Source organism: Xenopus tropicalis, chromosome 3 (assembly GCF_000004195.4).
Source record: "Xenopus tropicalis strain Nigerian chromosome 3, UCB_Xtro_10.0, whole genome shotgun sequence".
Classification (NCBI taxonomy): Eukaryota; Metazoa; Chordata; class Amphibia; order Anura; family Pipidae; genus Xenopus; species Xenopus tropicalis.
In genome coordinates this window covers 76,225,839-76,297,927 of record NC_030679.2, presented here as the reverse complement: position 1 = coordinate 76,297,927, position 72,089 = coordinate 76,225,839, and the positions used below count along the sequence as shown (strand labels likewise).

The window sequence follows — 72,089 nt, the reverse complement described above, 5'->3', positions numbered from 1 at the left end:
GGGCTCCCAGAACCTTGGTAAAGACTCTGGGTGCTGAGGTCAGCCCGAATGGCATGGCCTGGAATTGGTAGTGTGTATGATTCAAGTAGAACCTGAGGAATTTCTGGTGGACTGAGTGGATCGGTATGTGCAGGTATGCATCTTTGAGGTCTACCTTTGTCATGAAGGCTGCCTCTGGTAGTGCCGCGGTTATGGAGCGAATGGTTTCCATTTTGAATCTCTGATATTTGACGAATTTGTTGAGGGGATGAAGGTTGAGGACTGGGCGATATCCGCCGTCTTTCTTCGGAACCAAAAATAGATTCGAATAGAATCCTTGGAAGTATTCCTCGGTGGGGACTGGAGTGATGACGTTTTTTTGTAGGAGATCCTGTAGTATGAGTAGTGTTGCTGACGCTTTTGCGGTGTCCATGGATAATTTGGAAGGCACTACTCTTGTGACCGGTGGGTATTTGGTGAAGTATATTCTTAATCCTTCTGAGATGATTCTGAGAACCCAGGGATCTTTCGTGGACTCCTGCCAGGCTGTGGTGAATTGTTTGAGTCTGCCCCCTACCGCTGGATCTGTTTGAGTTGTTAGTCAGGAATCTTGTGATTTAGGTGGTCCACCTTTCCTGGTGGTTTTGGAGTGAGGCTGCCATGTCTTCTGTCGCCTCGTGTTGAACTGGTTGGAGTTCTGTCTACCTCGATTGGATGATCTGTTGTAGGGGGTCCAGGAGCGGTGATGATAGTTCCGTTTGTGGGTTTCTTTCTCTTCTATTCTTTTTGGCTTGAGGTAGAAAGGAGCCTTTTCCCCCGGTCACGTCTGAAATTATCTTTTTCAGTTCTGGTCCGAATAGTTGAGTGCCCTCGAATTTGAGGGACACTAGTCTGTTTTTGGAGGCCGTGTCGCCTGACCACTGACGGAGCCACAAGGCTCTCCTCGCCGCTATTGCCGCCGCCGAAGCTTTGGTCGCCATTTTTGCCATTTCTAAGGATGCTTCGCCAAGAAATGAGAAGGCCAGTCCTAACTTGTCTAATTCTGCGGAATCCTGCGATTTTTTTAATTCTTGGCACCAGAATTTGGCTGTGCGGGCTACGCTGAGAGCTGCCGAGGCTGGGCGCAATATTGCCGTTGAGTGTAGGAAGTCTCTTTTTAGTGCTGATTCTATCTTCCTATCCATGGGGTCCCGAAAGGAACCCGCATCCTCTGAAGGAAGTGTGGTATTCCTAGAGAGGCGTACAATGGCAGAATCTACTTTAGGTGACTTGTCCCAGACTTGTGCGAGTTCGTCTGCTACTGGGAATTTGCATATTAGTTGTTTGGAAATGGAATTGTGTTTATCTGGGTCTGACTATTCTTCCGTAATTGACTGTAAAATGGATTTGCTAGTGGGGAAAGATCTGGATTTTTTTGGGGCATTGCCCAACACTTTGTCTATCTTTGAAAGAGGTGGATTGACTTGTTTAATTTCGAGTGTGTCATATAGATGTCTTAAAATAGCTTTGATATCGTCTGGTTGTTTGATAGTCGATTCCTCATCTGATTGGGAGTCACTGTATTGCGAAGAGGCACTTCTGCTAGACTCTGAGTCAGATACTGAATCGGATTGGGAAGATATGGTGACTGATGCGGTTTGGGCACTAGTACTTGGTTGTACCTTAGATTGGGTTTGAGCAGACACTGCCTGCTGTACCGAGGTATTTATATGATCCTGTAGCCAATCTATAAATTGATAAAAATCTTTTACTGGCGCAGCTTCAGGATTAGGTGGAATAGAGTGTGGCTCGGGCCGAGGGCTAGTAGTAGGACTAGATGGGCCTGGAGAATTTTGATGGGGACTAGGAGAGTCCTGTGTGGCATGAATTAAGGCAGTAGTGGTGAGTGAGTGAGCCAGGGCTGTGTCTGTGTCGGACTCAATAGTTTGCTGCCGCCTTGCCATTTTAGGTAATTTAGGAGGAGAAGGATCTCTCTTCCTGAGTCTCTTTTTAGGGACTTTGGCCAGTTTATGCTTAGGTACATTATCTGCTTCTTTCTGAGAGGACAGGTCCTCTATAAGTTCCAACAGCTCTTTGGATGCCATTATGGTGATAAGTGGTTAAGCTGTGGATGAATTATATATGGTCAGGTAACATATAGAGGAATCCTGTATTAAACAGTGTGCAGAATAAACTTTCTGGCTGCTGTGTTACCTGCCGTTGCATCCCCTTCCAGCAGAGCGCGCGAAGCGAAGTCGCGCGGTCTGATGACGTCACCCTCCCGCGCCGCAGAGAGACGCGCCAGGACGTGAGCGCCTTATCCAGAAGGCAGGGGACCTTGGAGGCGGCCGGTAGCCCTAGTGCGGAGCGCGCCACGAAGGGGCTCAACGCCAGGAAAATGCAACTAAGGCAGAGTATGCAGCGGAGCAACGCGCCCAGTAGGAAGGAGGGGGGCTCACGCTGCTAGCGCTGTCTTACCTGATAGACGCGCTGGAGCTGGCAGTGGAGCGGCACACGTTCCATGGGGGCTCACACTAGCAGGTGTAACCTGGCCAGATGATTAACGGAGCACACACCAGTGGGGGCTCACGTTTAGGCAGCTGTAGCTGCTTCAATTTGGAAGTAGTTGGTTTCCAAAATGGAATGATAGAAGTATTGAGGTGATTTCTGAGGGAGCACACTTTCTTAACAGGGCTCACCTTGGAAATCCTTACTGGTTGATAATATTGCTAATTCTTGTGAGGAGGTTGAAAATGCGTCCTATCTCCGAGCAGGACAAACTAAAAACTGACCAGAGAGGGAGACACAGGAAGAGGAGGAGTTTCATTCATTCATTAGAGTTTGTCCTGCCTCCAGAGAGGAGAACTTAACCCAGTCGTCCTGCACTGACAGGTAGGGCCGTACGCATAAATATCAGTATCCACTGATATGCCTTTAAAATAACCACCATGATGTTGCTGGATTATATTTGCCAGAGTAGGGAGCACCAAGGGCATGGCAGGCAGTCAGGGTGTGGGCTAGATACCCCTTAATGCTCATATCCTAAGCACTTGCACTGCACACTGCCTTTATAGAATGGAGCCCTGCCTAAGGGTCATTTAGGGCACAGTCACCGCCCCAGACAGTGGTCAAAGTGTAAATAAATGGCTGACTGCTGCATGTTTTTTGCACATTGCACATTGCACACTGCATGGGGCACTGAAAAGGACCTCTTTGCCATACTTTTGTAGTGCTGGAATAAAGTACAGTCAGTTTATGTCACTGATGTACATGGTCCTTAGATGATATGGTTTCTAACTGTACAAAAGTAGGCGCTAAACCAAACCAGTAGTGTTGCCTGTGGTAATAAATCAAATCTGTGCATTTATATCTTCTTAGGCTAATCGAACCCAATTATTAATTGGCTGCTACGTGCAACTGTATAGCGCGATTCACAACCTATGTTAATAAAGTGGCCTTATATCTACACTGCAGGATTACGACGTAAGAACCTGTTTAATACCAAACCAAAACCTGCGTTTAATTCAACATAAACAACTGTCACATGACCGAACCTTCAACGCGAAAAGGCTCTGCAGATACGTCACAGAGTACGCGCTGTACGCATGCTCACTACTCTACTTCCTGTTCCTGAGTTCCTCCCAATAGTTTCCGTTCCCGGAGTGCCCCGCGTTGAATCATGGACCATAATGGTAAGGAGAAATGTACTGTAGTGAAGTTCGATTTAATATAATTATGTATAATATACTTTTTTATTTGGAGCCGCGTAGCCTTTGCTGATATCTGAATACAGGCTGCGGCGCTGCATTATTATCGGCTTCGCGCTCGAACCCTGAGCATGGCGGAGCCTGCGCGCTGCTTTTCTGCAGGGAAAGGGATTTCCTGTGAAGGGGAAGTTTTTTTTTAGTACCGCTGTCAGTTGGAACACATTTTTTGTTTGTGTTTTGATAGCACAAAAGTTTCAAAAGTTACAGATTTGTTATGTGCAAAGTGACGACGTAATTACGCTATATTTGCCATCTTCACTGAATTACGTCAAATACGGTCTTTTTAGCAATTCAACAGTGACAGAAGATGGCGTAGAAAAATGGACCATCAATTGCACTGAAGAGTTACTAGAAACCCTACTCTACTGTATAGCACTCAGCACCAAAGTATTGATGGTCCTAAATGTACTGGAAATGTTAAAGGTTTAGCAACACAAAAAGAAAAACCTAAATGCATTTACGGATTCTGTGCACTTTTAGTAGTTGTACATTTTATTATTAACATTTATTTATAAAGCGCCAACAATCATTGGTAGAATATTATGTATACCTTTAGTCGACCTTTTGGGGTGGTAATTCTCTGTAAAAGTTTAAACCTGGATTCATACGCTTATAATTGTAGGTTTGAGTGCAAACTAAAGCCTGTAAAAGAATGAGATATTTTATATTATATATGAAATGTAATGTAGAGGCTTGAGGTTTAACAGGCCTATAATTACATGTAAATATATTTCCAATGGCACTGCTCATACTGAGGGCTGCTGTCTTAGGGCAGTGATACATGGGGCGATAAATCGCAGCGCAACAAATCTTCATTGTCGCTGGCGACTAATCTCCTTGCAATGCCATCCCACCAGCTAGAATGTAAATCGCTGGTGGGATGGAATACGCGGCGCTGCAATTTGCCGAAGTTGCCTTGAGAGGAAACTTAGGCAAATCGCGGCGCTGCGTATGCCATCCCACCAACGATTTACATTCTAGCCAGTGGGATGGCATTGCAAGGAGATTAGTCGCCCACGTCAATGGAGATTTGTTGTGCGCCAACTAACTTCCCTGCGTGTCACTGCCCTGTCGTATATAATAAAATTAATTAGCAAAAAGTGAGATTACATCTGCTTTAGAAGTTAATTCTACCATAGAACACACTAATTCAAGTTCATTATAAAGTTTGTATTGTTATTTTTTTTTTATTGTCCGTTCTAAGCTCAGGTAACTGAGAGCAGCACAGATTATCAGTTTGATTTAGTAAAACATGGATAACTACTATGGGTAAGGGGTTAAGATCTGGACCTTCTTTACTAAATAACTGTGGTCTTGGGCTGGTACAGAACTCAAAAAATAGCAGTTGTGTCCATCTGTTTCCATAGATTGGTCTGATTATTCAGTATAGTATATATATTTGGCTCAGATTATAAAAAGACATTTAAACATTAAATGAACGCAGCGGGATTGTTTTGCCACCAATAATAATTCATGCAACTTAGTTAGGATCGAATACAAAGTACTGTTTTTTTTTATTACAGCAAAAAATAAAAAAAGATAGCCTTCCCATAATTTGGAGCTTTCGGGACAATGGGTTTTCAGATTAGGGGTCCCATAACTACTTATATTTAGGATGGTATTCAGGGTAGATGATTAGATATGAAGTAAATAGAGGAATTTCATACATAGTTAGGGGTTTCTTTTCTGCCACAAATTAATCCATAAAATATCTGATTTGTTTTAGATAATGATCTACAAGGCACTAACAGTATGGGGTCCCTGAGTGGCCTGGATGTCCGTCGACGAATACCAATAAAGCTCATCTCAAAACATCCAAACAAAAGTAAACCACCTCCTCGGCCCCAAAGAAACATGAACAGAATGCCAACAAAGCCTCAGCCAGGTGAAGAAGGTATAATGTATAGGAATACAGAAGGCAGGTAGAAGCTGGGCCGGGCTTTTGCCTTAGTCACACCTTGAGCCCATCAACCATGCCATTTCTGTAAATAATCTAAAACTGTACACTTCATTTATACATAGTATTGTAGAGATTAAATGCAGCATTAATTGTGTTGCTACCTCAAATGCCTGTAACTGAAACATGTGCAATCCTTTTTTTTCAAGAAGGTTTTGATTATAATGAAGAAGAGCGGTATGAGAATAAAGGAGGTGACATGTTTAATAATCAGAGGAGATTTCCTGCTCACGTCTTTTGGGACTTTAAGGTAGGATAGCAATTTGTTAATGGAGTGATTTATTTTGTTTGTTTTTTTTAACTTTAAATATGTATGTGTTTTGGCATTTAAAAACTATTTTTTAATAATAATAAGCACTTTCCTTCTGCATATATTATCACAAGTATTTAGCGGCACACCATCCCAAAACCTGCATGCAGTGGATTAGGGCAAATGGTTAAAAGGGGGGGGGGTCACCATTTAATAAATGTTTTATACTTTAATCTATTTTATACATTGGCCTGTTCTTGACAACATTTCAACTCTGTTTTTAATTTTTTCTACCCCTTTTTGTAGATTACAGTTTTAAATGCTAAGTGGTGGTCAGGTGTCACTGACCCTGGTTAAAGGAGAAGGAAAGGCTAAGTCACTTGGCGGTGCTAAAATGTTAAGCACCCCCAAGTGACTTTAACCGCTTACCTCGTACCCCGGGCTGGTGCCCCTGTTAGGAGAAAACAGCACCAGCCCGGAGTACCTGAAACGATGCGCTTCCTCCTTCCGGCTTCGTTTCGCTAAGACTAACACAATAGGCGCATGCGCAGTAGAGTGAAAAGCTGACTTCTCTGTTAAAGTTCGGCTATTCACTCTACCGCGCATGCGCGCGCGAGCGATACAGGAAGGAGGAGCGCTGCAGTTACCCCGGGCTGGTGCTGTTGCTCTCTGAACATGGGCACCAGCCGGGGGTAAAAGGTATGCGATTTAAGTCACTTGGGGGTGCCTAACATTTTTGGCACCCCCAAGTGACTTTGCCTTTCCTTCTCCTTTAACAATAATACTGATACTTTCTCAGCCTATATCTTTATAGTTTTTTTTCTCTTTTATTGTTTCATTTCTAAAACCATTTTGCCTTATGCATGTTTTGGTCCAAATAGCAACTATATAATTTGAAATATGAAGCTGGAGAGCTGTAGAACAAAAAGTTTGAAGGCACAAAAAAAGAACATATTAACATTTTCTTAGAATACTATTGTCTTATTTAATTTTAACACTTTCATCTTATAAGTAAAAAAATAAAATGACAAAAGTTTGTTACTGAAAAATGTTTTCACATTTTCACAGCTTAATCTCATTGGAGAAAAAGAAGACACTCCTATTCATTTTTGTGACAAATGTGGCCTGCCTATCAAAATATATGGGCGGATGGTAGGTAACCCATTGTGTTAGTAATAGATGCATTATAAAATTATTGCACACCTGGATATTATGTCTACTAGAAAACTGCAAAATGCTTATGAACATACATTAGAGGTGGAATATTGAGAATGTCTTGAGAATTAATAGTATTGTATGCATACATACTACCAATCAGTAAGCACTAATCTCAAGGGGGCTGTTTTGAAGATATTGAAATTTCTACATATTGACGTAAATTATTCATTACATTTCCCAATGTACGCTGTTGTTTATGGGCTAAACAGTGCTGTAAATCAATTAAAAATTCTAATTTGACTATATCTAGTATTAAAAAATAAACAATACAAATATTAGTTAATTTTTATGCAACGTCCTTCTTACCACTGGCCATTATATTTTTCTATTGATGATTGCTTGAATGTGCATAGCAAGTCAGTTACTCTGTGCAAATATATAATTCCACTTTGCAGCAAGTCTCCCTTTGTGTACTTTATATGTAGTAGGTTAAAAACAGTTTCCAGAACGGTGGTGTATATTATAGAAGCGATGGGACCAGTTTGGATTTAGATTTTTCAGTGCTCCAAAAGGATTGTTTGTATCCAGTAAATTAATAATAGCTTTTTTTTTTTTTTTTTTTTTTTTTTTTTACTTCAGCCATTTATTTATTTGTGTATATATTGTACTTTAGAACTTATGGCCGATACAGGTATCGCACTCCTTATCCGAAAACTTATTATCCAGAAAGTTCTGAATTACAGAAAGGCCATCTCCCATAGACTCCATTTAAATCAAATAATTCACATTTTTAAAAATGGTTTCCTTTTTCTCTGTAATAATAAAACAGTACCTAGCACTAAGATATAAACTAAGATATAATTAATCCATATTGGAGCAAAAACAATCCTATTGGGTTTAATTACTGTTTAAGTAATATTGTTAGCAGAGGTAGGAGATCTGAATTTTGGAAACACCCCTTATCCTAAAAACCCCAGGTCCCGAGCATTCTGGATATAACGGGCCCCATACCTGTATATTGAAGATGCTACTTATGGTGATTATAGGGTGTAGCATGAATATTTGGACACTTGTGTTTTGCAGCATGGTCTGGTTAGCCTAACTACCATTATTTTAAGTAAGGTAGATTGCTCTCATAACAATGAGTGTGTCTACCAACACTATAATCTTTATTCCCATGCCTCCCTGTCAGTTTTATCAATAACAGCCAGATAAAACTGGAGAGAAAGGAAGGGGTATAAGTTAATTTCCTTGCATCCTATCTAGTATCCAGGGTCCAGTTGTGATATCTTGAAAACACTTCATTTTAAGATTAACTGTAAAATGACAAAGGCTGTTCATATTCAGACAATTGACCAACGGTGAATATCCCCATAAATACCAAATATGAGAGATTTTAACCCTCAGTGAAGAAATGTAATGGAATGAACAGATATGCAGAATACTGCTTGTATATCCCTTGGGGCAACCAGCATCCAGAACCACTGGTTTAATAGCACAGATAGCTATTGGCAATTGCAAATATATTAGGATCTGGCATTACTGAACTAGTGAAGTGGAAAACTTTGTTTTCTGCAAGGGTTTACAACAGTATATTTAAAACAGTAATACGTTTTTAAAATTTAAATGTATCCACCAAGTGGGGTTTGTCAACAGTGCTTGGGTAATTTGCAAAAGTTGTGAACCTATGGGCCAGTGACAGTGAATTGGAATGAATGGCACTGTAAATACTTTTTATTTAATTTTGAACCTGATCATTTTAGGTTCAGTCAAATGGGGTAGCATAAGCAAACTTCCAATATTCAAACTATGTTGGGCTTACTTTATTTGTGCTGACATTGGGCATTTTCCTTTTCCTGATATCACATATGGAGCTTTAGTAGGTTGTAGACCAGAAAAAAAGACTAACAAATTGGCAAAATGATTAATATTTCCCATGGTCTTTAGTATGTGACTTGAAGTCACAATAAATCTTTGCATTAACTGCATAGCAGTGATACATAGTCCATTATCGTGCTCAATGTTTTAGATCAATGTTGTCTAACTCATTAAGCCAGATATTTCTCATATAGCATGTGTGAGGGCCAGATAAAATAATGTCATACAGTGAAGTCTCTTAAACTTTTTAAGCACACTTCGGGCCATTTAAAGTCTTTGTTTTAAATTATAGCCTCCTTATTTGATCATAATACATTTTTTTTTTCTAATGGAAGGGTACCTCCTTTTTATATACATGGTCAGTTTAGTTTGGTTGACCTTACCTTTTGCTCATAGAAGATGATTAATACTAGCTGCTTTTTGCCAACACACTCTCTTGCTTCATAAAATGTGTAGAATACACTTATAAATTCAAATTTTAAAACCTTCTTTGTTTTCCTTTCAGATTCCATGTAAGCATGTTTTCTGCTATGACTGTGCTTTAATGCATGAGAAAAAGGCAGATAAACTGTGTCCAGGGTAAGCCTACAATTACATTTATTTCTTAGAAATAGTAGAAAAAATATTTATTTGGGGCTAAGTACTAGTGTATTATTTATTCCTCAAAAGTACCTAGCAGACGATAAGATGGATAAGTCAATATATTGCTCATAATCATTTGGTAGTTGCTTCTCTTTTGACAAAGTTAATTAACAATCGTTAAACATTAAGTATATTTATAAACATGCATGAATCCAGATTTTATTTGTTACTTAGGGTGGGTACTGTTTCCTTTATGAATGCTACATTCTCTATTTTATTTTTTAATATTATTTTAGCTGAGGGATGTTCTTATTATTCTAGTCATGTGATTTTTTTTTGATTTTTTTTTGGTTCACTTTAAATACCTTACAGGGTGGAGCTAAATGGAATGTGTATTTTGTTTTTTTTTTATTTTGTGGTGTAATGTCTCTTTTTCCCCTCCCAAAAGAACACTTGTTGAAGAAAGTACTGACACCTTTAAGCGTATGAGGTAGGTTCTAATAGTTTAGCAATTTCTTAAGTAACTGCAAAGATATGGTTAGGAATGTTTTTTTCCCCAAAAAAATATTGCAGCATATTTGCTGATGAGCTACATTTCTTGATGTTAACACCTCAACTTACTTAAGAACAGCCTTGCCACACAGAATGTGGGGATGATTTTGTTGTAATTTTATGAGCGTGATTACATTTAATTCCTGATGAGCAAGGAATCTTTTTGTTTTAAAAATATAGCAGAGTTTGTTTTTTATTATGCATAAAACATGTTTCATCCTGAAAAACTTTTGAAAGCTTTAAAATAGCAATGTTCTGGATTGCTCTTTTTATTGTTGATTAGCACTGGTTCTTTATATGAGTTCACTGAAACTGATATATTGCAATAGTTTAGTTGGGCAAGAAGTATGGTACCTATTTTCTAGAATGCTCAAAAGCTGGGGTTTTCTGGCTCTGTGAACTGGATCACCATACGTAAAGAATAACTTTAATATTAAAGCCAATAAGGTTGTTTTGCCACTAATATGGATTAATGTTATCATAGATGTAATCAAGAACAAGACATTTTTATTGCAAAAAGAAAGGGAAAAAAAAGTAACTATTTGCTATACATGGAGTGTATGAGACATGACCTGTTGTTCGGAGCTTTCTCTACCTTACAAATTAGAGATCCCATACATTTTGTTATTGCGATTTTACTTTTAATAATTGTTGGGATAGGTTTGGTGCTTTGGCAATAACTAAAGGTTCAAGGTTGTATTCTGTTAAATGAGAAAAAGAAAGTGATGCTGAAATAGATGCAAGCTCAAATCTTTGCAATTGTGAGCTCTTAATGAAAAGGGCTGTCTTTATTTCTTATATCGATCAGTATTAGCGTAGTTGATGCACATCCTTCCGCATGTTGACACTTAAAAGATATAAAACATGCAGCCCAACATTAGGTAAATTTTGCAATTAGTTTTTTTTACTGATCTGGAACGGCTTTACTGATAAAATCAAAGCTGGAATAGGAATTTAAAAAACTTGAGTTTTCCTCAGAATTTACCTGATGTTTAACAATGTATGTTTCTGTATCCATTCAATTAACTACTTTTTTTCTGTAGCTAAACAGAGACAGATTATGGCTTAGCAACCTAAACAGTTTATTCACCCACAGGGATACACTTTTGTGATTTAGTGTAGCTGTTTATCATGCTATGTAAATGACTAGGTCTGATTCAACTTGATGCAGACTGAGACTATTTCCTACATCTGATAAGCACTAAGATACCGTAAGGCAACAGTGTGGTTTGAAAAATAGTTATTCTGCAGATACAGCATGCATGCTGGAAATGTGGTGCATCAGATATCAACTTTCTTCTGCTAGCTTGAGCACTTATGGATATGATTGCCCATCTTTCACACTTGCACAGGTATGCCTAAAATGTAAAATGCCTAAGTCTCGTGCTAACGATGCCTTTGGCTATGCTGGACCTTTTAGTATGAGTAGTTGAGTTAAAGATTTTTACTTTACTGCTCAAGCATATAGTTCCAACAGATTCAAAGGAGTACTGGCAACGGACACAAGATGTTGGTAAATAGGAGCAAGAGACCCTGCCCATTAACTTTATACAGTTTGCATCATCACCCATAGTGATTCCAGTTGCTTACCTGCTACCCTGACTGGCACTTCTTCTTCTTCAAAAAAAAAAAAGCACAGCCTTGGGCACTACTTACCAAGTGCCGAGTTGCAATTTTCTTTAAATCTCGTAGATCCTCCAATTCTTGGAGGACTGTGCTCCAGGCTGGTATGTTTTTTGAAGATGGGTTTTTTTTTTTTTTTGGAACTGCTGGGGGCTACTTAAGAACTTGGCAACCTAAGTTATTTTAATGTTCCATCATTTGGTAGGTTTCTAAAGGCAAATCATTTAGCTTCTATCAATATTGTAGTCTTAAATGTTTCTAGATGGTTTTGCCCGTTAAAACTCTTGCAGCCATTAAATTATGATGTGATGTAACTGCATGACTGTTTTTAGAGTATTGCGTCAATGCCTATCTTTTTGAGGCAGCATATGCAATTATATATGCATTATTTAAAGTTCTGGTAAATTATGACATTGCATATGCAATTGTAATTTATTATAAGCCCCAACTGGCGATAATTTGAAGGTTTTGGTGGCTTTGTCTTTCAAATAATTTAAATAACTCTGATAAAGTTTAATTTGCTGGGGTTTCATTTAGAAATCCCCAATTTTAATTGTAGTAAATATGCCTCTTTACTTTTAAAACTAGGAAATTTTCATACTAGGTTGGAATATTTTTTTCATCTTACGTTAAATTAATTTGAGGAAGATTTTCATTCATTAAGAAAATGTCTCAAATAGGACATCGATGTGAATATTAGTATGTTTCCAAGCAGCATTAAGAAACTTCTGTTTTTTTTTTTTTCCTTTTCAGTTGCAATGATCCCGTTCAACGCATTGAGCAGTGTGCACGTGGCTCTCTCTTCATGTGTAGCATTGTGCAAGGTTGCAAGAGAACATATTTATCTCAAAGAGATCTGCAGGCACACATTAACCACCGTCACATGAGAGCTACCAAGCCAACTGCCCGACCTCAGCCTGAGCCAATCCATCCTCCTTTGGCCCCACCCCCAGCAGAAATCCCAGATCGCTTTATAATGCCCCCAGATAAGCATCATCTAAGTCATATGCCTCCAAAACAACATATATTGATGCCACCTCCCCCAATGCAACATGTTCCTCATGAGCATTTCAGTCAACAACATGATGATATTCGGCCCTCTCCAGCAGAAATTTCCTTAGCCCCGCCTCCACCCCGCTCTGTTAATCAGGATGCTTTCAGGATATCTACTAGACAGCATAGCAACTTAATCACAGTGCCTATTCAGGATGATTCCAATTCTGGTGCCAGAGAAACTCCTCAGGCACCTGGTCCTACTCTACATCATCCAGAGTATCCAGGCCAACCAGTGGTGGCTCATCCTCACCATATAATGCCTCCACAGCAGCACTATGCTCCACCCCCTCCACCACCCCCTCCAATCAGTCATCCAATGCAACACCCTCCTCAGGCAGCTGGGACACCTCACATGGTTTACAGCCAAGGTCCTCCACCACCAATGACAACTGCTCCACCACCAATAACACCCCCACCGGGACATATAATTGCTCAAATCCCACCATACATGAATCATCCTCCTCCAGGACCTCCGCCACCACAACATGGTGGTCCACCAGTTAATGCTCCTCCTCCTCATCATTATAATCCTAGTTCTTTGCCTCAGTTCAATGAAGATCAAGGAACTCTAAGCCCTCCCTTCACACAACCTGGGGGAATGAGCCCTGGGATGTGGCCTGCTCCAAGAGGACCACCGCCACCCCCCCGAATGCAAGGGCCTCCTTCTCAAGCCCCTATTCCAGGACCTCATCATCCAGATCAGGCCAGATACAGGCCGTATTATCAATGAAATACTTATGCTGAACTTGCTAGATGTAATCTTTTGCTTCAGCTGCAGGTTTATGGTAATGTGTATACAGTCTCTTCAGTTGTGGCTTTCCCTTTTTGGGGGTGTTGTAAGCAAAAAACACAATTTCAGTTGAACTACATGTTCTGAAAATTTTGACTTTAATCATACAGTCAGATTTGTGTTTTTTTAGATTTTGACAAACCGCCATCTTAAGATTATAACTTCTGCATTTCCTAGCAAGTGTCTCATTTTAATGATATGTTACACCCAATGTAATATAAATGTAAGTATATGTGTACAGTAGTAGTTGTTTTCCTTGAGTTGTAAGATATAACAAGTAACCGCTGTATAACATTGTAGAATTTTTACAGCCAGTAAAAAACTTGGTTTGTAAGATTAAATGTTCTGTTTTATTAATAATAAAAAAATCTTTATAGTCTGATTTACAAGCAAACTTCATAGCGGATAATGGCACTTACATTGATTAGAAAGTAGGCTGTTTATTCTGTCAGCTAGTGTCTGCCTTATTGAGAATTAAAATATTAGTTTGTAAATAGGGTTCTGACACAGCAGACAATGGAAATGGAATAGCACGGCAACAGTGTTTGCCATTCACTTTGAATATCAGGAGTTTGTAGCATTTTGTTCGCTGGTTTGGCAAAATGCAACAAATCTATTAGTCTGACATTACCTTTATTCTGTATAATATGCCTTTATTCTGTATAATATGCTTTTGTAACACTAAAACTTAGAGCCTATGTGATAAGTGGAGCTCACCACATGGAAGATGGGTGCTAGAGGTTTGGGGAATACTGCTATAATTTTGTAAGGAAGGTCCTACATTGATGCAAAAAAATCATGGTGGTATAATATCAAAATACTAAATGTTTGAAAGTAAATGTTACATCTGGGATGTTGGGGGGAAATGAACTGTACCACCATGTACATTATTTGCCATTCTTAAATAGTCTTAATTGTAAATGTTCATAATATGACCAGTGCTTACCAACATACTGAACATTAAATGTGACACACATCTGATGCAATACAGCAATAAGTATGTCTCCTTTAGTAGATTTTTGCTCTGCCATGACCAGGAACTAGCATTTCCGTCCCATCTGATATTTGAGGTTCAGTTCACATTTCATTTGTTAATCATGGCAATGTGCCAAATCTGAGAGCATTTGTCGTCTGTTTAACAAAAAATGTGTAATATTTAAACTTGGTTGCAGTGCTAAAAAGTCCTGTCCCTGGATAGTGAATCGTGTGACAAATGCATTACACTGTACATAACCTGTTCTGCTTGATCGTGACTGGAGGATAAATAAATACATCTTAATGTGAATACATCAGCTACTTAAAAGAATGTAACGACAGCAAATTAAAGTTAGTAGATTAAAGGAAAAGGAAAGGTATTGCAAAATTATTGTTACTAAAGATTCTACTTGTTGTTCCTTCTTTAATCACAAGATGTGTTTTTTCCTAATTGCTTATCTACCTGTGCATCAGCATCCTAAAGATTCTCTGTTCTCTGTAGTTTGGGAGCACGATTTTGGATCCTTGGTATGTTATTCCCCCGTGCTGTGTACATGACACATTGATGCATAGGATGTGGCCTGCATCATAATGTATTAAAAAAAAAAAAAAGAGAAACTACACCCTGAGTGTAGGTCTCTATAAAAAAATATTGCATAAAACAGTCCATATGTAAATCACTCTTTCAGCTAAATAAACCATTTTCATACACACTTGCTTTTTCAGTTGTATCTGCTATTGGATACTGCATAAAAAATGCCATTTTAAGTACTAAGGCCTACCCCCAGGCTCATACGAGCACACAAACTTTCACAAAATGGTGGCTTGAGGTAAAAGATCTAAGACTGATGCCACACGCGGCGTAGGGCTGATTTTTTCGGCAAGCGGAAAAACGCTTGCCGAAAATTCAGCCCCATGCCTGCTACTTGTGCCTGCACCCGAATGAATGGGATACGCTCTGGTGCAGGCACATGTAGCCGATATACGCATGAAAACGCAAGACTTTGCATTCTCTCGCATTTTCATGCGTATATCGGCTACATGTGCCTGCACCCGAGCGTATCCCATTCATTCGGGTGCAGGCACAAGTAGCAGGCGTAGGGCTGAGTTTTCGGCAAGCGTTTTTCCGCTTGCCGAAAAAATCAGCCCTACGCCGCGTGTGGCATCAGCCTAAAAGAGCAATATTTACTGAAATATGGTAAGATTTGTTAAAATGTCCCTTAATATTCTATAAACTGGGATTCCTGAAGGTAACGTTTCACTTTAAATTCAAGTAACAGAATAGAGTAAATACAAGTGGACATGAGAATGTTAAAAACACACGTCATGTACTGTAATTAAGTCGTCACAATAATAGCAAAAGTAGAACAATGTGCATTGAAACTATGGTTCTCTGACCCATGAGTGTCCCCCTGTATGTTCAATGTATGCACACATTTAATGGACAGCATAGTAGAATATGTTGATGCTTTATTATTGTGTTCATTTTTATTAGGTTACTCTATGTACCATTGCTCTTATATTTCACTGGTAAACATGCTGTTTAGCATTGGGGATAGACATTCAAGTTGAATAGGAAAAAGGGAATATGTTTTTATAGCAGATAAACTGTGTGGAGTACAGTAATTTTTAGTTTTCATAGACGGGCATCTTGCAATTCTTGGCTTTCTTTCGAACATAGAATTAATGCAGTCCTACGCGAAGGGTCTCTCTAGGTCAGGGGTCCCCAACCTTTCTTACTCGTGAGCCATAGTGAAATGTTAAAAGCATCACAAACATCATAAAAGTTCATGGAGGTGCCAAATAAGGGCTGTGATTAGCTATTCGGTAACATCTATGCATAGGGGGCCGATTCATCAATGTACGAGTTCGAATCCCGAATTCGGTAAAATTCGGATTAGATACGATAATTTCTGATAATCACAAATATTAAGAAAAAATTGTATTAGTCACGATAGTATCGTATTGGCGATGCGAAAGTCACAAAATTTTCGTATTCGTATTCGTATGATTGTAAATGGCTGGAAAACCTTTCCGACTTTGATCCTTCTGTGTATGATTTTGGAAGCCTCCCATAGGACCCAGTGGCACTCTGCAGCTCCAACCTGGCCCAAGGAAAGTCACAATACCGAAGCTTGAATGAATCTGAACTTTCATACTTGGCGTGACATTATGATTTTGTTGCACAAATTTTGTCACAAAGTACATAAAAGTCGCAGAAAATACACACAGTACGAAAACATGAATTTCTTGAATTCGGAACGATTGTACGTTAATAAATATGCCCCATAATCTCAGGAGGGTTTGTTTGGTGGTACATCGTGTTTTTTATGCAACCAAAACTTGCCACCAAGCCAGGAATTAAAAGATAAATAGCTGCTTTGGGGACACTGGGAGCAACATGTTGCTCACAAGCCTCTGGTTGGGGATTACTGCTCTAGGTCATTTTGTTTGGTCAGATCATTGGTGCCTGAGCAATGAGCTCTTATTTCATTTAAAAGGATGGTGTGTGACTTCTCAGAGTCAGGCTGCTGAACTGACACAGGCCCAAGTAAATTGACCACAAAGAAACTATGCTACATATACAACTTAACTTGAGCCTTCACTGTGGGGATGCTTGAAAGAATATATAAACACCCTCTGGTATTCTGTCATAAGAAGAACATTTATAGAAACTTTTCTGCTGCCTTTTCCATAGCCAGGTTAGGTTTCATATATAATAATAAAGCAATGTTTTCATAATGTTGCTTTGGCCAGGTCTGTTACAAACCATTAGTGCCAATGTGTTAATAAATATGCTATAATTTGGGTGGAGACAATACCTTCTTAGAATTTTAACCTTCATATAGTTTAGCACCTTTACCATCTTACTGCTCTCTCTTGAAAACCATGTTTTCAAGATGATATTGGCTACAATCAGGTCTATTAGGAACCAGGAGTGCTCAGGTGTTACTAAATAACAATGTGTGACAACCTGGTCAGAGTCAATATATTCTTGAAAAGTTGGTTTACCTCAACACAATAGGCCTTCTCCAATAACTCCTTGCTCCTTCCCAGTATCTGTGTTTCTTTCCTAGTCCATATTCCCCCAAACTTCATTCAGTTTTGCTCCCCCTCCATCTTTGTTCATTCAGTTAAGAAACCGTTATCCTTGTATTGAGTTTAAATGAAGGTCAGATATTGATATGTCTATGTATGTTTCTTGGATATTGCTGTCATTTAAAAGGGAGCACCTTATTTACCATGCAAATATCAATTATTTTGCTAATCAGCCCCAAAGGTCTCAATTATTTGCAGCAGTATAAACAGTGGATTGACATATTTCAGGTCCACTTAGTGCCAGACCTTTTGTAAACATTTCGTGCTCTCGCATTTTAGGGGCATTTATGGGGGAAGTGGGGGTGGCTAGTATAGGTAGGAAAACTATACAGTCATAGGAAAAAGTGTGGGAACCCCTCTTAATTCTTTGAAATGTTATCATCAGCTGAGCTTTCAAAGTAGCAACTTCCATTTAATATATAACATGCCTTATGGAAACGGTAGTATTTCAGCAGTGACATAAAGTGTATTGGATTAACAGAAAATAAGCAATACAGGTATCAGACCCCTTATCCAGAAACCCGTTATCCAGAAAGCTCCGAATTATGGAAAGCCCATCTCCCATAGACTCCATTTTAATCAAATAATGTAGAACTTATTACCTTTTTCTCTGTAGTAATAAAACAGTACCTTGTAATTTATACAAACTAAGATAAAAATCCTTATTGGATGCAAAACAATCCTATTGGGTTTAATTAATGTTTTGTTGATTTTTTTGTAGACTTAAGGTATGGAGATCCAATTACGCAAAGACCCCTTATCCGCAATACCCTTGGTCCCAAGCATACTGGATAACAGGTCCTATACCTGTATACATCATAACAAAATTTAGGTGCATAAATTTGGGCACCCCAACAGAGATATTACATCAATACTTAGTTGAGCCTTCTTTTGCAAATGCAATAGCCTCTAGACCAGGGGTCCTCAAACTTCTGACTCAAGGGGCCATATCCAGGGCCCCTCAGACTGTTGGGGGGCCAGACTGCCATCAACAGCAACCCCCCCCTGTCGCTGGCGGCAGCGGCAAAATGTGGCCCAAACTGGTCGCATTTGCCCCCAACCCCTCCCCCCGGCGCTCCCTTCGTTCCCGCTGAGTCCTACCTGCTGTCCGTCCTCCACCATCCGCTCCCTTTGTTCCCGCCCCGCTGAGTCCTACCTGCCGTCCGTCATCCCTCTCAGCTCCCCGCTGAGGCCCCTCTCTCTCCGCTGCCAGGGGTGATGAGGATGCAACGGGGGGCCGGGTAAATTCCCCTGGGGGCCCTGAGGACCATAGTTTGAGGACTGCTGCTCTAGATGCCTCCTATAGCCTTTAATAAGTGTCTGCATTCTGGATGGTGGTATTTTTGACCATTCGTCCAGTTCAGTTAAATTAGATGGCTACCAACATCATGGAACCTCCACCAAATTTGACAGTAGGTAGCAGGAGTTTTTCTTGGAATGTGGTGTTCTTCTTCCGCCATGCAAAGCCCTTTTAGTTATGACCAAATAACTACATTTTTGTCTCATCAGTCCAAAGCACTTTGTTCCAAAATGACTGTGGCTTGTCTAAATGAGCTTTTGCATACACCAAGCAACTCTATGGTGTGAGTGCAGAAAGGGCTTCTTTCTCATCAACCTGCCATACAGATGTTCTATGTGCAAATTGCGCCGAATTGTAGAACGATGTACAGATACACCATTTGCAGCATGATGTTCTTTCTTTGGTTACAGACAAGCCAAAGATCACCTCCATTCTCACAATCCTCCACATATGCCACTTCTATATTTTTGTTGGCCTGCCAGACCTGGGTTTTACAGGTTATCCTAGCTAGCCAATAAAGGTATTACATTTATACCACTTTTGTTATTTTTTATTTCAAAATGGTTACCCTGGAACATACCCCAAAGTACCAAACAGCAATCCATTTCTGAACTATAAAATAAAAAATTATGAAAATTCAAAAAAATCACCTCAAAGCATCCCCTTTCAAGCATCATATCTCCCACATAGGATTAGGTACCAAGAAAAAACATCCTAAATATGAAAGCCAAGAGTCCACTCTACAATTTGATGCCCATTGTGCATAGGATTACCAAAGTATCTGGCATTTAGAGGCCCCGGAATTCACTTTAGATACTGAAAATTCAAAACATTTTCTGCATTTTTGTGGGGTAAAAATAAAAAAAAAATACATTGACCCCCCCAAAACCACATATTTTTGGAGAGTACACAATTGGGTTAATTCAAAATGGGCACTTATGGCTTTCTACTCCAAACTAACGGGGCGCATATTTTGATGAAGTGTCTAAAAATCGCCTCAAAGCTTCCACTTTCAAGCACCTTATCTCCCACATAACATTAGGTACCAAGAAAAGACATCCTAAATATAAAAGCCAAGGGTCTATTGAACAGTTTTATGCACATTGTGCATAGGATTACCAAAGTATCTGGCATTTAGAAACCCCAAAAGGAAGCTAGTGCATACAAAGTGCCTTAATACTAGCTACTAAAAATTCAACACATTTACTGCATTTTGTTGTGGGGTAAAAATAAAAAAATACTCTCCCCAAAACCATATATTTTTGGAAAGTACGCATTCTGGTAAATTCTAAATGGGCACACATGTATTTCTACTCCAAACTATTGAGTCGCAATGCTTTCCCAAAATTGTCAGTTTTGATGAAATACCTAAAAAACGCCCCAAAGCTTCCACTTTCAAGCACCTTTTCTACTATATAGCATTAGGTACCAAGAAAACACATCCTAAATATAAAAGCCACGGGTCCCTTGAAAATTTTTATGCCATTGTGCATAGGATCACCCACGTATCTGGCATTTAGAGACCCCAAAAGGAAGTTAGTGCATACATATTTCATGGCATATAAATCAGGTGGTGTATTTTTTGGTAGTAGAAATATATATGGTAAAAGTGGGAAATAAGTATGTTGACCCCAGAAAACTCTTATTTTCAGAAAATACAAATTCTGCCAAATGTAAAATGAGTGAATATGTCTTTGTATGAAAAAGTACCAAACAGCAAAACTAAGCTAAATGTAGCGATTTTCAAGCTTGCATTTTACCCGGTTCTATACCCCTCATTTCATAACATACCAACATAAAACATTCTAAATATGAACACTGTGTGCCTACTTAACAGTTTGATGCCCAATATGCAAACATTTACCAAACATTGTGGTGTACAGAGGTGCCCAGATGAAAAGAGTGCATATAAATTTTCACGTCTGACACCTTGACCACTGCAATAAAAGTACTTGGTATGTGTATTATGTGCCATTAGACTCCGTAAAAGTCTAGAGACCCTAGAAAAACCATTTATTTTCCAAAACTGCACCATCTGACAAAACAAAAATGGGTAAATACATCTTTCTATTGCTAACTACCAAACTACAAAGCTATATGATATGATATACAAAGTTTATGAAATTTCTGACAATCTTCACGAAGCTTGCATTTGACCCCATTATGAAACCCCACATTTTGTAATTTATCAACAGTTTCAAGCACCTTATCTACTACATAGCATTAGGTACCAAGAAAACACATACTAAATATAAAACCCAAGGGTCCCTTGAACAGTTTGATGCCCAATATGCATAGATTTGCCAAACGGTGTGGCGTACAGAGGCACCCAAATGAAAATAGTGCATATGAATTTTCACATCTGACGCTCTGAACGTTGTAATATATGCTCCCGGGAAGGGGAATTATGTGCCATAAGATCCCCTAAAAGTACGGACAGAGAACCTAGAAAACCATATATTTTCCAAAGGTACACATTCTGACAAAACAAACATGGGTAAATACGTCTTTCTACTGCAAACTACAAAGCTATGCTTAACATAACACTGTTTATGAAATTTCTGAAAATCATCACATCACGTTATGTTTAGCATAGCTTTGTTGTTTGCAGTAGAAAGATGTATTTACCCATTTTTGTTTTGTCAGAATGTGCAGTTTTGGAAAATATATGGTTGTCTAGGTTCTCCATACTTTTAGGAGATCTTATGGCACATAATGGTGTTTATTATCCAGTTGTTACCAAAACACCCAAAGCTACATAATGGGCAGTTGTTCTGTGCTGCCTTTGTTTGGTGGTTATGTGTAGTATTTCAGCAAAAGTTGCAAGCAACAAGAGAAGCCCCCTATACTTTTGTATTATGAATGGAGCTTACAAGCCAATGGCACACTCATTCATAATTTACACACGGTTCATAAGTTCTCTCATAAATTCTGAAATTGACCTTGTAAGAGATAGTGAATCCTTGTGTTACTTTAAAGGGGAGCTGTAAATCCTGCCCAGGCAATAAAAAAATTGTATTGAATCAATAAGGCAGTGATCCCCAACCAGTGGCTCACCAAACCCTGGATGTTGCTCTCAGAGGCCTCAAAGCAGGTGCTTATTTTCGAATTCTGAATTTTGGTTGCATAAAAACCAGGTGTACTGCCAAACAGCATCTCTTGTAGGCTGCAAGTCAAAATAGAGGCTACCAAATAGCAATTTTGTTCATGCTTGTTTTGCTCCCCAACTCTTTTTATATTTGATTGTGGCTTAGTGATAAGGGTTGGGGACCCCCGTGTTAAGGCATGATGAGGGCCTCTGCCCAAGGGTTCACTTGCAGATTATGTCATGCCTGCCTCAAGGGTCGGGGCCTCTTTTGTATGTCTGCAACATCCTGCCTGGATTTGAACCAGAAACCCACTGCCAATCACAGCCCTTATTTGGCATTCCCAAAGAACTTTTTTCATACTTGTGTGGCTCACCAACACTTTTTACAACTGAGTGTGGCTCACAAGTAAAAACGGTCGGGGATTCCTGCTGTAGATCTATCATATTTGATCAAATGGTGGATTGGCATTTAGCCCCAGGTACAAAAGGTTGGGTAGATCTTGAGCATTGGCTGTATAAAATCCAATCAAACTATTTGAAAGATCAGCAACTATATTGAAAGATCAGCAATGGAACTTTTACCATCACCAGTTAAAGCAACATTATTAGTTTGCCAAGCTTCTTCCTAATAACTAATTGTATACTTAGCTGCAAATACATTGTTACCTTCAATTGAATCAGTCATTATCAATAAGTCCCCCTACACAATTTGAACAAGATGTCTGCAAAACCCTATAAAAAAGAACAGGACAGCAGCAACCTTTTAATGTTGAAACATTTTAAAGACAGTTTACCTGCTTTCCAATTATGGGAACAAGATTTCCAAACAAAAATTGTTTGTAAACTTAGGCAGCAAACACCAAAATACTCCCAACTTTTAAATCAGGAGACAACAATAAAACTGATGTATCGATGGTATCTGATATTATTTATTTGATACTGCTGGATCTTGTGCCTTTTTATACCTGCCATTCCATCTGCTTTTGTTAGTATTGATGGTTAACCCTGCATTGCCTTGTTTGTCTTGGGCAATCAACCAGTTCTGTTTGAGTTTGACGCAACTCCTGGCCTCCTTCTTTTACATCATTATTACATCTGGCAGTGGGAGGTGTAGTTCAACAACACCCTCCATAATAATCGTTCCACATAGCAAAGGCCCATCCTTTGAAGGAGAATCCAATGTACCCCTTGATCTAACCTACCACTAGCTGGACTTATCTGTATTACAGCCAAAAAGGGAGTACAAAAGTTTTACTAATACACCCACATGGGTCAACGTGCATAAAGTGAAATTATGGTATAAAGTGCCCAGTGTACCATCTGTCCAACAGCAAGAAAGTGGGGCGAACCAAAAATGTTTTTTTAAAACATGTATGTATAAGTAAATCTACCTTATCTAAATTGTGGTTATAATGTTACATTTATGGTGTAAATACAGTTCTAATTGTATTATTCACTGGTGTTAAATAGAAACCATTTTTTATTTTGCTATGTCCAGAAGAGTATATGCACCCTTGGTCATCTGATCACACTAGCTGCAGGTTTTAAAGCGAGACAAAGGTGGATTAGTGTTCTAGAGACTTACTTGGAGTATATTGTGAGATTTCCAGTTACTGAGTTTTGATTCCCCGGTTGCATTCCTATGCTGGCTGCATTGTGAATCTCCTGCTTTGTGTCGCATTGCTACTGCATTACTGCCCTGGCAAGTGTATTTTATCTAAGAAACACATGCATGCACATTCCAAGTGCACTGGGAGAACACTTAGGGGCACATTTACTATGGGTCGAATCCGAGTCCGAATGGAAAAAATTCGGATTGGACACGAACGTTTTACGACTTTTTCGTAATGATCGGTAATTTTGCGTAATTATCGTATAGACGTTCCGAAAGTCACGAAATATTCGGACGCTCGTACCGGCGGAAACAGCCTCCGAAAGTCACGATAAATTCGTATTGACGTTCCGAAAGTCACGAAATATTCGTATCGGACGATCGTACACGGCGGAAACAGCCTTCCGAAAGTCACGATAAATTCGTATTGAGGTTCCGAAAGTCACGAAATATTCGTATCGTACGATCGTACACGGCGGAAACAGCCTTCCGAAAGTCACGATAAATTCGTATTGACGTTCCGAAAGTCACGAAATATTCGTATCGACCGATCGTACACGGCGGAAACAGCCTTCCGAAAGTCACGATAAATTCGTATTGACGTCCGAAAGTCACGAAATATTCGTACAGGAAGTTCTCCAGCGACCATTTTACAAGCATTTGGCGCCAATTTCTCTTGTGAGTTAACAGGAAGTGCTCCAGTGGCCATTTTCTTTCTTCACTGCGTTATTGGAAAGCAAAGGGAGAGGAGGCATACTGCAGAGCTGCTCCAGATTTAAAAAAAAAAAAAAAAATTTTTGCTGCCATGGCCCACAGCAGGGGTAGGGAGGAGGAGGAGGAGTGGGAGGGAGTGCTTGGGCTGAGTGAGGAGATAGTTGGGGAGGAGGAGGGTTTGGGTGGGGGGGCCCAGGACTTGCCTGAGTTAGGCCAAGAGGAGGTGGAGGAGGTGGCTGAAACTCAGGCAAGTCCTGAGCCCCATGGGGGGGGAAGTAGATGGGGGGTAAGGGTAAGGGTAAGGGCACAAGACCCTTGGGTGGGGGAGGGAGAGGAGGCCCAAGAGGCCTGGGCTAGTGCAGGGGGGGGGCAGTCAGAGGAAGGGGGGGTGCAGGGAGGGAGAGGGGGGGCAGTTAGTGTGGGGGGGGCAGGTAGAGGGAGAGGGGGGGCAGGTAGAGGGAGGGGGGAGGTAGGTAGGGAGGGGGGGGCAGGGAGAGGGGGGGCAGTTAGTGTGGGGGGTGCAGGGAGAGGGGGGGCAGTTAGTGTGGGGGGGGCAGGGAGAGGGGGGGCAGTTAGTGTGGGGGGGGCAGGGAGAGGGGGGGCAGGTAGAGGGAGGGGGGAGGTAGGTAGGGAGGGGGGGGCAGCTAGAGGGCAGGGGGGGGGGAGTTTAGTTAGGGCTGGCCAGGGCAGGGGGGTGGGTATGGAGGAGGGCCAGCAACCCCCTGTGAGAAGGAGGAGCCGCCAGCCGGTGGTGGAGGAGGAGGAGGGGGGGCAGCAACCCCCTGTGGGAAGGAGGAGCCGCCAGCCGGTGGTGGTGGTGGAGGAGGAGGAGGAAGAAGAAGAAGAGGAGGAGGCAGGGCCCAGCTCCAAAGGCCCCCGCTTTTCCAGTGAGGAAAATTCGGCGATGGTGGAGGAAGTTTTGAGACAATGGGACTATATTTTTGGTGCGCAATCCTGTCAGCTCACTGCTGCCAGAAGAAGGGACCTGTGGCAGCAGGTAGCGGATCGCGTGAGCGCTGTAAGCGGAGTGCACCGTGACCACAACACGGTGTACAAACGCTTCAGCGACCTGAAGAGATGCATGAAGAAGAGGTTCATGGCCCAGAGAGCACGGGCCCAGAAGGCGGGTGTAGGGCCTGTTCTTTCCAGCCAATTCAAGCCCTACGAACGCCGCCTTCTGGATCGAGCTGGTGTAGAGGTATTCGGAGGGCTGCCTGGCGAATACGTGGACACAGATAGGAGACGTAAGTGTTTTTATTTTTTATTTTAAAGCACTTATTTCACGCTGAAGGCACCTATTTAAAGGGGTGGTTCACCTTGAAGCTAACTTTGATTATGTTATAGAATGGCTAATTCTAAGCAACTTTTCAATTGGTCGTCATTATTATTATTTTTTTTTTTTAAATGATTTGCACTATTCTTCTAACTCCTTGTAGCTTTCAGGGGGGTCACTGAACCCAGCAAGCAGAAAACTATTGCTTTGTGAAGCTACAAGTCCTCTCCTGTTCATATTGCTGTCTCTCATTCAAACCACTCCCTGGTTGCTAAGGTAATTTGAACCCTAGCAACCAGTTGGCTGCTGAAACTCCAAACTGGAGAACTGTAGAGCAAAAACTGACATTGTTATACAATGGCTAATTCTAAGCAACTTTGCAATTGGTCGTCATTATTCAAAAACTACATTAAATAAATAATGAAGACCAATTGAAAAGTTGCTTAGAATTAGCCATTGTATAACATAATAAAAATTAACTTCAAGGTAAACCACAGCTGCACAGTTAGAAGAAACCAAATAATTCACAAACTACAAAATATAATTTGCTGCCCTCTAACTATGCAGCTTTTAAATGGGGGTCACTGACCCTTTAACATTGCTAGAGTCTGAGCGCAACAGTAATACAGAGCTGTAATATAATTATGTTCAGGGTTGGCAGTTTGTCCTCCAAACTGGGCTACTAATTTAAAGCCCTTGGGGTTTTCCAAAGTACAAAGCCGCTAAGGTACAGTTTTGCTGTATTTTTTGGAGCTTTGCCGGGTTTGTAGTTTGGAAAATAGTCACATTTTTTTCCCCTAGTGTGCCTGGCACGCTGCATGCTGGGTAATGTAGTTTTTAGCTTTCAGCCTGAACCTGTCTGTTCTACCCCCTGCTCTATAGGGTATGTGATTGTACTGTTACTTTCTACTGGGATGTGGGGCAGTTCTACCCCCTGCTCCCTGCTCTATAGGGTATGTGATTGTACTGTTACTTTCTACTGGGATGTGGGGCAGTTCTACCCCCTGCTCTATAGGGTATGTGATTGTACTGTTACTTTCTACTGGGATGTGGGGCAATTCTACCCCCTGCTCTATAGGGTATGTGACTGTACTGTTACTTTCTACTGGGATGTGGGGCAGTTCTACCCCCTGCTCCCTGCTCTATAGGGTATGTGATTGTACTGTTACTTTCTACTAGGATGTGGGGCAGTTCTGCAGTTGATCCTTAGGCTATAACTCTGGATATATTGGGGCTGCTGAGAGTTGTAGTTCAACACACCCATATGTATATCATGTCTGGGGTCAATGCAACATTGTGAATCTATTTGTGTAGTGAGTTCCCAGCTGGACTGGGCACAGAGGGCAGGGAATTATCAGCCATCCCAGTAACTGGAAAGGGGGGGGGGGCGCAGGACATTGCTAGTGATTGTACGCTTTAAAAAGACATGTTTCCCGTATATCGACAGATATATCTAGAGATCTATAGATAGATATATATATGTGTGTGTGTGTATATAATGTTTTTTTTTTTTTTTTTTTCATTGTTTATATTGGCCTATTTTTGTGCTACTTTCAAAGTGGCTTTAGCCTAGTCTTTGGCTGGTTTTAGAACTGACTGGTTTTGCCAACAAAAAAAACTGCCAAACCGGACCCCAGTATAACCTGAGTGAGGCTTATTTTCAAGAAACCCTTTATTTCATGTTTACCAAATATTTGTTCATTTGCAGCTTGGGTTCCACATGACAGTCTTAATAGTACCCCAGTTTCCCCACATGCCCCTCAAATACATTCCATGAACTGCAGCTGTTAGGCCTCATTTTAATGATGACAAGTGATTTATCTGTAGTTTTTGAATGGTTTTTGTCTTGTTTTTGAATCTCTGCTAAATCCAGAATGTTTGTGTGGCTTTGTAGTTTGGGGTCAAAACTTGTTCAGCATTTTTTTTTTTTTGCTTTCTGTGAACTTGTAGCTCAAGCGCAGCGCCAAAGGCCCACAGTCCAGGAGAGGCAACAGACCCGGCAGCAGATGCCGCCAGAGGCAGAGGACCAGCCCCAGGATGTCAGCGGAGCAGATGAACGGGACCCTGGGACGCCAGGTAAATATTATTTGGCTAGTTGTTTCACCAAACTGGCAATTTTGCATTTTCTGCAATGTATTCTTATGTCTATGCACTATTTATATTTTTCAGAACACCAAGCTGGACCTTCCCGCCAGTCCTTGTCCCCGCCACCTGTGTCACCCCCCAGGCGTAAGTAACCTCTCTTGCACTTGCACCCTCTGGTGTTGGCAAAATATTACAAAAAGCTGAGTGCTTAGTGCCAGGGCTAGCAGTGGCAGCTTTGAGGGCTTCATAGACATAGCTGATTAAGTGAAGAGTTGCATTAACAGAGGTGGTAATGGGGTGTTATGGTTCTAACAAGGCCAGGGCCTTGGCTTGTGTTGCCCCCAGTTTGTGATTCTTAAAGGCGTCTATAACCCCTATATTGTTTCCCCCACTGAAGGTGTGGGTCAATAGAGCTAATAGAGCCCACACTGTGGTTGTGTCCCAAAAAAAATTTAAACCCAAAAATCCCCCCGCCAACACTGGCCTACCCTCCTGGTGCGGGTGGCCTTGCAGCTGGAGAAATAACTTCTTATGTTTCTGTTTATAGTATGTCTAGAAAATCGGCACTGTTTAAATGATTCCCTTTTAAATGTAATTATTAATAAAAGGTAATAATTTCATTATTAATAAAAGGTAATTTTTACTGGTGGGGTCAGTGACCCCCATTTAAAAACTGCAAAAGTATGTTAAAGGTGAGTCGCCCCTTTTACAGACATGCCAGTCTGACTTCTCTAACTCAGCATGGGGGGGGCAGCTGTGGGTATTCACATGACATAGTAGATAGTAAGGCACGCCCACTCTTCTCAATCCTGAATGCAGTTTGAAAAGAATATTTGATAACCATGCTTTTTTGGAGTACATGTAGGATAATGCTTTCTAATTATTGCGGCTATTGCAGTAGCCGTTGGTTTGGATTCACATATATTTCAACAATATAGGTGACTTTTTAATCATGAATTGACAATTGGACCCCTTTAAGGGGCAGATGTTTAAAAATGTGAGGCTACAACTTCATACATAAAAACTCAGTGATGTTCTATTCATTCCTATGGTCATTTTCTAAGCATAAGGGTGAGTTATTGCTAACTAAACTTTTTTTTTTTTTTTTTCAATCTGTTTAGAATGAACAGAATGTGGGTGTTTTTTTCTGTAAAAAAAATGTCAAATTTTTATCAATCTGCACCATGTTATTGAAAATGCTCTTCTCTGAATAAACGTGTTTTTAAATTCAAATACATGATTTACTTATTTGTTTATACTCTTATCCTAGATGCTGCTGCGAATGTTGCTGCTGCCGGGGGGAGTGGCCAGGACCGAGGACAAGGACTGGAACATCCATCTGCGGAAGGTTCAGTGAGGAATCCACGGGCGTCCCAGGTCGTGGTAGCCGCTCTCAGGCCTGCTCTTGGCAACCAGCGCAGCCACTTTCTCTCTCAAAGGCGGCTGTTGGCTCGTATGATTGGCGAGCAGGCCGCCTTGAGGGTAGAAGTGGCTGGGGTGAGGGCCGAGCTACAGGCCCTCCGCCAAGAGCAGGCAGCTCAGCGCCAGGAGCTGGCAGCTCAGCACCGGGAGCGGCTATCCAGCGAAGAAAGGTTCCGGAATGCTCTGCTGGCAGTTCTGGGGCAGGTACTGCATGCGCCTGCCTCTGCCTCTGCCGGGTCTGCTGAAGGGTCACTGCCTGGGCCCTCTTTTGCACCTCAACCACCGCCTCCAAGTCCTCAGCCTAGGGCAAGGGGGCGTGGGAGAGGCCGCAGAAGAGGGTCTGACCCTGACTGTGGGCCTAGCAAAAGGCGCAAGTAGGTCTCCTATCTGAGTCCCTACTTTCGCCTTGCAGCCTTTTTGAGCCAGACCTCTACACCAACTTGCTCTCTGGCCATGAACTTTTTTATGCATCTCTTCAGGACTCACACGATCCGCTACATGAGCTGACAGGACTAAGCACCAAACAAGTAGTCCCATTGTTCTCAATATTCCTTCACCAAAGCCGAATTTTCCTCACTGAGGGGCACCATAAAAATATCTGGTGGTGCCCTCCCCAATACCATCTGGGAAGCACTTATAACATCAAAGTGCATTTTCTCTAACATCTATGTTTGCCCATTGAGAGTTTGTGCCACGATAACATCTTGTGGCACCCTCCTTAATACCATCTGGGAAGCACTTGGAACATCAAAGTGCATTTGCTCTAACATGAATATTGGGCATTTCCCCAAATACAATGTGGCCATGCCTGTGAATTGGCCTACTTAAACACACACTAATGCAATTCTAACATCCTTAAAAAAAAAAAAAAAAAAAGACATTTGTGTTGTACCGACATACCAAAGAAACGTGCCTCCTTCTCCTATGTTGTATGACTGACTAAAAAGGGGTATCTCTTTAAAGTCTTCATTCTCTGCTGTGCAGTCTAATGTGCAAAAGAAACAACTATATGCTTTTCAGGTTGTGTATGTCGTTACTATGCAGTTTATTGAAAGTATGGTTTATATGCAGTCTCCTGCCGGTATATTGTTTACGGAAGGCAGCTTTCCAAGTCCTCCTTTCCCTTTGCTTTCCAAAATGCAAGTCACTAATGCCTACAAGGGTAATTGAATGTTGTACTACTATGCACTAATGCTGCGTGGCTGTCAAAAGCCAATGTCAAGAGAGCAGCCTGGTAAATGTTCTCCTCCTCCTCCTCCTCCGTAATATATTGTTTATAGAGGGCAGCTTTCCAAGTCCTCCTCTCCCTTTGCTTTCCAAAATGCAAGTCACTAATGCCTACAAGGGTAATTGAATGTTGTACTACTATGCACTAATGCTGCGTGGCTGTCAAAAGCCAATGTCAAGAGAGCAGCCTGGTAAATGTTCTCCTCCTCCTACGTAATATATTGTTTATAGAGGGCAGCTTTCCAAGTCCTCCTCTCCCTTTGCTTTCCAAAATGCAAGTCACTAATGCCTACAAGGGTAATTGAATGTTGTACTACTATGCACTTATGCTGCGTGGCTGTCAAAAGCCAATGTCAAGAGAGCAGCCTGGTAAATGTTCTCCTCCTCCTCCTCCTCCGTAATATATTGTTTATAGAGGGCAGCTTTCCAAGTCCTCCTCTCCCTTTGCTTTCCAAAATGCAAGTCACTAATGCCTACAAGGGTAATTGAATGTTGTACTACTATGCACTAATGCTGCGTGGCTGTCAAAAGCCAATGTCAAGAGAGCAGCCTGGTAAATGTTCTCCTCCTCCTCCTCCTCCGTAATATATTGTTTATAGAGGGCAGCTTTCCAAGTCCTCCTCTCCCTTTGCTTTCCAAAATGCAAGTCACTAATGCCTACAAGGGTAATTGAATGTTGTACTACTATGCAAGGGCCTAAGACAAGAGGCCAGCACTTACCTCATGTATCTGACTGCTTTTCCAAAGAAACAGATATGTTTACAAGTGATAAATGTTAAATATTGTTTATCATGTCTTTTATTTTTGTTAATGTTTCTTATTGCCTGGCTGTAGGGGCGCAACAAGTGTAATGCAATAAGTGCTTTGCACTTTTTCTTAGCCTTTGTCCTTTACGGTTCAAGCATTGCTGGGTTTCTAATGCCCCCTAGGCCTACAGTAACTTTATATTTCTTGTGGAAATGTTCACATGTTTTGTTTTTTTAAAAAAAAAAAACATCTATACACTTTGTTGGATGTTTGTAAAGTATTGATTTCATATTTATTATGACTGTCATTAAAGAGACATTCAAAATGGCTTTTCTTTACTTTATTTTGCATCATCATTTTCTAGATCAATTTAGTTGTAAAAGGCAGGAAGGTGTAAAGGTGAAGTTATTGCTCCAGTCAGTAAGGGGCCATTGATTGGAGGGAACACAGGCAATGGGATTTCACACAGCTAGCCAAGAGTCGCATCCTTCTGAGTCTCAGCAGCAAACAGCAGTCTCAGCAGCGTGCAGTCTTCTCCCACTGTGAGCAAGTGAGGGAAATTTCCTAAAATAACAATGATTCAGTTAAGCCAAAAAAATTGCTTTTTTGAACCTTGAACACCATTTAATTTCTGTTTAAACAGTCCCTTACTCAGTATTTGTGGGTCCCTTTACAAGAGCGCTTAATCCAAGCATAAGAGGTGGTCAACTTGATAGGGATTAGGGCAGCATCTGGGGCAGTCCCATGGATCCTGGCAGGATGTCTAGTTGGTCTTATCATTCAGAATGCATTTTGTGTTTTGTTTTTTTTTGGCCTGAAAGTGAACATATTATTCTGTAACAAGCAGTAATATTGTTTCTTAAAGCAGAGTAAGTGGTAGTCACCTGAAAGTGTCACTTAGCAGCAAAGGGCACAATGCCTGGTACTTCTCCATAGCAGGTCCGTCTCCCAGATGGTTGGTAACAGCAGTGACAGGTCCAAGCAACAGAAATGAGGTTTTAGCATTTCACGAGCAACATTCAAAAGCACCAAAGGATTCCAGTAGGGGTAGGCACACAACACAGTAGATCCCACAAACCTGAAAGTAGAATTACTTAGTAATGCTAATAATTTAAGGACAAGTGAACCCCAAACTTCATTTAGCCCTAATGGAAAACACAATTAAATTGACTGGGGTTGACTTGTCCTTTAAATGGTTGACTATTTTAACATGACTGATTTTTGTTTGTAAGCGTGTTTACTTACACCAGAAGGTGTCCCGGGAAGGCCTATACTGCTAGGGGCACACCAGCACATCACAATCAGCGGGCTCTTTATAATTAAGAAAGGAAAAGATATGATTACATTTAAAGAGACATTGCACTGAAAATGTGAACAAACTCATCATAAGCATGATAATGGCCATTCATTGTGTGTGCTCTACCTCAACACTGTAATAAGATCCCTCTATATCAGTGATCCCCAACCAGTGGTTCGTGAACAACATGTTGCTCCCCAACCCCTTGAATGTTGCTCCCAGGGGCCTCAAAGTAGGTGCCCATTTTTGAATTTCTGGCTTGGAGGCAAGCTTTGGTTGAATAAAACCCAGTGTAAAGCCAAACAGAGCCTTCTGTAGGCTGCCAGTCCACATAGAGGCTACCAAATAGCCAATTATAGCTTCCATGCTTGTGTTGCTCCCCAATACTTTTTCCATTTGAATGTGGCTCACAGGTATAAAAGGTTGGGGACCCCTGCTCTATATCAAGGCCTAACACCAATCAATCACAGTTGTTTCTGCACTGGCCAAAGTCACTTATGTTCATACAGTGCCAGAATTTACTACAAAAACAAACCAGTAACTAAACATACACATTTTTGTTGTCATCATTCATTTTCTTCTGGTTAACACAGTTGCAAGGGCAAGTTAAACACATTTAATGAGGTATATTATCAAGTGAATGATATGCTCAGCTTACAACTAAAGTGTGAGGCAATCAGCTGATCACGCACTCTTCTCCCCTGTGGTTGGTTATCCATGCGCCTGCCAACATACCCCTCAATCTCAGGTTCCAGAGCATAATTGATGTGTGCGCGTAGGCCATGATCCATTGCAACATTGTGCAACATGGCGCAGACAACAATGATCCCTGAAACCTTAATGGGGGAATAAAGAAGAGCTCCACCAGTGACTGAGAGGCATCGGAAGCGCGACATGAGCACCCCAAACAGGCGCTCAATCACATTGCGCGTCTTCCGATGGGCACAGTTGTACCTACGTTGGGCAGGTGTGCGGGGAAAACGAACAGGGGTCATCAGCCAAGACAGAACCCCATATCCTGCGTCTCCTAGAACAAAGGAAAAAATATGAGTGGAAGCACATCCACCCCTTGATTGAAAAGTTACATACACATGCATGTGATAGATTCCAAGACTGCCTCCCATTTAGCAAATCCCAGCTATTACACATGCTCAGGTGTGAGGAGTTAATTAATCCATCAGAAACACACACGTTCAAAGAAATGCTTTCTAAAACTACCATTCCCAAGATGCTTAGTAAAACAAGGGCAAGTAAAGTGGTGTTAATTTGGAGATACATTTTGGTACTATCAAGAACTGACATGATTACATAGTGAAATTCTACTGCACATTATATTAGGCCAATTGTATGCACAGAGGACTAATGGGTGTGTGTCGGCATGACCAATTAATTAATAGTTGTGAAAGTTGAGGTAAAAAAATGGTAAAAAAGTACTTACCCACCAGCCAGCCCTGCGGCTGTGCAATCAATGGCTCCCAGGCAATTTGGAAAATGGCCAATGAGGTAAAAGTCTTGCTTTACCCTTGTCCACTCTGCCTCAGTTGAGGGAAAGGAAATGAGCCTTTGCGAGTGCGGTAGAAGTGCCCTCAGCACTTGCCTCAGTATCCTGCTGAAGGTGGGCTGGCTCATACTGACAAGGCGTGCGGAGACCTGCTGGAAACTGCCACTGCCCAGGAAATGCAAAACTGCAAGCAGTTTGCTTATCCCAGGCAGGGCCTGAGACCATGCCGTCACAGGATCTAGCTCCTGCCTAACCAAATCAAATACCTGCAAAATGGTGGCACGGCTCAGGCGGTACATCCGCCTGAAGGGAAGGGACACCTCTCCAAAATCGACAAGGCTGTCTGATCCTAGCAAGTGGCAAATGAACTGGGGGCTCCTGCTGATCAGCCCCTGCCCCCTCTAAAACCTCTAAAGCTGCCAGCAGTGCTGGAGCAATAACATCATGTTCCATGTTTAGGCAAACTGAAGTGAGTTCTAGGGGTTTTATACCTTTGGCAGCCTTTAACGAGCAAGCTGTGCAGTCTTTAACTCTTTCCTGTTTGTTTATCTGAAAAGGTTAGGGCAGCCTGTAAATGACTATATTTTGCTCTAAACACAAATCACACACAAACTACTCAACTTGAAACTTGAAACTACTCAATTTGAAAGCCATGTATGATTGAAAATCCCTATTTGTATGTATGTATAACTTTATTTATAAAGCGCCACAAGGGTACGCAGCGCTGTACAATCTTACAGAAAACAAAATTACACACAGGGAGGACAAGTGATATAATAAATAAATACAATAAATATATATATAAATAAGTGCCATGTGGTATGAGACACAGTTGGTTTAATTTCCCCTTGAAAGCCATGTATGATTGAAAATCCCTATTTGGTTTAATTTCCCCTTGAAAGTAGTAAAAGGACAGGCTGACAATGGTTATTCACTTTTTGGATTATTTTCGCCTTCAACACGAAAATTTCGGCTATTGAAGGCTTTGGTTACGATTTTTTCGGGTTACAGTCGGATGTAAAATCCGACTGTAGCCCGAAAAAATCGTAACCCAAAAGCGTTTATGAATTCCGTATTTTCGCGTGTTTGCGAATTTATCGTGACATGTTTCCGAAAAAGTCGTAAAAAATACGAAAAAGTCGTAATAAATACGAAAAATTCGTAACGAATACGAAAAATTCGTAAAATACGATAAAGTCGTAACGGCTCCGCAAAACGATACGAAAGCGCCGAAAAAATCGCAAAATTACCGATGATTACGAAAAATACGGATTCGGACGCAATCCGACCATTCGAGCCATAGTAAATGTGCCCCTTAGCATGCCTACCTACACTGGAAGCTCCCTTCTGGTGCTGGTGGTATATTGCGTGCAGGGATCATTAAAAAAAATAGAGTGTGGCCTATTAGCTATTAGCCCAGTGGGGGAAAAAATATTTGGGTGATAGGTACCTTTTTAGCCAAACTCCTGCTCAGTACCTGCTAGCTATACCCAATATTTGTGCAACCACTTGCTCCTTGTTAATTATTGTTCTAGAGGGGCTAATACATTTTATTTATTATGAAGTTAAATTTTCTTAAACCCTAATTTTCCTATCCTAAATTGCTGCTTTCTACAGGCATCTCTATGGGGGAATTCACAAAAGTGGTGATATTGAAACATAATAAAAGTGGCGATAGATTTGTCGTATTTTTCACCTAATTCACAAACCTCTATCTCCACATTTGTGAATTTGTCTTTTAAACAGACAGTTTTCAGATTTTGTCATTTTGCCGACATTTTTTTATGAATTTGCCTTTAGCTCTTAGTAAATCTGTCTGTCTTCTCTAGCCCCTACTCATTACTGGTCAGCAGCAATCCGGCCCCCACACCAACATGCCCGCTGAAAAGCGGTCCAACAGGACTAGGACCCAGCGGATTTTTATCCATTGCCCTGTTGGGGGCCAGTCCAACCTTGTACCCCAATATCCCAGTTTGGGTGTCAGTGTGTATGTGCTGCTTACCAAGATGGCTGCTGGGAACAGAAGGGACACAGCTAAAAGTGGTGGGGGGGAAATGCTGTCAGGCAGCTCTGTAGTTCTGGACATGCAATGTGGGCACAGATTATTTGCGACAAGTGTCAGTGAAGTGATTAAAGAGGGGGCACTGCTGCTAAAACTAAAAATTTGCCTGGGAGGCTTTACCTTTCCTTTAAATAAAAATGTATACAATTTATTCACTCAAAATGTTATTATTGCCTCATTGATTAAGCTAAAACTAGCATAACCATGCAAATGTGAGGTAAAAACTTTTTTTAAATCAGTGTTTTACATGTTTATAAAATGTTAATGAGACTTTTTACACCTATTGTTCTAGAGTTAGACAGAAACTTGCCCCCTAACAATAGGCTGCTAATCCCCATTAATATGTTAATGATCCCCATAATGGGGCCCCTACCAGAGGTGTGACTTGGAGACTGGGTGAAAGAAAACACAAGAGCTTAGAATTGGTCTGACAGAGTTACACTAAGCTTTACTCCATTTTGAAAATGGCGGGAAAAATTTCGTTAAAATGACGTATAAATGTTGTTTGAATGTCAAATTCACAAAAGTGTCTGTAAACTGTTTTTCCTTCACCAAAAACTGAAAAGTGGCGGTTGAGTCGGAATTTAGGCGAAATTTAGGCTGTTTTTGAATCTAGAGAAAGTCTTTTCCACCAGTTTTTCCACCACTTTAACTCCAAAAAAGGGCTCTCTCCACTTTTGTGAATTCCCCCCATTGTGTTCCTAACAGTGTAGGACTTATGGCACTGAAGCCAATTACTTTGGACTTGGGTGCAAGAGAAAAATTGTGGTGAAAGAACTTCAGTTAACTGTCAGACAAAATTAAGCTGACCTTCAGCCACAAGGTTCAAGGTAATCATCCATCACAAATTCAATTAATTATATTTTTGTTAGATAATATTTTAGGGTTTTTACCACAAACCCACTTTTTTAATCTCTGAATTAAAAGGACAAAGGAATATAAGACAAAAATAGTTTTTTTATGTATAAACTTTATATAAAACTATCACAAATAAATATCTACAATATTTTTTTGAGTACAAAGCTTTCCCCAACATTCTAACCTCATCCTATCTATAGAACAAAGCTCAGCTAAGATGCTGCATTGGTAGGTACATTGCTTCAGTGTTGCAGCATACGGTATTCTTTTCTTTCAATTGGTGCTTTGGTGTTAAAAGGTATAATTTTATCCCATTCCTAATAACATTAATATTCATGTATTTTGTTATTGTTTTTCTCATACCCCCTTTAATTGTTTCATTCTATTTCTGTATTTGATGGCATTATGATCATTGAAAAAAAAAACTAAAATTAATTATACAAGTCATATTTTTATGAATTAATTATACACAATTGCTCTAGCTTTTAAATATTGAGAAAAATGCCTATTTACATATTAACACTGTATGTTTGTATGTTTTACTTAAAAAATTTATATAATATACAATTCTATTTTAATTCTCACTAATATGAAAATATATATATATATTTCTATGCCAGAGGCAGTTATGACATAGCCAATGGTGGTACACCCCTATAAATTTGTATCCAGAAGGATAAACATTAAAAAAGTAATAATAATTGTGTATTACTTATGATACGACAGTAGGTAACATAGCTTATGTAACATACACATATAATTGTTTATACATTTCTTGAAGTCCTAGGAACATGGTGTGTGTGCATAACAAACTGCAGAAGACACACTACAAACAATTTCATGTCATGCGATTTACAATTTATAACAGCAAATTAGAGTTTCTCATTCCCACGACAAAGTGAATGTTGCTTTAGCTATATAGTTTCTTCATTATTATAGTGCTCATGATGCCCCAATATCAGATCATGTTACATCTAATATTTTTTAGTGATTAGTGATTGTTTAAAATGCAATGTATACTGTGTTCCAACAGTTAAAAAGGTCTCTGAACCATTGTAGCATTACATAGTTACATAGGGTTAAAAAAAGACCAGAGTCCATCAAGTTCAACCCTTCCAAGTAATATTGGGAATAATATCAACAAAATCGGCATATTCATATCTTTATACTTGTGGAAATAGGCGATTGTATATTGACTTGTGCCATTTAAGCATGACATATTTTGAACTTCTTGTGAAATAATCAGGCCATTTTATTCTTCACTTCTCATGATTAAAGTGCAGAGGAGACTGTTTCCTGCAAGTCAAGAAAATATAAATATGTGTTTAACAAAACATGAACCAAGGTATCAATTAATGTAAATGAAAAATGAAATAAATTTCTGTCCACCAGAAAATAAAACTAAAGAAGACAGATAAGCACAACAAAGAAATCATTGTTGCTGAGCTCCAATACAAAAAAAAAATTAGCTTTCTTATTGATGCAGATGATCAGCCGCGCTATCATCTTACTTTATGGTATGCAATGATATACAGTCAATTTTTATTGCTGTTTGTCAAGGCCGCATAAGTTTAGAGTGGCAGCGGGTGACGTTAGTGACTGACTACACAGTGTAAGCCAACTCAGTAACACACTGAAGGCAATATAGCACACATATATTATTTTTCCAGGGATAGTGGTGAAAGTAAATTGGCCTTGGGTGACTATAAGGGTCTATTGGGGGAATGTAATATGTAATGGAAAAAAGTTGCAATGGGATGAAAATGGTGCTTTGCGACAAAAATGTTGTGTTTGCGTGACAAAAAAAATAGTGAACCCTTTGTATTTTTTGCAACAGAAGGTTTGCGATTGCAAATTTTTTAGTTTGCGCAGTGAATGTAAAAGGTCACACTCACAATTACATTATTTTCAAGCAGATGTTAAACATTTGCAATGTAATAAATGTTTAATAAGAAGTATTACATTGCTAAACATTCACAAAAGCACCATTTTACACAGCGCTTGCAATTTTCATTACCTTATGTAGGTGGAACCTTAGAACAGCTTAAAGAAATTGTAGTAGAGTGTACTGCTATATCATATGTAGAACATTGATCTGTTTCTCTTCATTTACCAGTGCTAAAAAGAATTTGAAGGCTTATGGCACAAGGGGTGTATTCTCAATCAGTGTTGTATATCTAGTGGGGTAGCACCCAAATCTGCCCCTGACACTTTCCATTCATTTGAAAGTTGCTAGAGCTGAGGGTTGGGTTGCAAAGCTCCAGATCCAACAGTTGCTTGTGTTTCTCATTTAAGAGAGTTTGAAGTAAAAGTGTTCAGATTTTTTTTTTGCTCACTGAAAAATGCCAGCAGACAATGTGAACTATTAGTATGTCAAAGAATGACTGCTTTTGATGAACTTTTCAATTGGTCTACATTATTTATTTTGTATAGTTTTTTAATTTATTTGCCTTCTTTTTCTAACTCTTTGCAGCTTTCAAATAGGGGTCACTTGCTTGCTTGGTGAAGCTACAGTTCTATTGGTTTTGTTACTTTTTGTAACTGATTTTTCTATTCAGTTCCGCCCCTATTCATATACCAGTGTCGCATCCTAACCACTTCCTGGTTAAGGGAATTTGGACCCTAGTAACCAGATAGCTGTTGAAACTTTGGAGGGCTGCTGAACAAAAAGAACTCCATCCCTGAATTCCTCCTTTGAGAATCCACTCTCAGTCTCTTTGGAGCACTAGTTAAATATCTGATTCAATGTAGGATTTTATGAGAGTAAGCTACAACTTATCTGTAAATCTCATCTCTATGTGGCATTGTTCCCTTCCTCTTGTATCTCTTAACAGTTAATTTTGAGTGTAATTGTACATAGTAGTTATTTATGTTTTTTATTGCATTGTGCCCTATCTGCTTAATTAATTTATTGTTTGAATATACCATAGCGGTATATCAATAAAAATATACATGTAATAGTTGAACTCCATTAACTTTATCCCATTTATGCATATATATATATATATATATATACATACAAATACATTTTTAAATGTAACTCACAGAATTTGCTCTATTTCGAAGACCATTATTCTTGTCGTTTGCAAACGATTCTTTTTCCTGTTGCTGAGAAAAAAAACATTTCAAAACAAAATGTAGAGAAAAAACTGCTTTGTATAGGAAACCTTTTCTGGGTGGAACCTTGAAGATCAAGCTTCTTAATAGTTGACTGTACCACTCAATAATAAATTTGCGAAAAAAACAAAAATTTGTGAAGTTAATGGGCATTTAGTATGAGCTAGTATAAACTAGGGGAAAAACAAATTATTATACATTTCTCAAAATATACAACACAAAAGTAAAAAACAATTGAATGTTTAGTGGCCCTTTAAATTTGTATACTGGCTAAAAGACAGCAATAATCTCATTAGGATACTTGAAGCCCAAAGAGCAAGTGATGCAGGATATAGCAGGGTTCAGTTCTTAACCCTTGAGGCAGATGTCAGAGGGGCACTAATGCAATATGTGACTGCTGTGTAATACAGATCAGAAGAAAGTATTCCTTTACATTTTTATACATCACAAGTTAATGTGTTTTAAAATCAAATGTCAGTTCTTGGTTGGTTTAAAGGGGGTCTGATGGACTTGGATTATTGTCTTTTTTTCCGCAGTGGTTTATAAAATGTGTGCAGTTTTCTTACTCACTGCTTAACCTTGGATGGCTGCAATTCAGTCTGAGCTCTAATTTTTTATTGTCTTTGTTCTGATTAGATAATGAAGGCAGCCAATCGTATTAAAATACATCACAGAAGAAAGACTTTGTAAAACAGCAGTTAACATGCCAACTTAAATTGATAAGGTGCAATATCTAACAATAAAATTCTATATAAGCTTCATATCCCATACAATCTTATCATGAATTAGTCTATAAGAAGGTGTAACTCACAGCAAAATCCTTGGAACTGATGCCCAGATTTGTGTATTCATTTGCAAAGAATCGTGTTTCCTTCTCCTGATTTAATGAGAAATACAATTAGCAGTCATTTTCAACAAGTGTATAATATGAAACAAAAAAAAGTAAAATGTAAACATTTGGGAGTTTACCTTGAAATTGTTAAGGTTGGCCATATTGTCCTTTTTAGCAAGTATATGTAACACAGCATCATGAATGCTGAGGAAGATTATTGAGGTTGTAATTTCATCATCAAAAAATCCACATCGCTCAAGCTTTTCCAGTAGGTTATCTAGAAATCATAAAGATAGGAAATTATAAAATCAATATCAGCTAAATCTATCACTTTATTTTTAAGTTTATCTGTAAAATGGAACATGTCATTCCTTGTAAACTGATGTAGTTCTCTAATGAAACAGCCATGGGTTAACATGGGGTGGGGGAGCACTTGTAATCATATGGTGAACTGTGTAAATAGGAAAACAGAACCCCCCGTAAATACTTTCAAACCAGCTACAGCACCATATAATTATCATTATAACAAAACAGCTGTCACTCACTACAACAATCATCATATGTATAGTTATATAGTCTGTTGTATTTGTTAATGCATTTTTGTATTCTACCAGTCTTTATATTGCCTTGAACTATAACCTTGTTCCAAAGCTCCTCAAGTGAGTCATTTTCTAACTAATACATGATCTCACATGTGTAAATGGTAACAGTGTAGAGCAGGAGTCCCCGACCTTTCTTACTCGTGAGCCACAGTCAAATGTAAAAAGACTTGGAGAGCAACAGAAGCACCATAAAAGTTCATGGAGGTGCCAAATAAGGGCTAAGATTGGCTATTAGGCAGCCTCTATGCACACTATCAGCTTACAGGAGGCTTTATTTGGTAGTAAATCTTGTTTTTATTCAACAAAAACTTGCCACCAATTTAGGAATTCAAAAATAACTACCTGGTTTGGGGGCGCTGAGAGCAACATCCAAGGGGATGGTGAGCAACATGTTGCTCACGAGCCACTGGTGGGGGATCACTGATGTAGAGAACCTTTGCACTAAATAAATTGACACTTTGCCCTTCTTTTGGAATATTAGTGTGCCCAATATATTCTCATTTTGTTTTTTATTTGTGACCAGTGAATACTAGCTGCTGAAAAGGTACCATGGGTTACTGCAGCTGGGCAAAGTTATTGTCTTTTATGGACATTTGTGGAACTACACACTGCCTATTTTGTCAGTAGCCTACTATAAAATCATATTAGTAATGAAAAGCAGGAAATTAAGATTATTTTGCTTCATATCAAATTAGGTTAAATAGAAACTACACTAACTAACATTGTACGTCTTTTCAAAAACATCTATCATGTTAAATAACTTTTACATAAAAAATCTTTTTTTATTATTTATTTATTTATTTATTATAATAATAATACATAGAATTGGAATAATAGTATTAATAATAGAACCTAAATCAAATTCATATTACTACTTTCTTTATCTTTTCGAAATTCTTCTAATTTAACTAGAAATCTTGTAAACTTTATATAAACACTCCAACAGAAATGCATCAAATATTTTAATGCAGAATTAATTAATGCCAAAAAAATAAAGAAAGCAACTCACCATCTATGCCAGCAATGTAAATATCAACTTCAATTTTGAGAAATTCTTTTAAAGCCTATGAAGTGTAGAATAGCAATGTAAGTTTGAGTTTTAAAATAATTATTCAGATACATAGATTATATCTTTTCTGCTAAAAAACAAAAAAACACCAGACTAATGTTGTTGACCATTGTTCTACCCCATACTCTCCTCTGCAAAATATTATGCATGTACCACATTTCATTCTGATTTCTTGCAATGTTGTTGGACATAATTTATGAAATCCAAACATTTTTTAGCAATATTGTTTAATTTATTTCCGACTTAATGTTTTTGTATTGTAATTGCAGTGCTTAATCTTATTATTGTCTTTAGTCGTAGTTAGAAAGCAATATGCTCAATGTCTACTGTAACATGTAAGTGTTTAGGGCATTATAATGACTTATGTTTAACAACAAAATATTGAGAGACCCATCCTGATGATTAAAACAAAGATATTCTCATATCCAAATGGTGAGGGCAGTAAGGGTGTGGAATGCCCTTCCTAGTGATGTTGTAATGGCAGATTCTGTTAATGCCTTTAAGAGGGGCTTGTATGATTTTTTAAACAAGCACAGTATCCAAGGCTATTGTGATACTAAAATCTTTAGTATTAATGTTGGTGTGTATAGTTTATGTATGTGAGTGTATAGATAGGTAAGTAAAAGTTTGTGTGTGCTGGGTTTACTTGAAAGGGTTGAACTCTGCATTTTTTAAGAAGGTATACTGAGAGATACATTTTAGACTAACTGGTAGAGCAGAGAGTGGGGCATTGGAGGGAGCCTGGCATGGAAATTAGGTTTTTGTTCTCCCTTATAGAGAACTAAATTATAGAATCAAAGAATCACTATTACATTAATGCCGCATTGTGGCTTATTAACAGCATAATCATTAAAGGGATACTGTCATGATTTTTTGGTATACTTTTCATTTCTAAATTACCCTGTTTACATAGCAAATAATTCACTCTACCATTTAACATTTTATTCTTGACCCAACAAATATATCTTTTTAGCTGTAATATTGGTGTGTAGGCAGCCATCTTTCAGAAGGAGCCAGCTCTACACATTAGAACTGCTTTCAGATAACCTATTGTTTCTCCTACTCCCATGTAACTGGAGGAGTCCCAAGTGGGACTTGGATATCTTGCTATTGAGTGTTATTTTGATATCTACTGGGAGCTGCTATCTTGCTACCTTCCCATTGTTCCGCTAATTGGCTGCTGGGAGGGGGGTGATATCACTCCAACTTGCAGCTCAGCAGTAAAGTATAACTGATGTTTATCAGAGCACAGGTCACATGGTTGTGGCACCCTGGGAAATGAAGAATATGGCTAGCCCTGTGTGAAATGTAAAAATTAAATTTAAAAAACACTGTTTGTGTTTATGAAAAATGTATTTCAATGCTGGAGAAGCTCTATTAAGCTTTATTTAAAAAAAAAATTCCCATGGCAGTATTCCTTTAACTTGTAACTGGAAACCCTTATATTTTAAATCTATGCATTTCTAAATAATGATCTATAATAAATCACAGGGCCCTGCCCCTGTCCAGTGATCTCTTCTTGCAACAATAATTATTGCCTTATCAGTTGCGCTTTCTTGGATGGCTCCCATAACAATATATGTAGTTTTAAAATGTGTACTGTTTTGGGTACATATAAATGACACTCTTTGACCAAAAAACTATTTTGTTTAAGTTTGCTGTGTAATCACATACAGTATGTATTTGGGTTAGTAGGCATATCACATACCCCTTTTAAGCCTTTCATTCCAGACATATCAATGAAAGACACAGCTCCAAAATCAAGAATCAAGCTATGAATGTCGATTTTCGGAACACTGATATTATTTGGTAGATCTTCATTCCAGTTTATTGTAATGGGAAGATCAGCAGTGTAGGTAGGTTGGTCCAGCTCTTCTATGTGGTTATTATCTAGTTCTTCATCAGAATCGATGTTGTAGTTTGAAGTATTGATCATACCTTTCTGAAGAGGCAATAAATATGAGATGTAAATAAAGATGAAATTTTTACATTGCGTTGAAATTGGAAATACATTGTGGGTGTATTTTATGGAACTTCGGCTTATGGAGTTGGCCTTAGCACCTTAAATGACATGGTTGTGATTTATAGGCATTAGTGTTTGTGTTGATATTTAAGCCCTTGGTTTGTATCAGTTATACGGTATTATTTGTCAAGGTAGAATTTAACAGCTCTTATGTGTAATATCTATATCGTATTTGTCTTTTCATATTACAGATTTAGAAGTTACTCCTTCTTGATGTTGATTTGATAAAGTCAGTTCTGATAGGCTGATTAGGACCCAAAAAAATTACTAGTTCTGATGGAGTTGTCTGCTTTGGCTTGAATATGACATATGTACTAGTTTTTTTGCAATTGATGCATGTTATGTCTGTTGTACTGCTTCTTCTTGGTTAATGACTAGTACATTAATACTTACTGGTGTCCACTGAAGTTCTCCTTTACTTAGGAGCTTCCTGATTTTTCTCAGTGCCTTATTGCGCTTACGTAGGATCCTCAGCGGGTTAAAGCCAACCTGTCAAAATGGATTTTGTTAAACATTTGCCTAATGCTTTTTAATGAGAAAACATAAAAAATGTGGACTTACAGCAGCTATAACTTTGTCTTTAAAAAACTCAATATTGGCAAAGAATACTGGTGATGGGCATCTGAAAATCTTCACTCCCTGAGGCTCATATATCTGAGAAAAAAAATCACTGTTACAAAACCTGCTATGAAGCTCTATTACAGGTTGTAAAGTAGAACCAAGATTTTAATACTTACATTTTTATAATCTTTCCTGTTCTTGTAAATGTTACTTCCTCCAACATTAGCAATCTGAGAACATTTTGGGCTGTAAGTAAAATAATTTAGGGGTTATATTTCAGATTTGGTTAATAGGGTAATTTGCACCCTAGCAACTAGATAACTGCAAAAATTCCAAACACTAAGTTAAATAATTCAGAAACTACAAATAAAAAAATAAAGACCATTTGCCAATTGTCTCTGACTTCAATCTCTATGTCATTCTAAAAGTTAATTTAAAGATGGACTACCCCTTTAATACATTTTGGGGTATTGTGGTAAAAGCAGACAATGGAAACCAAGAGCCTAGCAAACATTATGCTTTACTTACAACTGGGCACGGAATACAACGGTCAGCAACTCAAAGCCCACTCCTGCTGCGAGTCCAAGGTCAAGTCCAAGCAGAACAGCACCTAAGAAGGTCACAATCCATACTAACTGAGAATAATAAAAAATAAAAAACATTCAGTCATTATTGAATTGTAGTGCTTAACATCTATTTGTTTGGTTTATTTGCATGTAATATTTTTTATTTTGCATTTAATTTAAAACATTGCTAAAGCTGTTTAAACAGTGTTAATATTGTTTGCACATCTGTACCATATTGTTTGGATCTGTACAACCACATATACAAATCAATATGAATAAGGATTTGATGGGCTTTAAGTAAAACTGCTAGTGTACTGTACATATTCTATGTTTTAAAAGACTGCAGCAACAAAGGCCAAAGGGATGAATAGTTTTAATGAAGAGAATAGCTAAACAAAAGAACAAGCTAAGTACATTAGGGGATTATTAGTAGATTGCATACAAGGAGTAAATATATAGCCTGTGCAGCTGGTGAAGCACTGTAGTACTATGGTTTGTAGTTGTTTGGGGGCACAGGGACAGTCTGCCGACTTTGTAAAATACAGATTAGGGCAGATTTTTAAAGTGTGAAATTAGAGCTCACCACAGAAAATCTCACCCACTTTTTATTCATTCTTATGGGCCTTTTTAGAATTGTATTTATCAGTGAGTGAAAGTTCACCATTTGATAAATATGCTTCTAAAATCCTCAAGGAATGAACAGAGAGTGTGTGTGTGTGTGGGGATCTTTGATACATTTGCCCCTAATCTAAATCATTGTGGGTTTTTTTTTTTAACTTTTTGAGAGCAATGGTACTTAGATTTACTGTCAGTACAATCAGTGATAATTGTAAAATCACACTTTTTCTCAAATATACTGCTACCTAACTTAACTGCTAAAAGCTAATTAGCAGTAAATTATAGCCTCCTCCTTTTTTACTACCACTGTTATACTGACACTTTGGACTCTGGTTATCATGCAATACAAAGACATTTGTTTGAAAGTCTTGTGCTAATCAGAAGTACCATAGTGTCAGCTTTATAAGGTCACAACACTGGTTCAATGACATTTACAAAAATAACACATACTTATTATGTACACTTTATACTGATACTGTTTGTATTTTATACTAGTAACAGAAATTCCTTGTGCACACCCTGGCTTCTAGTTTAACTTTGCTGCTCAGTAATTACGGTGGCAGCACTCCCAAGTACTCAGTGGGTATAGAGAATTCCAGGAACACAATGTACTTCCAATGTTCTTGGGTGGCTGTCATTTTCAATAGGTCAGGGAGTGATGCCAAATCTCCTGTATTGCCTGCTACTGCAATCACCTGAAAGCAGGTTATAGATATCTGGGAATGTTGCAGGCCACATTTCCAATATCTAATCACTCTAGGGGGATTAATAAAATAAACATTATTAGCGTAAAAAATATTGTCTCTTACAGACTTTTATTAAATTCTGTATACAATGGATATAGGCTGAGCATGTATTTTGTTCTATGGATGCTGTATAGCTGTGTTTTTTATGTTTTGCCAGCACATCCACATCTCATCTTAATATGTACATACTGTATATGAAGAGCACGTGTGTGATATAAATGACTTTGTGCTTATACTTTGGAGAAAAGTTCCCAAACATGTTATTTTTTTTTTCATATCATTCTTTACTTACCATATCATATTTATCTTTCCGGAATAAAACAGGAAGTTCATTAAACTGCATGAGCATTCCTTTCAGATTGATAATCACCAAGGCTCCTAGTACAGACTGAAAAATGAAGTATTAAATAATGCATGTGTATCAGAACAAGCTTTTATTTGATCTTTTTTTTACCTTTATTTAACAATATTTAAAGTTATCTGCAAAATACCTGACTCTGTATATAAATGACTAAATACCATGAACTTTTATGATGCCCTCCAAGTCTTTTTACATTTGACTGTGGCTCATGAGTAAAGGTGCCCATACACATTAAGATCCGCTCACTTGGCGAGGTCGCCAAGCGAGCAGATCATCTCCCGATATCTCCACCTACGGGTGGCCGATATCGGGCAAATGTAGGTTAAAATTCGATGGATCGAATTATAACGGCGGCAATGGGTGCAGTCGGTTCGGGGACCGCATCAACGAACCAATGTGGTACCTAATCCGACTAAATCTTTTAACCTGCCCAATCTTTTTATCCTGTCCCTACACGGGTAAATAAATCGGCCCGTGTATGGCCACCTTAAGAAAGGTTGGGGACCCCTGCATTAGATATACCTGCTTAACATTGGGTGGACAGTTAACACTTCCCCCTCGCCATTGCTTAATATTAATGACATTAATAGATCAGCATATGAAGTATCTATCTAATCAAAATTTTTCAACTAAGATTAAAATCACATCTAAACAAGAAACAATGTCTGTACCTTTTGTAGTGGTTCAATAAGAAATCCTATTGCCAAGATGACAATCATAACGATTATAGCTGATAAAATACCGGCAATCTAAAAACAAGTAAATCATTTATGCACAGCTCAAAACACAGGAACAATGGGATATTTATTTCAAATTTTTTATTAATCAGGAAAATTATAGTGCAGTTTATCTGTAAACTAATATGTAATCAGTGATAGACGAGTCACTACAGCATACTTTCCACAGACAATGAGTAAGACTAAGCTATAGCATGCAGATTTATAATATTACTAGGAGCAGATATGAATAAATATGCTCCCTGCAAACTGTTCTCTTGTATTTTAACTTTCCCTCTGCTTTGATTCTAACAGAATGATGAGTTGGGTTGAGCTCCTACACCTGCACATTCTCATGTATTCCTTTAGTTTTTCTCTGATAGCAGTGATGTACCTTAGCATCATCACTAACTCTTTCTGCCACCCCTTCCATTCATGCACCTCCAATAAAAAACCATGTCTCATTACAATAAAGACTCCATGTCCTGACTGTCTCTTGCACTTACAGATGAGGCAAATGATGTTGCATTTTTGAAGATGGCAGCCCTAACTTGCAGGGTCAGACCATTAGTCACTTAATTGCATTAAGTGCATTTAATTGAGTTCTCTTTTAATGTTGTTACCTGTGTTTTGCCTCCTGTGCTTTCCTGCACAGCGGACCTTGACAGAGCGGTACTTGCTGCAAATCCCTTGAAACAACCACCAAATATGTTGCTTAATCCAAATGCCACTAATTCCTGCAAGAGAGAGAGAATTATTAGCATAATAGAGTATTCTTATTGCTGAGCTATGTCTAAGTAAGGCTCACAGATACAAATGTAGTTTAAATTAAAATCCTTTCCTACATTTCAAAGGGACTCTGGGAAATAATTTTGGTAACTCAGGAATTACAAGGGAAGTAAAAAGTTTTATAGAAAAAGAACTCACATAATGTGGCAAGCTCCACCTAAGTAGAACGTACCCAGCACTTGGCTAGCAACAGCCATGAATAATTGTCTTCGCAGTTATCATTTGCCCTTATAATGCTAATGGATTAACTAAAATCACTTAAACCCTAGAGCAGTGGTTGTCAAAGGTTTTTCTTTCAAGTCTCACTTGAATATCCAACCTTTGGCCAGGGCTACACTCGAAGATCCAGTTTGGGTCAGGCACATATGAAATGTGTACAGAAATAATGATATGATTTTGCTCACCCTAGTGTTCTTGCATTTGTGGCAGGGACAGTAATAAATTACCCCTTATGTCAACCATGATTTATGAAAGGATCTAATGAATAGCATTATTAGAATATAGGATAAAGTAATAAACTACAATACATACATTTCTGCTTATTAAATGAGAAAAATATGTTGGTTTAAAGAATCTTGATAGTGTACCTGATTTCCATTTATAACATAGTCATGTTTGACAGAATATACTTTTGCAACAGAAAAGGCTACAGCAAATCCCACAATTGCAATTGAGAAACCATCCCCTACACAATCCTGGAAAACGGAGAGGCTCGGTGCTATTGGAGGCTGAAATCTATGTAAAATATAAAGAGAAGTGTCAACGGACATTTTATGAACTGAAAACTTTTTACTGATATTCATTAGGATCTAGAAGGAGCACCTGTTGACGCAGTAAGTAGCGGGAGTCCTGTATATAAAGCCTGTCTAAGATTTATTAATATGACTTTGCTTGTGTGGTATGGTGACAAAAAGGTCCCCGGTTTCCTGGGGAAAAGTGATTGACAACAGGTATGTTGGGCCACGGATTCTCAGACATTTTTACTGAGGTGAGACCAGCAGTGTTTGGGGCATAGAAACACTTTGTTTCTCTGCAGTTTTTTTAAATTGTTGATCCGGGGCTGGTCTTACTGGGAATCCGCAAGAGCAGGGTGGGTGGATTCCCAAATCCATAGGCCAGGTTTTTCAGGAGGCCCTAGGCCTATTTGTAGTACACCTGAAGCTGTGCAGGGGAGCTGATGAGCCTGTGTGTGTGTGAGAGAGAGACACGCTGCTGGATTTGCTCAGCTTCAGGAGAAAGAGAAGCATTTATTTTTGTGTTAGCCAGGAGGCTTGATATTTCTGTTTGAACTGTTGTTTTATACCCCCTGCGAGGGGAAACTTCTGCAGCCGCTGAAAAATAAACGCGGGCAGGAAGCCCTTACACCGGTCTTGGTGTGTGAAGTTGCCTCATTTGCAGCCTACCAGCGAGTGAACCCCCACAATTGGTGAAGGATGCGGGCAACGATTGCCACACGCGGGAGTCGCCTGACCACAGTAAGTCTCCTGTGGGAATTGTGTGGACTGTATATCGTATAGGTGATATTTAAAGGGACACTGCACATAAAAGTTATAATATGGAGGATGTCCTCAAGGCTTTGCTGCAATCCACGGCTACCTTACAAAGGGCCCACCAGGAGAGCCTGGTGCTACAGCAGCAGTCTAACGCCAACCAGCAGCAGACTAATGCCAACCAGCAGGAGGCAAATCGTTTGTTGGAAGCCCAGATTACAGCACTGGCACAGGCTGCAGAGAAAGATCGGCAGTTGCAAATTGAGCTGGTAAAACAGCTGACAGCCAAGGTTTCTGGGGATGCTGCAGTGGCCCCCGGAGTGCACTGCTCCATTCCAGGCAGCAACCTCCTGCGGAGAATGACTGGGCAGGATGATGTGGAGGCTTTCCTCTGTACCTTTGAGAGGACGGCAGAGCAGCAAGCCTGGTCGAGGGAGCAGTGGGCGATGATTGTTGCACCACTACTAGTGGGGGATGCCCAGAAAGCTTTTTATGATCTGTCCTCCGAGGACGCTAAGGACTATGACAAGTTGAAGTCTGAAATCCTGCGAAGACTGGGGGTAACCACCTCTGTGAGGGCCCAGCGGGTCCACAGTTGGGACTTTAAGGTTAAGGGGTCACCGCGTTCCCAGATGTATGATCTCATTAACCTAGTGAAACGTTGGCTGCAGCCAGACTTGCTTTCCGGACCTCAGGTAGTGGAAAGGGTCACAATGGACCGATACCTGAGAGCCCTTCCCACAGAATTACGGCGGTGGGTGAGCCAATCTGACCCAAATACAGCAGACCAGTTGGTGGAACTGGTGGAGCGATACCTCGCTGCTGAGGACTTCACTACCCGGGCGGTGTCCACCCCGAAGAGGCTGTCTGCAGTTGTCCTACCCAAGAAGTCGGCTACAGTGGAGAAGCCCAGCGCTGAGGACCCCGGGAACCCAGGTTCAGAGTCAACAAGAGGAAGATCTCGCGGAGACAGCCCACGCCAGACCCGCAGAGCTCCCCAGTGCTGGAGGTGCCGAGAGTGGGGACATATTGCCCCCAACTGCCCAGCTGATCCAGAACCCATGGAGGGTGGAACAGAGAGGAAGTTGTCTCTGTTCGCTCGACCAGGTCTTGTTGCGGATCCTGAGGTACCTACTTGTGTCGTCCAGATTGGTAAGCGCACTGTGAATGCACTGTTAGACACAGGTAGCTTAGTCACACTGGTAAACACACAGCTCCTGAAAGACTGTCCTTTAACCCAGCGTCAAGTAGGAGTGGTGTGTGTACATGGGGACTGTAAGGAATACCCCACGGCCCTAGTGACTTTTGTGACCCCCGCAGGGACTGTGTGCCATGAAGCGGCAGTGTCTCCCATACTCCTGCACAGTGTAATTTTGGGCAGAGACTTCCCCTTATTTCGAGAACTGTGCCAGGAACAGGTTCCGGAGACTGAGCATGGGGAGGGGAGACTCCACCCAATTGAACTGGATCCTTCTACAGGGACTGTTAAGGACAGTACAATGTCTGGGGGAGAGAAAGTGGGACCACTCGTCTCAGATGTTATTGTAAATGGTACTGATGAGGGGTCAGAAGAAAATGAGTTGTTTCCCTTAGCTGTATTAGTTGGCGAATCTGAAGCAACTGCGGAGACTGTTGAGGAACCTAGCATGCCTGAGCTAGAGGTCTCCCGCGATAACTTTGGAACCGCCCAGCTAAGGGACCCAACACTTACTAAAGCTTGGGAAAATGTCACCGTTAATAATGAGAACACAGAAAATCCGGGTGTAGATTGTGTATTTCCTCACCTTGTTGTACAAAATGACTTGCTTTACTATGTGGATAAGATTCGAGGGGAGATTGTGGAACAGCTAGTGGTTCCCCAGCCATATAGGAGAACGGTTCTCAATCTGGCCCATTCTCATCCACTAGGTGGCCACCTAGCATATGAGAAAACCAAAGACCGAGTGTTACAGCGGTTCTTTTGGCCGGGGGTATATGCAGATATAAAGAGCCATTGTGAATCCTGCCCAGAGTGTCAGAAATCTGCTCCAATGCCCCATTTTCGCAGCCCGTTAGTCCCATTGCCAGTCATTGAAATTCCATTTGAGCGTATTGCAATGGACTTGGTAGGGCCACTAATAAAATCTGCTAGGGGGCATCAGTACATTTTGGTAGTCATGGACTATGCCACTCGGTATCCAGAGGCTGTTCCCTTAAGGAACACCTCCTCAAAAACCATTGCCCGAGAGCTGTTCCACATGTTCACCCGTACGGGAATTCCAAAAGAGATACTTACAGATCAGGGGACTCCCTTCATGTCTAGAGTAATGAAGGAGTTGTGCAAGTTTCTCCAAATCAAACAGTTACGCACATCTGTTTATCATCCCCAAACTGACGGGTTGGTAGAAAGGTTCAACAAGACCCTCAAGGGGATGTTAAAAAAAGTGGTTGATAAAGATGGGAGGAATTGGGATTGTTTACTTCCCTATCTTATGTTTGCCATTAGAGAAGTCCCACAGGCCTCTACGGGGTTTTCCCCCTGCGAGTTGTTATATGGGCGCCACCCACGAGGGCTGTTGGACGTGGCAAAGGAGACATGGGAATCTGAATCCACCCCATACAAAAGTGTGGTAGAGCATGTTGCAGACATGCAAGACCGTCTTGCAATGGTCATGCCCCTTGTGAGAGAGCATATGCTTCAGGCCCAGGAAGCTCAAAGCCGGATATATAATAGATCGGCTCGTGTCCGAACTTTCCAGCCTGGGGACAGGGTGTTAGTCTTGGTTCCTACAGTAGAAAGTAAGTTCCTGGCCAAATGGCAGGGCCCTTACGAGATTATAGAGCGCATAGGGGAAGTTAATTATAAGGTGTCCCAACCAGACAGGCGTAAGAAGGAGCAGCTCTATCATGTGAACCTAATTAAGTCCTGGAAAGATAGGGAAGCCCTGTCAGCCTATTCTACAGCTGTAGAGGTAGAAATCCCTCATGTGCCTGAGGTAAAAGTGGCTGAGACCCTCACTAACAGTCAGAAGCAGGAAATGAGAGAATTCCTGATCAGGAATAGACAAATATTCTCAGACCAGCCTGGGCTTACTGAGATAATAAAACATGACATTATAACTGGACCTGGGGTTAAAGTCAATGTCAGACCTTATAGGATACCCGAGGCCCGACGCCAGGCAGTTGCAGAGGAGATTAAAAAGATGTTGGAGCTGGACGTAATTGAGGAGTCCCATAGTGACTGGTCCAGCCCCATTGTCCTTGTCCCAAAACCGGATGGGAGCATCCGATTTTGCAATGACTTCAGAAAGTTAAATGAGGTCAGCAAGTTTGATGCATATCCTATGCCCCGGGTAGATGAATTGATTGAAAGGCTAGGACAGGCCCGATACATCACCACTCTAGATCTTACCAAGGGGTATTGGCAGGTACCCCTCACCGAAGGGGCGAAAGAGAAGACTGCCTTTTCCACTCCTGAGGGGCAGTGGCAATATAAACGCTTACCGTTTGGCTTACATGGGGCCCCAGCTACGTTTCAGAGAATGATGGATCGCATTCTCAAACCACACAGAGGGTATGCTTCAGCCTACCTGGACGATGTGGTTATCTTTAGCCCGGACTGGGAAAGTCATTTGCCTCGGGTACAAGCGGTCCTTGACTCAATCTGGAAGGCTGGTCTGACAGCAAACCCCAAAAAGTGTGCCATGGGGTTAGAAGAGGCCCGCTATTTGGGGTATGTTATTGGAAGAGGGGTAGTCAAGCCCCAGGTGTCCAAAATTGAGGGAATTCAGCAGTGGCCCCGGCCCAATTCCAAGAAGCAAGTGAGGGCTTTTCTTGGGATAGTGGGGTATTACAGGAGATTTGTCCCCAATTTTGCCTCCCTAGCATCCCCACTTACTGACCTCACAAAAGGGAGTAAAGCTGGAGCAATTACATGGACCCCAGAGGCAGAGGAAGCCTTTCTAAACCTGAAGGCATCCTTGTGCAGATACCCGGTGCTAATAGCTCCTAATTTCAAGAAAGAGTTCCTTGTACAGACTGATGCCTCTGAGGTTGGGTTAGGGGCTGTTCTGTCACAAGTGGTGAATGGGGAAGAGCACCCGGTAGCATACCTGAGTAGGAAACTAACCCCCGCTGAATGCAGGTATGCCATTGTTGAGAGGGAGTGTCTGGCCATCAAGTGGGCATTGGAGAGCCTGAGATATTATCTCTTAGGGAGGCAGTTCAAACTTATCACCGACCATGCCCCACTTAAATGGATGGCCCAAAATAGGGAAAAGAATGCCAGGGTCACCAGGTGGTTCTTATTGCTTCAGAATTTTAAGTTCTCAGTGGAACATAGACCTGGAAAGTTGCAAGGTAATGCAGATGCTCTCTCCAGGGTATATTCGTTGATGGCATGCTGTGCTCAGCCCCACGGGCTTGAGCAGAGGGGGGGGATATGTGGTATGGTGACAAAAAGGTCCCCGGTTTCCTGGGGAAAAGTGATTGACAACAGGTATGTTGGGCCACGGATTCTCAGACATTTTTACTGAGGTGAGACCAGCAGTGTTTGGGGCATAGAAACACTTTGTTTCTCTGCAGTTTTTTTAAATTGTTGATCCGGGGCTGGTCTTACTGGGAATCCGCAAGAGCAGGGTGGGTGGATTCCCAAATCCATAGGCCAGGTTTTTCAGGAGGCCCTAGGCCTATTTGTAGTACACCTGAAGCTGTGCAGGGGAGCTGATGAGCCTGTGTGTGTGTGAGAGAGAGACACGCTGCTGGATTTGCTCAGCTTCAGGAGAAAGAGAAGCATTTATTTTTGTGTTAGCCAGGAGGCTTGATATTTCTGTTTGAACTGTTGTTTTATACCCCCTGCGAGGGGAAACTTCTGCAGCCGCTGAAAAATAAACGCGGGCAGGAAGCCCTTACACCGGTCTTGGTGTGTGAAGTTGCCTCATTTGCAGCCTACCAGCGAGTGAACCCCCACACTTGCTATTACAAAAGCTCTCTCTCCTCTACAATTTAGTTCTTTAAGGTCAAGATGCTATAATAACAATAACACTAATACAAGTTACCATTGCTATGCATGATTTGGGCAGAAGAAACTCAAAATATGGCAAATGTTTGAACTATTATACTCAGTCTTGTTAGAATCTCTGAAAGCAATCCCCTGCAATCTTTTGGGGCACATTTACTTACCCACGAACGGGCCGAATGCGTCCGATTGCGTTTTTTTCGTAATGATCGGTATTTTGCGTTTTTTTCGGAAATTATCGCGACTTTTTCGTTACCAATACGATTTGCGCGAAAAAACGCGAGTTTTTCGTAGCCATTCCGAAAGTTGCGCAAAATCTGGCGATTTTTTTCGTAGCGTTTAAACTTGCGCAAAATGTCGCGATTTTTTCGTAGAGTTAAAACTTGCGCGAAACATTGTGCCTTTTAAGTTTTAACGCTACGAAAAAGGCCCGACTTTTCGCGCAAGTTTTAACGCTACAAAAAAATCGCCAGATTTTGTGCAACTTTCGGAATGGCTACGAAAAACTCGCGTTTTTTTGCGCAAATCGTATTGGTAACGTAAAAGTCGCGATAATTTCCGAAAAGTCGTAACGGCGCCGAAAAAATTGCAAAAAATACGAAAAAGTCGCAAAATGTTCGTTTTCCAATCGGAATTTTTCAAATTCGGATTCGAATTCGTGTCTTAGTAAATCAGCCCCTATGTGTTTAAAAATCCCTAAGCTACCCTTCCTTCAAAAAATAAAAGGAACACACTTGCATATTTGTAAATACTGCCTAACTTAATTGAGTCATTAATTCATTTCAGTTGTGTAAAGTCTAATATAAAGATGTTTTAATGAAAGCAACAACATATTTTATCTTAGCATTCACTCAATAAAGCCAGATTGCTTATTCCAGTATTAGCATAAATATTTACCTACCCTTTTTCTAATGTTCCAACTATATCCACTTTATATCTGTCCTTGAAGTTAAGTGCATAGGATACACCAGTAGCAATAACTGTCTGCAAATAGAAAAGTAATGGATTGCAACAGTAAATTAGATTTAAAGAAAACTTTACAAAATTCAAAAAGTGAAGCTTTTTTTGAAAAAGGAGAAAAAGAGCACACAATTTTCCTAACAACTATTAAGTTTGCCAGGATAACAGATTGTGTACTGGGTGCAAGTTAATGAATAAAAACATCACAAATCACAGGGTAAAATAAATGTTTCTTGAGCCCTAAAGAGCACCCCTTTCTGCTGTTGCAAGTGGCACTTGTGGGGTTATACACATGCAGTAATCATTATCAACAATAACACTTAGCTCAGGTTTATCACGTGAAAACTGGTGAAGTGGATTTTAGCCTGTTATTTTTAAATAACTTTGAATGTGCATTATCTTTTTAAAAATGTAGGAATTCTCAAAGAAAGCTTATAAGTTAAATGGGTTTTGTTATAGAGAAGCACATATTGGTTGCCTGAAGTAGGAGAAAGTCTAAAGCTGGACACACCCACTCATATTTTTCTTACAATTCTGCTGGTTCCCGTCTAAGCTGTATGCCCCATCCAAAAATAAAATTGGTTTTGCTGATCATCATTACAGGTAATTTGCAAAAACAGGAAAACTGCACTGACGGGTACCCCATTTAAGTGCATGCGTTAGGTTGTCAATTTTTGTGAAACTGCGTGGGATGGCACTTCTGCCAAGTGGTCCATTAGAACGCATGTTAGCAGATCAAGTGAATCACTGGAATATGACTTTATGCATGTGTGGCTAAACAGCACAAGTACCATCATATATAGCCAACTTAATATTTTGTATGCATAAACAAGTACTTAATAATCCAAGTGATTCAAAATTCTCTTTAGTGAGTGTCATCCCATCCTCCAATAAATGTTTTGTATATCTTACCCCACCTATTAACTTGCTTTAGTAATAAGAGAAGACTAACATAATTCTTACCATAATAACTTCAATTGGGATCGGTACAGGAATCTTTGCTTTGAAACGGTCATTGATTTCTTTTACAACAAAGACTACAACCATTATGATTATGGAGGTTACAAGATCTGCAATGTTTGTGTCTGTAATCTGGATAAATATGCCTTTCAAAGTCTGTAAAACAAATCAATAGATACATACTCACATATAAAAGTATTCATTTGTTTTCTAAGAAAGATATAAAAGGTCTGATGTCCATTAATTGCTGTGACAAGCTCACATTAAAGTTCAAGTTACACTTAAAAAATCAGATTCCCTGAAGAAGCAAATGTTAGATAGTTTAAATAAATGCTGTCAAAAGGCAGTTTAAGAAAACACACTGAAAGTTTCAGTAAATACAATTCCAATAAAATATTTAAAAATCTGTTTTCACATTAATGGAACAGCAAACATTAAGTTGGATAAGGAATCAGTTCTGTTCCATGTTCCTTTCATCTCTCCATCAAAGATGTTTTATGTATTTTAGCAATTCTTTTTACATACATAGGAAAAATTGACCAACTTCTATATATAAGTATACAATTATAAACTCTCCACTGGAAAGCCATCTATTGGAAATAGCTCAAAGAAAAAAAATATGCTTATTCCCTGGTAGTTTGGAACACAAACATATTATTGTTTGCTATTGGTTACTATTCCTGGACAATCTTGTAGATTGTAAGCTCTCTTGTAGATTGTAAGCTCTTTTGGGCAGGGCTCTCTTCACCTCTTGTATGTCCAGTCTATGAAACCCACTTATTGTACAGCGCTGCGGAATATGTTGGCGCTTTATAAATAAATGTTAATAATAATATCTTATTACAGTGCACTTTTAGTTTTTCATAGTGGCTCCCTAATCAAGGCCAGCTAAGTTTAGTTGAGAGTGTCTCCTTTTAATGAGGGTCCTTGTATAAGATAGATAGACTAAGACAGACGAGCTGCATTAGTACTGAGCCCAGTGAATCTCAGAACTCCATGGTAAAATTCTCTCAACTCTCATGTGACCATGCACATTGGTCAGTAAGACTGTGTGAGTTTCTAACACCCCAGACAATGTGTGAGTTTCTAACACCCCATACAGCTATAAGGGGTACTCACTGAGAGTGCCAAAGGTAACCTTGCTCTAATGTACCCACTGTTACGAACAGATCTTGAGCATTTGTTGATTATTAGAACAATATTGACTTCAGCATTTTGTTTACACTGCAACTGAATATACCTTTGTATGACATTGTCAGTCAGGTCCCTAACAAGTGGCATCTTAGAATGTTACAGTCTACAGTAGGCAAGTGGGTAAAATAACCAATTATTTCATATTGGTGAAATAACATTTTGGTGCTCTGTGTTTTTAAATAAACAAATAGCATACATTGATTTGAAGTGTTTCTCTTTAGTCTTAGAACATCTATAATCTATTTATCAAATGTATCTCACACAGTCCAAAATGAGATATTTTGTATATTTGCTGCTTATGATGTATTATACTTTGCCACATTTTTTTTCTAGTGCACTGAAATGGAGGTGATGGAGTTTGACCTTGATTTCTTTTTGTTATAATTAGCAATTGCTTCTGTAAGAATACAATATGAAAATGTGATTAAATATTGTATGAACATGGAAAAAAACGTATACTTACATAAAACAGGGACAGTGGTCCGCTAAATGGCTCTACTTTTAATCCAAACACAAACTTTAATTGTGATACCAAAACATGTATAGCAGCAGCAGTTGTAAAGCCACTTATAAGGGAGTCAGATAAATAAATCACTATGAATCCAATTTGCAGTAGTCCCATAGCCAACTGGAAGAGAAAATGAATCAGGTGTGAATTCTACATATTTCTGCTTAGTCATATCTAAGGAAGACATAGGGGCACATTTACTAACCCACGAACGGGCCGAATGTGTCCGATTGCGTTTTTTTCGTAATGATCGGTATTTTGCGATTTTTTCGGAAAATTATCGCGACTTTTTCGTTACCAATACGATTTGCGCGAAAAAACACGAGTTTTTCGTAGCCATTCCGAAAGTTGCGCAAAATCTGGCGATTTTTTCGTAGCGTTAAAACTTGCGCGAAAAGTTGCGATTTTTTTCGTAGCGTTAAAACTTGCGCGAAACATTGCGCCTTTTAAGTTTTAACGCTACGAAAAAGGCGCAACTTTTCGCGCCAGTTTTAACGCTACGAAAAAATCGCCAGTTTTTGCGCAACTTTCGGAATGGCTACGAAAAACTCGCGTTTTTTCGCGCAAATCGTATTGGTAACGAAAAAGTCGCGATAATTTCCGAAAAGTCGCAAAGGCGCCGAAAAAATAGCAAAAAATACGAAAAAGTCGCAAAATGTTCGTTTTCCAATCGGAATTTTTCCAATTCGGATTCGAATTCGTGGGTTAGTAAATCAGCCCCATAAAGTCATTACCAACCTGGAAGATTCCAGCAAGCACTGTGACAGATGCAGCCACAACAACCCGTTTTTCATTCAGCATTGTTAAAGCTTCTGTATTATTAGCACTAATAGATGGATCATCGGGAGCCAACCTGAGTACTGCTGTACCAACCATTAAACTCAGTACTGGAAAGGGACCTGTTGTATAAAGGGCAAAGACTAAATTTAATGTACTTATACTTAATTACCTGCAGTCTTATAGTATGAACTCATACACATTTTTAGTACTTACTAGTTTTACCTTAATATGATGGAGGTGTTTTTTAGGCATCTAGTTTTTTATATTCACAGCTGCTACTACATATGTCTTTGGACTCTATAATATGTTTTGTGTAATAGTATATTTACTCATGGCCTATAATTGGAGTATGCTGGGCTGCCTAGTGTCTTATAGCACAACATAGCAAACTTACCCACAGATATATGCCTGGATGTGCCAAAGAAAAAATAGGTGATAACTGGAAAGAAAGCTGCATAGAGACCATACCCAGGAGTAACGTTCACCAGAAGAGCAAATGCCAGGCCTGAAAAAGCAAAAGTATTTATGGTTAAAATCATACAAAATATCTATTATATTTTATAGTTTACCTAGTAAGGGACAGATAGCCTATTGTAGCAAAACAAAAATTTCTATAATTCTGTGACAGCTAATGTATTTGGGAACTGTAATTCTAAAAACAGCAGGTGTGCCAAACTGTGGCTATTTAGGAAAGAAATTTAGATATTGCTTAGATTGCTACTAAATATGTTATGCATATATTAACTTCATTTCAGAACATGTGTAGGTATAAAGTACATAATAAAGTAAATAATAAGGTGAAGACAGAAGAATCGCTAAAGAAACTTGTTGGAAGAGTGCTGAGCAAGACTGAAATAAACCTCTAAGCATATAGAGAGATATTTACCCTGTAGGACTGCTACCAGACCAGTACTGATGCCAGAAACAATATCACTCAGAATCCATTCTTTAAATCGATACATTGGAAGCCAGGAAGCAATAGGGAAGAATGTGTAGGCAATTCTCTTGGCCTTCTCTCGAGAACATCTGAAATTAGATTTTTCCATTGTTGCAAAAAAATGTTTTAATGTTTTAAAAAGTCCTTTAAAGCCAAGGTTACATAAATCCCGTATGGCGGTAGTAATATGTGATTAACATTAATGCCATTCATGTAAGTTGTGCAGTTAAAACAGAGGTGTTAAAGGGTGTTTAGTTCTAGAGAGGTTTTTTGAATTATTAGCATTCCCATTCCAATTTGTTCTTACTTGTCAGGGTCACACACGCCGGAAATCAGAAATAAAAGTGGCGGTGTGATTTCATTTTAGTGCTACTTTTATTTTTTTTATTGCTTATTTTTCTCCCTTAATGGCCTTAAATGCTGACTTCCAGACTGCTTACTGGTTGTTAGGATAAGTAAGGCCAAAAACCAGATAGCAGTTAAAATCCTAAGCCTGAGAGTTGCAGAGAGTTTTAGAAATATATTATTTCTAAAACCATAAAAATTACTAATTGCAAATTGTCTTAGAATTCTGAAGTCTACATAAAGGGGTGATTTATCAATGGTTGAGTTTGGTTTTTTGAATTTGATTAAAGTTTTCTTGCACTTAAAAAACTCAAATTTGAGTTATGGTCCGAAAACTCAAATTTCTTGAATTTATAAAGTGCAAAAAAACCCAAAACATAATTTAAAAATTTGCCATTTAAAAGCTTGTGAGTTTCTATCGAAGTCAATGGGAATAGTCCTAGGTAAAATCAAGCCAAATTGTAAATTCGAGTTGTATTAGAGTTTCAAACTCGAAAAATGTAAGTATTCGAGTTTTATTTAATCACACAAGCTTACCACTTTAATAAATAAGCAAACATTTGGTATGCAAGTTTAATCAATTTAGAAAAACAAAATCAAATTCACAAATTCGAAAATTAATAAATAAGCCCCATAGTCAGTTTTTGGTGATCCATCAAAGATTACAGTGCCTAAACAATAGTATCCTGTATAAGGTAGTAACTTCTTAGCTCTAGGGGGCCTAGAGCATTGGTTAAATGAACCCAGCCAGAAAGCTAATTTAGGGCGCAATATGGATAGAATGCCTGTGCCCTGAAAGGCTAACTTGAAGGTTAGTTACACCGAGATTTGGAATCAACACTTATTTGCTGCCCTTGATTTTCTTGCAGCTATGGCTAATTGGATAATGCACCAATGTTTTTAAATCTTGGACCATAATGGGAGGGTGCTTGAACCTAAAATGGTGGAAACCAATGCCTTACAGCTTGGCCACCTATTTGCATGGCATTTATTCACTTTCATAAAAAGAACATTTTTGAATGACATTTTTGACAACAGGCATAAAGATAAAATACAGTATAGTGTGACATATAAATTCTAATTTTTAAAATATGTTAAGTAGCCCAGGAGATATTACATTATTGCAGAAGTTTAGTTATTTAGGATCTTTAAGATTCTGGTATATGTTTCATATAATATATATTTTGAATAAATGTTTAAAGTATATGGTTGATAATATGCATAGAGAATGAAGGTAATGGACTGCAAAGCCAGAAAGTCATTTATACTTCTATACTGATTTTTGGGATTATTTCAAATTGTATCCCCCACACTTTTTCACCTTTTTAATTAATATTACAGTTCATACATGCTTGTAGAAAATTAGGACTTACCCAAAGAAAACTCGAAGATGGTCCAGAAATGTTTTATGATATCTGTGCAATTTTTCATGCTCAGTATGGAAGGCATTTTCTGAATATATTGGCCTGGATACCACATACTGGTTTCCCACAGTCTCTATCATTGCTTCCAACACTTTTAGTTTTTACTTTTTGTAAAATTGACTTACTGTACAACTAACCTATAACAGAAAAGTCAACTTTAGTTTTATGATTAAAGTTACAGTTCTCAGGTTAATATGACAAATTGTATTTTCTAGGCTTATGGTTATCAAGTTACTAATTACTAATATATGTACAAAATATATACAATGCTTCTTATAAAGTTTTTACTTTTTGTAAAATTGACTTACTGTACAACTAACCTACAGTATAACAGAAAAGCCATCAAAGCAAAAACAAGTGAACCTAAATCCAGGATTCCTTTTAAAAATACATGGTCATTTTTCTTTAATGCTATAGATAGATAAGTAATAAGGATCAGATTTATAAAATGCTGCATATATAGATTTTTTTTTTCAATAATTCACGAACATATAAGCAAAATTATCCTTGATTTTGCTCTCTAGGAAACTTTTCTTTCCTTTTCTTTTTATAGTTTATCCACTGGGCAAAGTTAGTTAATTAGTTTTTGTTTTTCTCTATTTAAATTACGTATTTTGTTTCTCTGTAAGTATTCTATTTTATTCATTTCTTATCTTTTTGAAGGACAAACTGTCGAATGTGACTATTGTTGTACAACCTATATTTAAATAATAATAATTTGTCATTATTCATCCTACATGTTTATTGCAAAACTTCAATAAAATGTTTAAAAGAAAAAAAAAAGTCAACTTTAGTTTTAGAATTAAAGTTACAGTTATCAGGTTAATATGACAACTTGTTTTCTAGGCTTATGGTTATCAAGTAACTAAGTACTAATATTTGTACAAAATATATACAATGCTTCTTATAAAGATCATATACTCATACATTTGGGGTAACTACCCTTAGACAATGCCACATGAAATCAGATCAGATCATTCAAGATACAAACAAGGTATCACTTTCAGTCATTATACAAATATTTGTTTTTCATTAAAAAATGTACACAGGCATGTTATATTTAATTTTTTGTGGCAGTGTCTGCATTGCTTCCCTCTGGATGACATTTAAAATAATAATATAATAGATAATAATAGATGAACATTTCTTTGCATTAGAATTCTTTAAATTGCATAGATACTATACATGTTCATCTTTAACATTAAATGTTACCATTACCCAGATCTCCCAGATGTAAGCAAGGTTTATCCAGGAATATTATGCAACTATCTTTATTTTCACATTTTAAGAATGTGTACTGCTGACATACCAAAAAAATAATAATAGATAAATAAGAGAAGATATTATGGGGTTCATACATGTGAAACCTTTTATCCAGAAACTTTAAAAAAAATGCCTATTTAAGCAAACAATTATTTTTGACTGATTTGCTTTTTCTCTATTATATTACAATGTACCATGCTGCCCAAATGAATATGAATGCATATTAATGACAAAATAATCCTATTGTGTTTTTTTTTCTTAATTTAAACTTCATTAAAAAATTGCTGTAAGGTATAGGTTACCAAATAAGGCATAAATCTGGGAAACCAAGCACCAAGTTTTCTGGATAATAAATCCCAAACCTCTTACAATAATTACTATGGCACCTACATTATATGGATGCAAAACACCTATAGGTTGAGAATAATAAATAACATTTCAAGAATAAACACATTTGTAGACAGAACTTAAACACCTTCAAACTTTGTGTGCTCAAAACAAACATTAGGTCTGATCTTGTAACCAGAGAAAAAAGAGCCATAGGTGCAGTTCAGTAAATTATTCTTTTCTTAAACAAGATTGTGGACATCTGACAATACGATACTTATTTACCATCACTAACAATCCTTCTGTATGCTGTTTTATTACAGCAATATATTTATATATTAACAAACATTATAAAAGTTTCTCAAGGTAAATTCCTTATTTTAAAGCTTTAAGAATATTAAGTAATAAGCAACGCATAATACCTTTTTCTACTATAAAGCGATGTTTGTTTAGATTGAAGCAAGTACCTTCCTCTGTCTTGACGAACCTTTCTGTGTTTAAACACAAGAAATGCTTGCCCTTTATTCACTACCATTGTGTCAGTAGAAATTGTTATCATTATGCCCATTGTAATAATTAACCTGGATTAACTTTTACAAGGACTTAAAGATTTTCCTTGTGTCCTTGACCATTGACACCAGATCAATGAAAAACAGTACAGTGACTTCTTTAAGACAGAATTATTCATCTCCAGCTCCTACTGCCAACAGAACAGGATAGATATTTAAGATATGCCTTCTTTAGCATGTGGATTGGTCAACAACCAGAGATGGTGCAAAGGTATCTGAGCCAGGAACTCGAGAGATTGTACTGTACATAAAATCATTTCTGAACATTATATATTGAAACCAGCATATCAGTGGAAGAACACACTCTGAACTTGTATTGCCAAGAAATACTTTTCAGTTTTGGAAGAGCAGGGAAAACATACCAAATAAGACTTTGATTAAACCGATGGAAAGGTTTGTGGACTTTTTTAAGGTTTATAAGGAATGTTCTGTATTTGTACTACTATACAGAAAAGGAAATAAAAGCACCTTTCAATGCCATATGAGTAAGGTAATGATTATTTTTGGTCTATAACTGAAGCTTCATTCATGTAAAATGTATTTTGTTCTGTTTAGCTATTTTTTGTCACTAATGAAATGTTACTGGTGGTTATATAGAAAGATTCTCCTTTGCTTAACTATAACTATAGCCCTGCAATTTGTAATAACGTATGTGATAATGTATGTATATAATAACCCCTTAGTCCCCCAATCTATAAAATATCATCTCTTTAATTAATTTTATGTATGGTCTTTTAGTGCTCCCCATATGAAGGCACAGAAACTTCTAATTTCGATGCCCCAGCATATTGTACTAGTATTAAATTTTGCTACAACATGCATTTGCACATGTTTTTTATGGGTTATGACCATGGGGACAGCTACAGACCCAGTTCCCTAAGCAGCATGCCATAACTTTTTGCTGGTGCTGTGCTTGAGCTGGAGAGTTCTCAAAAATAAATATGTTTAACCAGCTAACTTGTTTTCTTTTTCACCATCTTTTTTTCATTACCCCAGGTTCTATAAAAAAATCTGTATGAGCAATAATGACCAGGGAGGGAGCAGGAGTGGGTGGAATGCACAAGACTTGAGGCCCTGGACTAGGGGTAGGCAAACAGAAGGGGTATGTGCATAGCTCCCCCTACTGTTGCACCATAGGCATTTGTCTCTTCTGCTTACATCTAGTTCTGGCACTACATACAGCTTACTGCTACTATTTAGCAAAGACGCACCTCTGTGCATGGGTAATGAAACTGGCTAATATAAACTGAATGAGGACCCCAAAAACTCACAATGTGTTCATTTTAAGACATCTAAGCTCTTATAGCACACTGAGCTTGTGAGTGTCACAGACACCTCTAATAAATTCCAATATAAAGATGCTGAACCTTTAGGCTGGTCCAATAAGTTTGTATATAAAATATGGCATTTCTAGCCAAACTCTTTTTTATGCTTTAGTTACAGGTATCCTTTAATGTGGTGCTGCCTAAGGGCCTGAATATCACAGAGATTCAATATTGGCTTTTTAGTCTGTCTTATTCTTTTAATGATATTATATACTGCAGAGGATGAAATTCCCAAATTATTGGCAATTTTACATTGAGGAACATAATACTTAAATTGTTGCAATATTTGCCTGTGCAGTGTTTTAGCCCAAACTATCTAAACAAGATCATGTTACTGACCTATTGCCTATTGGTGAGATGTCCATCAGGTTTTTTTTAATCATTACACAACTTTTCCATTCTTTTGTTGCCCCTGTCCCAACCCTTGTGATATGTTGTCTTTGAACTATTTGCAATTAAATATACAGCTTAAATGGGTTGTAAATCATCCAGTTTTCTTTTTATTTACATTTTACACACTGTACCTACTTTTTTGGAAACAGGGTTGCAGAAAATTGCACCGGACCGGGCTGAATGTGTGTTTCTCTTCCTCCTGTCTTCTTTCTTCAGAATCCTGGGGTCGGCCCATGCGTAGTTGAGCAAAAAAGCAGGCTACTTACTCTACTGCGCTTGTGCAAAAACCGAGGCAGAAAGAAGGATCACTAGCTTGCAGCTATCCTGGCAGTTTTCTCCTAACAGGAGCACCAGCTGGGGTTTTCAGGTGATTACAATCACAGGGGGGGGGTGCCTAAATTTTTGACTGAGCCTTTCCTTCTCCTTTAAAATGACAATTTTCTATTTAGGATTACTCAATGGCACATACTACAAAAAAATTATGAAAATGGTTTACTTAGATGAAGCAGGGTTTTACGTATGAGTTGTTTTATGCAATATATTTTTATAGAGACCTACATTATTCAGGGGTATAGTTTTCCTATAGTATAGTTTGTGGTGGAGCAAACTCCCAATAAAAAAATAGAGTTAAAATAATACAAAATAAAAAATAGTTTTAGCAAGCAATAGTTGTTCTAATTATACAGTATATACCTGTGATATGTGAGTCTGTTACATTTTGCTTGATTTTGCTTGATGCATCTTACAGGTGTCAGATCACATGGTAGAAGAACCTGAAGGTAACACTGTTTGCAGGAGTGCATGTAAGGCAGAGATCCCCAACTTTTTTAACCATTAGCCGCATTCTAATGTAAAAAGGGTTGAGAGCAACACAAGCATAAAATAGTTCCTGGGTGTGACAAATAAGGGCTGTTATTGGCTATTTGGTAGACCTTATATTGACAGGCAGCCTATAGGAGGCTCTGTTTGTCAGTAAACCTGGTTTTTGTGCAACCAAAACTTGCTTCCAAGCTAGGACTTCAAAACCAAGCACCTGCTTTGATGCCACTGTGAGCAACATCCAAGGGGTTGGTGAGCAACACATCAGTTGGGGATCACTGATGTAAGGCAAGGAGAACCAGTGTTTAAGAAAGGGGTTAGCTATTGCTTGGTTTGCAGAATTGTAAAGTATTGTGAAAGTCTCCAGTAAGGTCCATTTGACTAGTTTCATGTGTCACATAGTGACACTAATTTGTGTGGCTGGTTCAGCACAGTGCATTTAGTCAAACTTAGGGCTTCTTTAATCTTAATGGGCTATTTGCGGTGGGCAGTGGTGTAAATAGGTACCCAAGGCCTTGAAACCAATTATAGGAACTTACTGCCCTAAAAATTACTATTTTTATTTTAATATAACATAAAGGACCACATTCAATTACATAAAAAAAGTATTTTATGGTTTTTCACATAAACACTTATGGCTGATGATTCAATTTGAAAAAAGAAAAATGTTCTTATTCAGGTCTAGTTTTTCCCATAGACTTCAATGGGCAAAACAGTGAGGTTTTCTTATTAAATTGCATCTGGCTATATGAGATAATTTGAAATTAAAGTAGGAGATAAGTTTTTCTCATCAAATAGAATCTGGTCCAAAACCTCTATCCATATCACCTGAACCCTGCAATTAGAAATGTGCAATGACCTATTCACAGTACAGTGCTTTTATTTTTTTGCCTTTGGAAAAGCTCTTATTCTTTATGCTCACATGATTCCTTCAGGTACTTAGGGCAGCTGTCACCTTGGTGGGGGGGAAAACAATCGTTTTTTGTAAAAAAAAACCCTTCCAGCACTAGGCCACCCGCTTGTGGATGGAGCTCCTGATGTAGTTTGTAGAGATTTTTCTCTGTGAAATTTTGCATTTTGCCGTTGGCAAATTTTTTTGCAAACTGCAGCAAAAATTTGATGCGACAAAAATTTGGCAAGCAAAGAAAAAGTTGCATCAAAAAAGTCACAGTTGAGTAAAAAAAATTGTGTGTATCAAAAAAAGTTGTGCACGTCAAAAGTCACACAGTAGCCACATTTCTTAAAATTTTCAGCCATGTTGGGGCACACGCATGTGCATAATGAGCAAGTGCCACAAATCATTCATTATACACATGCATGTGACATAAACTTGCAAGGCACATCCACTGCGCCTAGATAAGATGTGCATAATGAGCAAGTGGGATAACTCCCTCATTATGTACATGTGCACTATGGAGCTCCTTTCCTTGCTGGTGGCCTAGAACTGATAGGGCAATTCATTTTTTAACAGTGCAGGCTCTATTAGCTATTAGCTGGGGAAACAATTTCAGGGTGCCCTTTAAGCTTTGATGTTGATCCAGTACCTTGTAGAATGATTCTTTGGTCTTAAAAGCCTTTTTTTCAGTGGCACCTGTATGCTCTTACTTGTGGTTTATCTGATTTCAGAGGTTGAACACTTTCCTAAATAAGAAAGATGCTTTGTTGCATTTCTAACACCACAAGCCATATAATTTTCTAAATAATACTTTCCATAACTAGCAATAATCTGTTACTTAAGATATTAATTATAAATTATGATGACGCACATTTTCATTATCATTTTTTTTTTCTGTATCAGATCTGGGCTTAAGCAAGAAGCATGCCGATAAAGGGCAAAATATGGGGATTCACATTTTCCACTGACTCATTTCCTTCAGGGCTTTATTTTAGGTCAGGTAGCGTCAAACATTTTGTATGATTATATTATGGTGTGTAATATTTTCTGCTGTCACAGATGTTTCAAATAAATATATTTTCAGAAAAGCACCATTGATTTATTGATTTTTACTTTAGTAATAAGAGAGGCCGTTTGTGACACATGATTTTCAAAACAGGTAATGGTTTAACACAATTTGCTCTTTTCACAGCTATGCGTGGGCTTAGTCTAAATCAAATGTGGTTATTTTATCTAAAACATAAAAATTGATCAAACTTACTTAAGAGTTACTTAACAGTGGTGTTTTCTTTTCCTGCATACATACAAGGCCAATCTGCTGACTTGCACCTCTTGGTGCACACACCGAGCAGATTTAGTCTGCTCCGTGTGTGTTCTGACAGGCCTTAGGTATGTTTCTCAGTGTACCGAGAGCACAGAGCAGGAGTCAGTGTATCAACCTTTTCTCTGCCCACTTAGAAACATCTGTGACTCTGAAAAAGCCCCCAATTACTCCCCTCTTTTCTGCTGATTTACTGCAAACAATTCATGCTGCTATTAGTTACATGAGTTTAAGGACATTTATAGTATATACCTGTATATCTTATAAAAGTCACAATGCAAGTCTAATTAGTAAATTATTCAAATTCACATTACATAGCAGCTACAAGATCAGTTTAATTTGCTTCAGAATGTAATAATGAACCCTGTAGCATCATAACATATCATAACGGATGAACCCCTGAGCTTGCTTTTCTACAGCTGCCCAGGGAACACTGAGCATGTGCAGTGTCGCTGACAATGGGTCTATGATTTAGTGCTAGTTACAGTGCAAAAAAAACATGTAAGGCTTAGCCAATTCCTGTGCTTCAATAAAAAAAAGACATCTTCGATTTTACAAGCATGGACTGGAGTTTGTTTTTAGAGTACCTGCCATTCATAGACAAACAGTTTATCTGCCTCCCTATGCTGTAGGCTGAGGTACCTGAGGCCCTTCATTATATTGGTGTGTTACATTGTTCTTGTTGCTTTTAAGCAAATTACTAATTGACAGTGAAGTTGGGCTATTATGCTGTCTGAATGTAAATGGAATTGCTCTTGGTGACAATACAGATGCAGACATTATCAATTCATTACCATTAAAAAAAATATCTAATGGAATTTATCATTACATATAAAAAAAGAAAGGAAAGAAAAACCTTACTAAAAAGTTACTAATCTCATACAAAAGTAATTAGGAAAGTTTAACATTATATAAAGAAAAGAATGTATGATTCATGGAGTTTTGCTTGTGTGAAGTAAGGGAATAGAAACTCTACAAAATTACTTTTAAACAAGAGGAAAATATTAAATACAAGTGTAGAGAATGAAATTCAAATGAAATACAAGTGTGGAGAATGAAAACATACAATTACAGTTAACTCCATCCCCTTTGTAGGTATGATACATAGACAATTAGCAACATTGTCAATGAGAGGAAGGAAAGGGTATGGATCAAGGTAAGATACTCTCACAATATCCCAAGCCACTACCCATGGATTTTTTTTATACCCTAACCCTCGGAGGGGGAAAAAGGAGTTTAGATGCAAATGTACTGAGAAAAAGGTATAGATTAAGAAAAATAATGAAGGAAAACAAACTGAGCCCACAGTAATTAATCTCATCCCCACATGTCTAATTTTATGTTGTATATGTATTGAAATTGGTTTTACTTTTGCACCTACAACTTGGTTCTAGTGGATGTTAATAAATACAGCAGTTGTTTATACATTAAGAGATATTTTTATTTTAACAAAGGGAGGACAACTACAGACAAAGGATTCATTAATTTACCAATTACACATTGAGAAACAAGACTTCTATTAATTTACCCATTAAAGGTAGGTCATGCAAAAATAAACATTGCTCTCTAGTAGAATGGTTAAGAAGCTTTGCTCTTTCGAGCCATGGTTTCAAGGGCTGCTACTGATGCACTCTAACAGATTCAGATTTTGTTATTGTGAAGTCTGAATCAGTCAGGGCAGGACAGCTTTATGCACTACTGCATGTGTCCCAGTTCTTCCTGGCTGATTTGTACTATATTATTCTTCTAATAAGCATATGAGGGAGGAAGAGCCAGAACATGTGCAGTAATTCTAAGGGTGAAGACACACAGAGCTACTAGTAGCAGGTATTTGTCTTGTCTACTGAAATAGACAATGCTGATCCTTTACTGATAATTGTCTCTACATTTGTTTTAGAGGCAATTCTCAGTGTTGTCTATGGCAGGGTATTTTCTGGAGTAACCATTAAAAAGTAGCTGATACTAGTAGCTCTGTGTGTCTTCACCCTTACAGTCGCACTTAAATCCATGCTGTTCTGACTGCATTGAGACAAAAACAACCAATTGTTTAAAAACACTGCTTTACAGAAAAAAAACGGCTTAATTCTTTGAACTTGTTTATTATGTTTAGCCTGAATTATACATTAATTACATATTTATGCAGCTCAAAAGTAACATAAATTTATGTATATTATTATTCAGCTGCAATAACAAGATTGCAGCACAATACGAATTTGTTTATTTACATTGTTTAAAGTCAATAGTCAGAATCTTGACAATAAAGGGTTATATGTTTTCAGTACTAATCCAAGATTATATTAACTTTTATTACTTTACTGCCAATTCAGTATTGCCTCCCAGATGTAGCAATCCAAATGGAATATTCAGGCAGGCTTTGATCACCTATATTTATTGCCATGGATTTCTAACATCCTACTTCCAACACAGATTTCACTGCAATTATTTTTCTGTATTTTTATCAGTTTTAGGTGGCAAAATAGAAAACTTCCCAACTGAGGTTCGGTAGATAGCTAGGACTATTAGAGCTAGCTTGATTTATAATGTACTTTCAGGGGCTTACTTATTAAAAGACAAAGAGCATATTTATCAGAGTATGGAAATATAGTTTACCAGAACTGCTCAGATCTCTTTTCATTTGTATAGGTAAAAATAGAATTCACTCTGGGGACTCTCTGAGTTTACAACTGTGGTACAAGAAACAACTAAAACCATGACAAAGTCAAAGCTGGAAAAAGTGCCTCTTTACCATAGC

At 38.9% G+C, this 72,089-nt stretch overlaps 2 protein-coding genes across 7 annotated transcripts; one reads left to right on the top strand and one right to left on the bottom strand.

The window, feature by feature from the left end:
• The first annotated feature begins 3,449 nt into the window (after positions 1-3,449).
• cbll1 (Cbl proto-oncogene-like 1, E3 ubiquitin protein ligase) lies at positions 3,450-14,568 on the top strand. 6 transcript variants are annotated; one of them, XM_012958650.3, is made up of 7 exons: positions 3,452-3,650; positions 5,452-5,619; positions 5,835-5,932; positions 7,001-7,084; positions 9,474-9,547; positions 9,999-10,040; positions 12,479-14,568. In XM_012958650.3, the coding sequence occupies exons 1-7, from the start codon at positions 3,638-3,640 to the stop codon at positions 13,509-13,511; spliced, it is 1,512 nt and encodes a 503-aa protein (XP_012814104.2). In that variant the 5' UTR covers positions 3,452-3,637; the 3' UTR covers positions 13,512-14,568.
• Positions 14,569-36,912: 22,344 nt separating this feature from the next.
• slc26a3.3 (solute carrier family 26 member 3 gene 3) lies at positions 36,913-64,496 on the bottom strand. Its single transcript, XM_031899012.1, has 22 exons — positions 64,438-64,496; positions 62,375-62,562; positions 60,606-60,745; positions 60,114-60,224; positions 59,678-59,838; positions 58,895-59,059; positions 57,241-57,393; positions 56,219-56,301; positions 49,419-49,566; positions 48,666-48,779; positions 47,998-48,075; positions 47,258-47,353; positions 45,564-45,670; positions 45,212-45,281; positions 45,036-45,128; positions 44,868-44,963; positions 44,160-44,393; positions 42,392-42,446; positions 40,918-41,057; positions 40,760-40,825; positions 39,877-39,939; positions 36,913-38,127 (listed from the first exon to the last, which is right to left on the bottom strand). The coding sequence occupies exons 2-22, from the start codon at positions 62,503-62,505 to the stop codon at positions 38,104-38,106; spliced, it is 2,328 nt and encodes a 775-aa protein (XP_031754872.1). The 5' UTR covers positions 62,506-62,562; positions 64,438-64,496; the 3' UTR covers positions 36,913-38,103.
• Positions 64,497-72,089: the final 7,593 nt, after the last annotated feature.

Coding starts and splice junctions, on each gene's coding strand:
- cbll1 (XM_012958649.3), top strand. Junction 5,933..7,000: donor ACGTCTTTTGGGACTTTAAG/GTAGGATAGCAA, acceptor ACATTTTCACAG/CTTAATCTCATTGGAGAAAA. Junction 10,041..12,478: donor GACACCTTTAAGCGTATGAG/GTAGGTTCTAAT, acceptor TTTCCTTTTCAG/TTGCAATGATCCCGTTCAAC.
- slc26a3.3 (XM_031899012.1), bottom strand. CDS start 62,505: ATGATAGAGACTGTGGGAAACCAGTATGTGGTATCCAGGCCAATATAT. Junction 49,567..56,218: donor GTTGGAACATTAGAAAAAGG/GTAGGTAAATAT, acceptor TATTTTACATAG/ATTTCAGCCTCCAATAGCAC. Junction 40,826..40,917: donor CCAACCTTAACAATTTCAAG/GTAAACTCCCAA, acceptor TCATTAAATCAG/GAGAAGGAAACACGATTCTT.